Source organism: Gigantopelta aegis, chromosome 12 (assembly GCF_016097555.1).
Source record: "Gigantopelta aegis isolate Gae_Host chromosome 12, Gae_host_genome, whole genome shotgun sequence".
Taxonomy (NCBI): Eukaryota; Metazoa; Mollusca; class Gastropoda; order Neomphalida; family Peltospiridae; genus Gigantopelta; species Gigantopelta aegis.
In genome coordinates this window covers 42,148,639-42,220,727 of record NC_054710.1, presented here as the reverse complement: position 1 = coordinate 42,220,727, position 72,089 = coordinate 42,148,639, and the positions used below count along the sequence as shown (strand labels likewise).

The following is a 72,089-nucleotide window of genomic DNA, read 5'->3' as shown; positions in this document are numbered from 1 at the left end:
ATTGGACATTTGTACTTTTTTTTTTAAACCTAAAATAAAATGTTTTTAAATTAAAAAAAATTAGGGTAAGCCTGTTTTTGTTTTTTAGGTAGGGTCGGTTTCCAGAAACAATTTTTTTTTTTACGCCTTAATGGGCCCAAAGCTCCTTGGACCTGATCTGAAATGGACTCGGCTCAACATGTCAAGGGAAAATCTTGCCATTTTTTAAGCGGATCTCAACAGTTTTCTTCGGCGATTTGTGACTATGGATGAGACATGGGTCCATCACTTCCAACCAGAGACGAAGCAACAATTGAAGCAGTGGAAGCACCCAGGTTCTCCGCCTTCCAAGAAAGCCAAGACTGTGATGTCCGCAGGCAAGGTGATGGCCTCAATTTTCTGGGATGCAGAAGGAGTGCTGTTGGTGGACTACCTAGACAAGGGTCACACTATCACCGGGGCCTACTATGTTGATCTTTTGGAGAAAATCGAGTAGATTCGGCGTGGAAAGCTGACAAGAGGAGTGCTCTCCACCAGGACAATGCTCTGGCACACACATCCACAGTGGCCATGGCTGCTATCCAGAAATGTGGATTCAAAATTGGCGAACACCCACTCTATTCTCCAGATTTGGCTCCCTCCGACCTCTTCCCGAAAATGAAAAAGGAACTCGGTGGTCATCATTTTGCCACAGTTGATGATGTTATGAATGCTGTGGACCACTTTCTGGGGGCCCAAAATGGTGCTTCTACACAGAAGAGATCCGTCTGCTCCATGACCGCTGGACTAAGTGTGTTAATGTAGGAGGGGACTATGTTGAAAAATGACTGTATTTGATTTTCTAAAACTGACTCCTTCTACCTTAGGCCACAAACTTATCAATCACCCCTCATATATTTGTTCTATAGGTAGTACTAAACTAAATAACATCCAGCTGGGTCAAAGTTTGAGGAGCTTTGTGAAAAGAAAATGTTGTTTCATCTGGCCAGTAAATTCCTGTAATTTAATTTGAACTAGTGTCAGTGTACCACCTACATGTACATGTACCACTGTGTTTGACAAGTGTGGGGTTCTACTAAAAATAGTGTGAAAATTTGTGTGTGGAACTAGAGCTGTCATAGACGCTACTCGTTATCTCTGAAATGAGCAGCGTAACCTCTAATTTTTTCTGATTTACTTTAAGGGTGAAGGGTGGTAGTTAGGGCCTCCATGAGTCCTAGTGTTCTAGCTAGCAGTAAATAGGAGGGCGGCGCGCATATTTTGTGCCACCCTGCCCCGACTCTTGCCGCTCTGCCTTTTTTTCTTCTTTTTTTTCGGCCATTCCATTTTTCATTGTTCAAGTCTAGCTATTTTACGAGTTAGCTCCCCTGACGTCAGAAATTGGTTATTTCCGATTTCTATGAAAACAAGTTATAAAAGTTATAAATACCACTACTTTTTACACACAATATTGTTTAACCATGCCAACACGAGAAAGGAAACTGAAAGCGTTACAGAAAGTGGCTGGATCGTGCAAAACAATTTCCTTTGGATCAAAGTAAGTGTCCATTTTTACAAAAAGAAATTACAACAATTTACATCCGATGCTGAAAATATATGACTTCCTGATCAATATACCATAAAATAATCATTTTCTTAAATATTTGATGCAAAGTTGGCTGGTACACTGTTAATATTTTAATAGTTGGTATTTGCCTAAATAAATTGTTATCATTTATTAAGGGAAACCCAGGATGACATTGTTGTTGAGCAGTGCAGAAAGAGGAAAAGCTTGGAAGAAGTACCTAACAAGGAACAGCTGCAACACTCATCAAAGCATAAGACCTGCTATGTCCAGCAGTGCATCCATACAACTGTTGCATTATTTATAAACACTATATTATTAATTAACATTAAATCCATAATTTTCATATTTTGTTAGTTTTTTTCAGGTTTTTTTTTTTTCTTCGGTTATGGTATATAAATTACTGCCTTCATAAAAAATTATTCACCCAGAAAGTGCCCTAATAATAAGTGAGCACCCTGCCCTCCTCAAATCCTAGCTAGAACACAGAGTCCAAAATATTGGACTCGAGTACTTTAGAGTCAAACTTGACCTGTGACTAGATGATAATGAGACTAAGGAATAAAGTAAACTATTTAGTATTATGCATCTTAATTCCAGCACTGAACATGGATGCCAAATCATGCCATTGTATTCCACATATTCGACTTTTGTTTTTCCTCTATGTCTCATAGCCTTCTAATGTAACCAGCTGCAAGCATAATATAGCAAAATGACATTTAAAACACATAATTAAATGAGAGTGCTCTTCCTTTGCACGGGTACTAGAGTCATTTGATTAATATGATGCATGCAGGTGTTTTAGCCACATGTTACTTTTTGTCGTCTATGGGATTTGATTGATGGTATACACCCTTTAATAATTATTCAATATACGTTTTTTTAAAACACACATGAAAAAAACAACTACACCTCAGTAGTAAATTTACTTCAGTTACATCATCTATAGACTGTAGGAATAAATACATTTAACATCTTCTATGATAATTATGGATTTCATAACTGATAATTTCATCAGAAGGGTGCAAGCGATCGACTTTCGATTATATAATCAATCTTTGAAATATAACTAAAATGTACTACTGCAACTAAAATGTACTACTTTATAAAATATAACTTACTGCTTAACTGTAGTCTAAACGTGTTGCTGCGTGTTGTATTTAGATAACACCACCAGTCTGTAGCATCACCGACTGCAGCTCTGTTGATTCTCAGAGTATACTTCTTAGTAGTGGACCAGCTGATGTCTGTTCCACTTCCACAGAACACAGAGTAACCTGATTCCAAGGGATAACTGAACTTATAACATGTAGCGATATCCTGATATAAGGAAGCAAATACAGCAGTTGATGCATTTTTAAAGAATTGTACCTCATAACTTAGACCAGCAGCCTGTGTCACTGTGCAGGTCAAAGTAAATGGCTGATTCAACTCTGCATAGGATGAAGATCCAGAAATAGACAGTGATGTGCCTGTGAAAATGAAAAAAAAAGATTGCCATTGTTTTTACAGTAGGTGTACATGTATTGTATTACTGAAACTCCAATGGAAATTTTTTTTTCAATATATATACTGCCAATCAAAACAAAGTATACCGATCAGTTTTTTATATATAGTAAAAACGACACCAAACACAAGTTTATGCATATTTTGTATTTTAAAAGAATTGTATCATTTCATGAAATATATACACTGTATATGTGATAGTGACATATTTTGTATATAGTTTTAATGTGTGCCTTGTAAAGTCTTGATATTTTATTATTGGTTTGTCAGGTATTTTGACGTGGATGTTTCCACTGCATTGCTTGCATATGCGACTTACTGCATGTGCATTGCTTGCATTATTTAATTGGCTATATATCAGGGCTCAAAACTCATCAGAAAAGTATGGTGACCCAAAATAATATATCTAGGCCACTAATTTTTCATTTTCAATGGCCCAAACTTTCAGGTTTGTTTTAAATAATTGAAAACATTTAATTATAAAAATTGTTAAGCACAAAATCAATAAAGTAAAAATTATTTGAAGAACTAGATAGCCAAGACACCAACATACATGATATTGAAACATGCAGAATGGTTATGAACTGGATTAGGAAGTCTTTTTTTTCTTCTTTTTTTGTTTAACGACACCACTAGAGCACATCGATTTATTAATCATCGGTTATTGGATGTCAAATATATAGAGGTTATTATCCGAGCTTGTGTGTTGTATTGATTTTATAAAAAGGGTGTAAGAATTTTTGTATTGTCCTAGCGAGGCAAGGGTAATAGATAAATCCTGACACGAATTTTGTAAAATCAGTACGACTCACACGCGAGTGTAAGAATTTCTTTATTATCCATATTATTATCATTTTTTATGAATAACAAGGACCGTCTCAAAATGTTTCAGTCACAGCTAGGAGGCGAAGAAATGACGTCATATTTCACATGCTAAGTCTGAGCTAGGACTGGAGAAAACAATGTCATGTTATGACATCGCTTCCCAAAATTATGTCATCACACTTGTTATTACACGTGTGCTTCGTATGATTATTATTGACTCGGTTATGTTGAACCATGTGGATAATAATTGGTAATTTTGACTTAATAGTCTCAGAGAGAAAACCCACTATATTTTTCCATTAGTAGCAAGGAATCTTTTATATGCACCATCCCACAGACAGGATAGCACATACCACAAGCTTTGATATACCAATCATGGTCCACTAGTTGGAACAAGAAATAGTGCCTATATCTGCCGGATAAGTGGGGATATTTGGTATGCATGACGACAGGATAGCCTAAACGTGAGTAACGCTATTCACTACATTTTCATACAAAGGCCTATCCACCCGATAAGTCTGAAAGGAAAATGGCCACGCTGTGTGTTTCGATTTAGAAACAGGCAAACAAATCAACAACACTGGTTATTTTTTAATCAAACAAAGCAATTTGACACTTTTTATAATGTAAAAATACATGACAAATTTAGATTTGAAAAGCAAGATATTCTGAAGGTCACAGATGAAATAGCGGGAAACATCGAAGTGTCCAGTCGGTTGGGCATGTTAATGGCGCTATCACAAAACTACAAGACTGCAACACTTTCAAGATGTCTATGCATGTTAAGTGATCAATGAGGAACTTGTTTTTATACAAGAAATAATAGATATTTATTTATGGGTTTTTTATTTGCCACATGCATTGTGTTCAGTGTTATTAATGTAACCTATCGAAAACCGTCCCCCATTAAAAACCCTCCCATTGACATTGTACTTCCTATTTCTTTTCAACTTTTAAACAATAAGCACAAACTTTGATTATATGTCATACATGTATGTTCACAAAAACATGTCGATACAACTTATATCAAGAATGGGAACATTATTTGGGGGAAATATATACAAAAGTGGAAATATAGAAATTAATCTTTGTATCTTTTTTATTGGGGTGGGAATAGATCGATGCCTGTGGATATATACAGCAGCTTATCAAATAACTACAGTAAGCAAATAAAAGTTATAAAGTTTCATGTTATTAGTTAACACACTAAATTGTCATGGTAAATAATATTAAACAATTAAGATATGTACAAGATATATAATAATTATATATTAAGTCATTTTCATTGATTCGTTGACTCACTTATCAATGTATTTGTTATAGGTAGCTATATGCATCAGTCAACGGTGAGGATTGTGACATTCTTCAGCAAGTGCCAAACCAAAAAATAGACATGAATATAGCAAATGGGGTCATCCTGTCAATGTGCAGGTAATATGTGTGTGTGTGTGTGTGTGTGTGTATGTGTGTGTCTGTGTAGACTGCATATATATATAGAGAGAGAGAGTATCAAGTTGCTTATCCACCGACAGCCACATTAGAGCCAGATATAAAAAAGTAAATCTTTTATTTAACGACACACTCAACACATTTTATTTACGGTTATATGGCGTCAGACATATGCATGGTTAAGAACCACAGATATTGAGCGAGGAAACCCACTGTCGCCACTTCATGGACTACTCTTTTCGATTAGCAGTAAGGGATCTTTTATATGCACCATACCACAGATAGGATAGTACATACCATGACCTTTGTTACACCAGATGTGGAGCACAGGCTGGAATGAGAAATAGCCCAATGGGTCCACCGACGGGGATCGATCCTAGATCGACCGTGCATCAAGCAAACACTTTACCACTGGGCTACATTACCCCTGCCAGATAAAAAGGTCAGACCACATGGTTGTATAATCATACAGTATACATACATTTAAATTAAAATCATGGCGTTGGTAAGATAATTTAACCCCTAAACATAAGATACAATTTATTAAAGCATAGAGTTAATAAATGTAAAACTATGATTAGTTATAACAAATCCTATCAGTTGTAAAAAAAATTTTTTTTAAATCAGTGCTCTATAAACATATTGTCAGGCACGGTGGAGCAGGGGGAATGACCCCTCAATAATTCTGAATAAAATATATTCTTGGTAATAAATCTCAAGTCAGAGATTAATTTTATATGCAGAATGCAGGAAATTGCATTTCAGGACATCTAGTTTCCAAAATTTTATGGGGTAGCATACCCCGAACCCCCTAGAAACTTTGCTTTGCACCCTCGATCTCAATCAGCCCCCCCCCCCCACCTCCAATGTCTACTTGCTTCCACCATTCCTGATTGTGACATGCTGTCAAATTCTTTTCTTTTTTACCTTAGTGAAGCAGATGATTTGTCTTTTTTCTTAATTTTTTTTTTATTTTTTATTCCAGATCATAATAAAATTATAATGTTGGGTTTTTACCATTTCGATCCAGTTACATGGTACAACTTATGAGTTGCTGTTTACTCTGCTACATCTAACATGAGGATATACAGCTGGACAAAGTTCAAGCAAAACAGTTAAAAGGACCATTGGTATGTTGAATGAGTTGAACAGAAGATGACATTTCCTTCAAAGATTCCATCTGGAACCTTCTAAGATCCATAAAGTCATTACCGATATGGTCTGTGTAATGCTGCATAACGGTGCTAGAAAGTTCCATCTGATTCAGACAAATTCAATGACATGCAGTGACCCAGGTTTTCTTTTGTTTGCAAGATAACAACTTTGATGTGGAAGAGATTTGAATCCACTTAGTTCATGTTGATAGCAAAGCTGCTATACACTAATATACATTAACTTTTAAAGACAGCTGTAGATGAATAAGTAAATTTGAACTTTTTTATTTATATGCCCTGTTAAAACAAAATTATATTCATATTTTATATTTCTTCAGACATTTTGAATTTTAAAATTAAATCAATATGCAACAGAGAAATAATGTTACAGTTAGATGATTTAAAAAAAATTTTTTAAATTATTGATATACAGTGTTATACACACATAATTGAGAACTACATGTACAATGCAAAACAATTCATATAAAGACAAATTAACAAAATAATTATGAACAATAATTTTGTTCATCTACAATATTTACCGGTAGTTACTTTTTAATTATGTGTTCCCTCCAACATGTCACCCAGTTTAATTAACAATTTAAGATGGTTTAGCTTTAGTTCAGGGTTTCATTTCTAAAATTTGACTCATTTCCAATGGCATTGACTTTGAGAAATTTTGTGTCGTTTTACAAAACAGAAGAGAGAATTTTCATCTTATTAAACCAAGTTCGATTTTAAAAGAGTAATACGATACATATACATGTACTTGTTTATTCCAATTAATAGATCTATTTTGCGTTTTGAAATGTTATGGGTGAGGGAAGGGATGTTTTGAAATGTTATGGGTGAGGGAAGGGATGTTTTGAAATGTTATGGGTGAGGGAAGGGATGTTTTGAAATGTTATGGGTGAGGGAAGGGATGTTTTGAAATGTTATGGGTGAGGGAAGGGATGTTTTGAAATGTTATGGGTGAGGGAAGGGGTGTTTTGAAATGTTATGGGTGAGGGAAGGGATGTTTTGAAATGTTATGGGTGAGGGAAGGGATGTTTTGAAATGTTATGGGTGAGGGAAGGGATGTTTGTCGAGTGTTACGTATCTGTATATAATAATCAACAAAAGGAATATCTACATTCAGATTGGGAATGTATTAGGCCAAAATTGGGAATACAAAATGACAGCCTTTTGTGAATGGTGGGGAATGATGCCAATGGTCGGAGTCTAGAAATACAGGTGATAAACCCTGACGTTATCTATACTTGGTTTATTTACTTATTACTTTAGACTTGCTTCACTCTTCACAATTTGCAAGGTCAAATAAATTATAAATATTACTTAGAATTTTTGTTATTTCTTGTGTATCCTCAGGGTTTCTGCCAGAAAGTAAAACGTGTATGGCGCCATATACCCAAAATATTTTGCAGATTTTTTAAGTTAACCTTTTGACAAGATTAATTACTCTTATCATTACTATATGAGTTTCTTAACCCTAACCCTAAACGTAACCCATTTTCTTTCTGGGGAAGACCCTCGTACCCCCTGTTGACTGTGCTTTCATTCAATTCCATAGTGCCATACCCTAAAAAGTATTTCTGGCAAAAACACTAGCCCTGTTTGGCAATATATACTGATGGAAAGAAATTAGGGATCACACCAACACTACCAGGAGAGAGTGATTGCAACCAAAACCCTCATCCACAGTGTCAGATAGTTACCTGTGTTTCTGTCATCCAGTCTCACATTACTGACCTTCAGTTCCACATTACATCTTTGTACTTTATACAGACATTAGGATGCTAATAGTTTAAAATCCCAATTAGTGTTCCCTTATTTCTTTCTGTGTAATTTTTGTATAGCATATACAAAACGCTATTTATTTCCATGGTATTTTAACATGGAATAGAGTATACATATAATTCACAGCATGCAAGCGTAACACAACTAAAGAACAGATCTTTGAAGGTTTTATAGTATGTGACACTGGGGTCGGCCAGTTGGAGCTCATGTCCAATTGACCTTTCAATCAACCAATCAAAACCTTACTTGCAAAATCATGCCAGTGATTTGAAAAGATTTTGGAAACATTTGGGATTATGCAGAGGGTATACAAAATGATTCTGGTGAATTACAAAGTATGCCGGAAACTAATTGCAATATTGTTATTTATAGATGAAATGTCACCTGGACATGCATGGGAGTCCACGCAATGCTGTTAGATCTACCAGCTAATTTTAATCAGATTGAAGTTATTACTGGTTTTCATTAGCGTTTCATACTGGATTTTTTTCAGCTGAGCATAGCAATTTGGGCATGAGCGTAGCAAATGTCGACTAAGCGTAGCAAATGTCGACTAAGGGTCATTCCATGTCAGATCACCCAATGGGTTAAACCCTACCCTCTCCAATTTCAATGAAATTTGGTATATAAGGTTATTTTGGCCAAAAAAACAGAATTTCCAAGTTTCAGCTTAATCGGACCAACGGTTTCCGAGTTATGGGCTTTTTTGTCAAAAAAGGGCGTGGCCGCCCTTTTTTAAATTGCCATAACTCAGCAACCAATGGTGCAATTTTGACAAATGAGGTATCATTGGAAAGGGGGAATTACAAGGAATCCAAATCTGGCATTATTCCTGACACTTAGGTTACTTTTGGGCTGATGACCTTTTGATCTATATTTTGGCCTTGAAATTGACCTTGTGGGACATGTGACCTTGAGATGACCTTTGATTAAAATTATAGCCCAACATGTTATTTACAACATATACAAAAATTGGAGGTGGAAAATGATTCATTAGTCAGCAATTTCAGATTGAAATATGTTTACCTGCTGTTGTTCTATGCTCTCTGTATAGACTGCATGCATTTCACTATTAAATGTATATGCATCAACACTGTAAATGTCATGAATGTTAATGATACAATATAGTGTGGCAACCAGGCAACCAATTGATTAAGGAAAATAGAATCTATAAATCACTACTGGTAGTTTCCTTCATCTTTTGTTAATTTTATATATTATTGTATTTCTGTTTATTTGAGGAGTCTGACTACTTGATTGAAGTCACAAGCTTTCTAGTCTTTAACTATTCATGTTGAACAGACTTTGGAAATTCTGACGAGGTCATTTTGGCAGATACCGTAATTCCTGGATGAAGATGATGTCAAGGATGGGGTGTTTATAACACAAAGTATGTCTCTTTCTGGAATCCAACACCTGTCTGCTTTTGACGGCCAGTGGAACTGCCTTGAACGTCCATAAGGGTGCATGAACTTGATGTTATAGTGTCCAAATTCCTCTGAAACTTCATCCACCAAACAAATCCAAGGAAGACTGACAGGGATCATTCCCAGACTTGTGAGCGCACCAAGCGAGTGCTTTACCACAGGGCTACATACCACCCCTGCCCTCTATTTAACTATGTACAATGAAATAGCATTTGTTTGGCATTTTAAAAAAGTTCCATATATATTACTATTTTTCTGCCATTTATTGCTGAATTGTGACAATTCCATTTTTTAAAATTCTTTATCCATTAAAAAAAATTGTTTTACCCTTCATTATTTATACATGTACTACATTGTAGGCCTATCACTAAGTGCTATAAGTAATTTTTTCAGTTGGATTCTCTGCTGCTTACGGTACAGGCCTATGCTTGAAACCTTAGAAAATAAGTGTCAAATTGTGATGCAGTACCTATGGTGAATAAACAAATTATTATTTAGCAATCTTAGCAATTTAGCATAATGACTTGCTCAATGACATGATGTAGATTCAGAATTTTAAAGTACAAACATTCTTCACTTCATCAATAAGGATGTAAATGTACACACATAAGTGTGCCAGTAGGCCTACAGACCACAGATAGTAATTAATCTTAAAAATAATTATCAATACTAATTACATATATAAGTAATAAGGATCAATTAGTTCATTTGTTTGTCAGTTACCTACTGGATATTTTCTGATACTTACATCTTAATGGATCTTGGAAATGGAGGGATTTTCTTCGACTTTAGATATTCATGCAGCATGCTCTGAACTGGGGTTGGGGGGCTGCAGTTTCCTCCACATGGGGTCCAAAGTCCATTCAAGGGGCCATAACTTCCTTTCAATGTAGTCCCCATGGTAATATAGTTTAGCCTGTTCTAAACAATATGAGATGTTGGCACAAGATGTTTTTGATAATTAGGCAATATTTCAAAAAATTAATCTTAAATCTGTTGGATGCTGGACTATATTGTTAGAACATTCATGACATTTACAGTGTTGATGCGTGTACATTTAATAGTGCTTAAATACATGTGCAGTCTATACACAGAGCATAGAACAGCAGCAGGTAAACATATTTCAATTTGAAATTGCTGACTAATGAAACATTTTCCACCTCCAATTTTTTTTATATGTTGTAGATAACATGTTGGGCTATAATTTTAATCAAAGGTCATCTCAAGGTCACGTGTCCCACAAGGTCAATTTCAAGGTCAAAATATAGATCAAAAGGTCATCAGCCCAAAAGTAACCCAAGTGTAATTCCCCCTTTCCAATGATACCTCATTTGTCAAAATTGGACCATTGGTTGCTGAGTTATGGCAATTTAAAAAAGGGTGGCCACACCCTTTTTTGACAAAATTAAAAAACAAAGTGAGGCCATAACTCGGAAACTGTTGGTCCGATTGAGCTGAAACTTGGAATTCAGTTCGTTTGGCCACAATAACTCTACATACCAAATTGGAGAGGGTAGGGTTTAAATTTCGAATTAGGAATGACCCTTAAGCGTAGCAAACTACGCCCAAAAGTTTGCAATTGGCAGCTCTGGAAGAGACACCAAAAGGTTATGACAAGTTTCACAGAAATAATGAGATACAAATAGATATAACCAGAACAAAATGTTTGTTTATATAGTTTTTAACTGTTTTCACTAATCCCTGTCTTCATCCTGGAAACAAAACCCAGCATTATAAAAAATATGGAAGTAGACAAAAACAGTTTGGGTTGGATGGCCAAAATGACAGCTTTCGGTCACTTGACACATTGAGAGGGACTCTGTAAGGTCACGATAAACTAATTAAATAGGCACTAACAAAGTTGGGAGTCTTATCAAATAAACATCAAATAAAGGAGTCCTTGGTTTTTGAAAATTGTAGGCAAGTGGAAAATCGCGCACCTCAATATGCTAAGGCGAGTGAAATATCACTCTCCAAAATAATTAAAATATATATAGCCAGCTTAGCTCCGATTGGATTTTGACTGGTACGTCTACAAAATTGTCTATTAAAGCAGTATTTCCCGATTTGTTCAACAAAGAGAAATACCAGTTTAATGACTGCCATGTTTTAAATGTTTATTGTTTTAATAAAAGGACCTTCCTATCAGCTAAATGAGCTATGAGATCTGTTGATTTTTGTAAACAGTGGAAATAAATATACCCATCTATTTTACGTGCGCAATTTTTCACACTCATCAGATTGAAATTACATGCGCTGTACGAGCGCGATCGCACACCTTAAAAAGCAAGGTCTGAATAAAGAACTGACAGATTACTTAAAGGAGTGCCTAAGCAAGGCTTTTAGACTGGTATGCATATTCAACAATATATAATGTACATTATTGCTTAATATCAACAAGTATATTATTATATTTAATTAATAAAATGGTTAAATGTGACAGCCATTAGATATAACAGGTGCAGCAATTTTGTTCCATTCCAGTGAATACGTCCTCTGGCGAGCTGGTGACCAGTTACGTAATACTTAACATGTAATATCATGAATGAGTCTTAGAACTAGAGAAACAAATCTACCTGGTTTTTGCGGGATGATAAAATAGTCATGCATTGCAATGTTCTGTAAAAATATACATCCCAATAATCCAGCAACATATATATATTATTTTTCAAAACAAAATAAACCACCATTGTCAAAGTGGCTACACAACAAGTCGAAATAATTATACCATGTTTTGTCCATGTATTATCCTACATACTGAAATGATACACAGTGTTTTCTTAGTTAATTGGGTCTACCTGTGACTCCTGATTAGTAACCAGACGAGCCAATTAATTGACGCTGTCTAGACAGAAAAATACATACTGGTATTGTGTAATATTACCTGTCACCTCTAAAATGGTAATGGACATGGTTTATTATTGTAAATAGTTCTGTAAAACTATTGATTAAGTAGACTTTCCCCATCTAAAATCACAGAACTCATCAATTACTTAGTCCCAAAGAAAAGAAAATTATCACTTGGGTATCTTGGCTTGTCCTTTTTGCTCCAACTAATAGGCCTAATAGTGTACATTTTTCCTTTGGATTATTTAAAAAATACTATAACCTCATTTTGTTCCATTAATGCAACTTGAAATATATTAAGTTAAATAGTTTATTATATTATAACGTCATTTAAATATGTTGTTTTACAAGTCAGGCTGATCAAAGAAATGCTTTTGTTTACACTGTGCATAGAGGAGTTGGTCAGGATCAAGCTGATGTCACTTCGCCCCAAGCTAGAGTACCGGACGCCTCGAAAAGAAAAGAAAATGGCTGCCCCCAGTTAGCGGGAATAATCACGTTTTTTTTATTAACACTAAAATTATGCGTTGCTCATTTGTTAAAGTGTCAGTATGTGTTGGTAGTCAGGGTATGCATCTTTCCAACACATATAAGGATCATGTTTACTCTCCCTTTAAGAGTGGGTTATAATGCCCGAAATTCTGCTTTTCGTCACTTTTAACTAAAGAAAGAGTGATCAGGAGAGGTGATTGATTCTTTTGCCCTCACAGTATGTCCAATAGCCAAAATAATTAACAGTAAATTTACTACCGCATTTACACTAACCATTTTTCAGGTCTAAATCCATACAGACTAGTTTAACCCGGACTAATATTTTGTTTTGAGATATTTTATTGATCAAAAAAGAATCAAAAGGATTGCACAACAGGCAGAGCCTATATAAGTGCTCTCCTAAACAAGATGGACATCAGACAATATTCATAATCATATACAGTCGACCTTCGATAACTCAAACTTCGATCTTTCAAAAACGTCGATCTCTCGAAGTGAAACGGCGGTCCCGGCCGAACTGCTATACAAACTAGTAATAACAGACTTCGAACACTCAAACTTCGAACATTCGAAAAACTCTATCTCTCAAAGTAATTTTTTGGTCACACCATAACAAATTAAGGGATATTGCACTTCCAAAACTTGTGGAGTGACTGAGCCTTTTAACTGTACTGGTAATACTTTAAAGAAAAATTAATTGTCAACCAAGCCAAGCGTGAGTGCCCCGACTGGTCTCGGCTATTGATGATACATGCGCTAATTACAGAATAATAGATTGCCGACTATGCGGAACGAAATGATCCTACATGCCTGCATTGGGTTGTCGGTGTTTGTACACGGCAGCGGGCATCATTACACAAAGTACGGATAGTCTTGTAATCTTCAAAGAACTGTTGTAATAACAATTAACGCGGTTTGTTTTTTCTCTTAAACGAGTGAATCATGTCAAATTTGTTATTTGCTATTTAAGTGTGAATTCAAAATGATTCATTACTAGTCATTTAGTTATGTTAGAAACTGAAATGCTGCTCAATCTGTGCAAGATTACAGACACAGTAATGAAAGACGATTTTCTAAGCAAGTGTGCCAAACAATCTTTAATTATAAAAAAATTCTGATAGTTCTGCTCTTTGTACTTTGTGATTTGAGAGCTATAAATTATTTTGTACTGTTGTGAATGTTTTATATGTGAAAAAAGTACATAACCTAGTGCTATTTGGCATACAGTGTTTTGATTTGTTATGTTATGTCCCGCTATGTTAGTGAGGGTTTTTTAAAATGATTTTTGTGATTTACAATAATTTTTCTATTTATATTGTGTATTTTTTATTTGGTAAACAAACGTACTTCGTGCTAATCGACATCCAGTATTTTAATTTATTAATAAATATAATAAAAGTACATAAAGATGTACGTCAAACTGATTGGATGTATCTCGTTTCTGTTAATATTTACTTAGTTTTATCATATACACAGAAGGAATGTGCTAACATCTGTGTGTTGGGGACAGGGATGGAGCAGCAAACGTGTCTTCCGATATCAACGAAATGATAATACTACAATGCAGTTTCACTTTGGGGTCTGCTGTACATATTTCGAAAACTCGAACTCCCTGAAACTCGAACTATTTCGTCGTCCCCTTCAACTTCGAGTACGAAGTTCGACTGTATATCTAAAGCATAATAACAATGTCCAATGGCATAAAATATTTAACATAATTAATATTTTTAATATACATGTATTGTAATAAAAGGTAGAGAGTAAATAGAATAGAAATGGGATAGTCGAGAAAAAATATGATAGTAATGATCCTATTGTTGGAGATAACCTTATATGGGGCAGTAAAATCAGAATAATAAGTTAGTTCAACTCGAATCTCTTACTTTCAGCTATATATTTATATACTGCATTGAAAATTAAATTGTTTTCTTCAGTTGGTAGGTTTATTGACCCGGATAGTAGTAGATCAATATCTAAGATATCAAGGTAATTCTGTAACGATGCAAATAAATCATATCTTTGTCTGATGAACAGAGGGCAGACATAAAAATAATGAAAATTATCTTCACAGTTATCTCCACTTGCACAGCTTGGGCTATCAGAAAGATGGCTTAAAAATAAATGATAGAGAGTAGATGAAGGATTGGGATTTCCCTTTTTTATTAATTTTTTTATAGGTACGCAGACATGGTTCATTTTGAGTTAAACTGTCAAGATCATTCCATAACTCCAAAATATTAGGAATAAAGCTGTATTTATATGAATTAGTATGGCATGTTGGTGGAGTGAATGGACGTTGATTTCTGAGTGTAAAACGATTAGTGGGATTAACATATGGCAAGATTTCATCCAGTAGATATTGAGGTGTTTCGCCTTTAAGTATTTTATGCATTATAATTAATTTACTATTTTTGCGACGTTTATATAAAGGTTCCCAACCAAGTTCATAATATAGTTTGTCTGGAGATGTTCCTTTCCTAATTAAGTCCTGTAATGATATGGGCAGCTTCAAGTTGCACTGACTTAATTGTATTGGATTCTTCAGCTATACAATTATCCCAAATTATATTACCATATTCTAAGATTGGTCTTATAAATGCAACATACAATTTAGTTAGGGAATATCTATTTAATTTATATTTTAACATACGTAGAATGTTAAGTCGTTTACAAGCTTTAGTATATATGTCATTAATATGATCTGTCCATCTACCATACCAGAGTTTAAAGTAAGCCCTAGATGTTTATGGGAGGTTACATTATCAAGAGGAATTCCATTAAGATATAGCTTAGGAATATCAATATGTAGTTTTTTTGTGAATAACATTGATTTGGTTTTAGTTATACTAAATTCAACTCCCCAGCTAGTTGACCACTCATGTATAGATTCTAAGTCTTCATTTAGCGTTTCGGCTGTAGAAATATGGTCATTGACATGCAATAAAGAGAGGTGTCATCAGCAAATAATTTTATTTTATTAGATACATTGTCTACTAGATCATTTATGAATATTAAGAAAAGATATGGCCCAAGTATAGATCCCCGTGGTACTCCAGCATTGATATTCCTCCAATTTGAGAAGTAACCATCAAGTTTTACTCTTTGTTTCCTTTCGGACAAATAACTGTTGAACCAATTAAGAAGATTATCACAGATACCACATTTCACTAATTTAAAAATTAAACCTTTATGCCATATCCTATCAAAGGCTTTAGTAATATCACAGAATGCAAATCTTATGTCCTTGCCATTACCTAGGTTTTTCATTATAGTATCATAAATAATTAGTAGCTGATTAGTTGTAGAATCTTTTGATCTGAAGTCTGATTGATTATTAGTAAGAATATTATGATCATTGATATAATTATGAAGGTTTTTAAATATAATTTTTTCTAAGATTTTGCCAAAGCAATTTGTTACAGAAATTGGTCTATAATTTGAGGGACTCTTAATATCACCTTTACCTTTATATACTCACGGAAAAAAGTTCCTGTGCATCATTAAAATTTCAGTAGGACTTATATTTTTAAAATTTAAAAATATGATTTACATAGATGTACTATTTATCTGTTAAAAGTACGGTGATCCTCTCCTGCCTTCTGAACCTGAAGTACTGTCTACACAATGCTTGGTGCGCCATCGGTGATGATGTAACAGAACAACGTACTGATGTACGGTCATGGTCGTACTTTGTTATCATCTAATCAGTTGCGTTCAGTTCTTCCACTGATTGGCCTTAACTTAGAGATGCATTAGGATGTTAAACGTACCATTTCCAAATGATTCCATATGTGCACCCGCTTAATACTGACGATTTGCTGACGTGGCGTCACGTGTCGACTCCCTAAACATGGAAGATCCCTATAGTACCCCTAAACTGTCGAGAACATCTCTGCAGATATTGCATAGTGTTCTGATGAACATCAATGAATACCAAAATTACTAGCAAACAGGAGCACGTGACCAAGAATGCTAGTAATGCAACGTGTGATCACAAAGTATGAATAGTTCGTGCAATTGACAGATCGACACCGCTGGAATATCGACGGGAGAGATTACACGTTCAGTTACTGAAATTTTTATAACCAGATTTCAAGTAAATTATATTCTATATATATGCAATCATTTGGTGCACAGGAACTTTTTTCCACGAGTATATATGGCTGTAACATTGGCACACTTCCAGTCCCGTGGCACACAACCTAGTGAGAGAGATTTGTTAAAATGTTTAGTTAGTGGTGTTACAAGAGACTGACAAATGGATTTTATTAACTTAGGTGACATATTGTCTGGTCCCGGCAGTTTGTCGACATTAAGGGTTTTAATCTGATCGAGAACATCTTGTTCTGAGATTACAATATTAGATAATTTATATGGGGACAGTAGATTGATATTGGTTAGATTTGGTTCGTTTTCGATTCTTGATATGGAGGCAAAATAATCATTTAGCGTATTTTTTTATCTCTTGGACGAAGGTGAACGTGATTACCATCAATAATTGGGCTTGATACTTTGTTTTTATTTCCGAATTTGCTAATGGATTTTGCCAGTTTCCACCATTGGTTAATGGGGGTTAATTTGTTTTGTCTATCAGTGTATTTTGTAATTTTGTAATATAGTTTTGTTTCGCCTCTCTAATCATATTAACTACCTTGTTACGATGTTCTCTGAATTTTTTCCATTGCTCAGGACTATTTTTACGTTTAGCTTTTTTGTGACATTGGTTGCATTTTCTAATGGCTTGCCTGATATCTTTATTTACCCAGGGTTTATCATTGGGACGTACACGAATAATCTTCTGTGGAATATATTTATTGATTGTGTGATTTAGTATGTTATTGATAATTTCGCTACATACATTAATATCATTTATGTTATCAAGTTTCTGGTCCCAGTCAATTTGTAATAAATGGGTTATAATTAAATCATAATTAGCATTTTCATAATCTAATATTGTTTTTGTGTAGGACTTTTCACAAAGTGAACTGAAGTGTATTTCAATAATTGATGGACAATATCACTACAAAGGTTTGGCAGCACCATACTATTCCTAATAAGATCAATGTTATTAATAAAAATTTGGTCTAATAGTGTTGATGTGGTAGGGGTGATTCTTGTAGGTTCATGTATAATATTTTCCAGATTATATTTTTCAATATAGTTCGTGCAAAAGGGTGATTCCGATGTATTTTTAAGAGATCTTCGTTAAAGTCACCTACAATGATAATATTAGAAAACGTATTTGTACATTTATCGATTAATGAATCAATTTTGTCCCAGGATGATATTTTGGCATTGGGTGGTCTATATATATACACATACGAGGAGAAATTTATTTGTACCTGTATTGATTTCTACACATACTACTTCAAGGCCCTTAAAGAGAGGATCATTAAAGCATTTGGCAATTAAGTTATTTCAGATATATATTAATATTCCTCCCCATTATCAGTTTGTCTGTCTCTACGGAATGGTTCAGGATTTAAGAAGTTATCAATTGCTATATCAGAACTATTTACATTATTACTTAATCGGGTTTCTGTTATGCATATAATATCACAATCACCAAGTTCAGTATTTATTAGGTCTATCTTATTCCTTAGTGAGTTGACATTGATGTTAGCTATTTTAATATTACGTCTACCATATTTAGAGGTATCTGGACCAGGGTTAGGATGAATATCTGAGAAGGTAAGGAGAAGTAATGGCAGTACAACTAACAAAAATAAGATATTAGAGAATTGAGACGAGTTGCTGTTCACCAGGGAATCCTGCACGATAACAGGAAAATTATGGAGGGAACTCATTTTGTAATATTATTTTATATGGTTTTCCAGTGTAGTTGCAGGACCCTGTGAGCACTAACTTAAATTAATATAGTCCGACAAAAAGCATTGATCCAGGACCGGACTAAATTTTACCTCGGTCTAAATGTCGCAGTGTGAAAGCTCCTCGGTTCCTGGTCTGAGCTAAATCGTAATTACACGGGTATTCTGTGTGTGACACAACTTATCATAACCTGCAAGACTCCTTTGATGGCAATTTGACCACCAAAGGAGCAAAACATTTTTACAATTTCATTATGAAGCATTCTTCAATGTACTTCAAAATGTCATATTTTCACCTTAATCTATCTTAATTTCATTACGTCATATTTTCCAGTTAGGTCATTACAAACGAAGAGGGAAGCAAGTGCCAAGATGATACGTCTAGTAATCACTGTCATGATAGAATAAATAAATAATAAACAAAATTACTGATCATGAAGAAGCTAAAGTGGAAATTAAACAGGAAATGCACCCGAGCAACACCTAACGGTTACACGTTTTGTTTGCATTCACACATTTTGGTACGCTAAGGTAAAAAACGTGTGTGAACACGCCACTCTGATATAGTCGGGACTAAATTTATCTTGTACCAAGTCTGGATTAATATAAAAAATGCATGCTTGTGGCTAGGTAGTCACAAGGTTGTTACAAGGTAGTACAAGCAATGCAAGCTATTTGCAAGCTAACATTTAGCTCGCGTAAGGTAAGCTTGCCGCATACATGTTTTCATTTGTACAAGCATGTGCAAGCTTGCTGCATGCATATCTTCAGCTGTGCAAGCTTCCCTCAAGCATGTTTTAATTTTTGCAAGCTTGCTGCATGCATATCTTTAAGTGTGCAAGCTTCCCACAAGAATGTTTTCATTTTTGCAAGCTTGCTGCAAGCATGTCTACATTTGTGGAAGCTTGCGCAAGGTTCAACACAAGAAAGGCATAATTGTGTAGTTGAATTTGAACAGAAAAAGCCAAGTCCAAATCATTTTCATGGTTATTTTTGGTAAATTCATAACTTGTCACATGATTTATCAAAATCAATGGGAACAGTGGCTAAACAACCAAACATACATGTAATAGATTTATAAGAAGTTTATATGGAGCCATGCATGCTCCCCCAGAAAATACATTTCAAATTTTTTTAAGCTTGGGCAAGTAATGGTTTCGACCTCCAATACCCTCCCCCTGCACATGCTGTTGTGAAATTAATTGTTTCAAAGAGCATGATCCTTTAAAATTAAATTTCAATGTTTCACCATGGTCAGCTACATGTATGTTGAAACTTGATGTTTACCTTTTTATTTCTTCCATGATTTGAAGTAATTAGCGTGTAGATGGACAGGCCAATTATGTCCATGATTAAATTATGTGTCATTATAGTTCAGTAAATACTTAACTGAATATTAATATTTGGGCAATTCCACGGTAACGGAATTACGAGTTGGAGAGATATTTCAGGCATTAAACTCAGCTAGTCCACATAAGAAAAATTATCATAATGATATAACTATGTAATACACTAGTGCTGCACTAGTGCTTGTTAAGGGCAGAAGTGAGACTCCCTACTGCAAGGTGTAGTGCATGGGTACTTAATTAAAGTCTGGTAACGGAATTACGCAAAACGGCCACCATTTTTAGGGGCACTGCAAAACATCGACAAACTCTGTGAAGTATGATGAAAGAATTATTTATCTTCATGATGAAATGATGACCTAATGACTTGTGATTAACAAAATAGAAATTATATTACAAATTATCTTTTCATAATTTTGTTGTACAACACTGAATGCTGGTAAAGGAATTACACAATTCGGTAACGGAATTACCGCTCTGAATTTAATATTAGAACAAAATAATTCATTTACTTTAAATTTGGTTTGCAAATATTTTGCATAATTTTATAAGTTAAATTATAACTCTGTATACTTATTTTAAGCATTCATACTAATATTTCAGTTGATAACTAATTTCAATATCAGTAACATGTACACGTAAATGTATATGAGTGGAGATGTAAACCAGCGCTAAACTGTGTACATATTACATAGTAAATGTTTAAAATGTTTGACAGCAATTGTACATATTATAGAAGTCTATAAAAGAAAGATATATGTCAAGACATATTTCTGTAATATTTATTATTATTTTGATAATGTCAAATCCTTGATGGATTACTCGATATAAGCACAAATGTATACATAATATATAGGCCTACTGTTGATTATTTAACTTGACACAAGTTACATAAGAAGGTATCACCGATTTAAAAAAAAAAAAAAAAAGATAAGCAAGCACAAGTACATGCACATAATATATATCATAGTGAATTATTTAACTAGTTATTATTATTTTTATTTTTTTTGCTCATACTGAAAGTGAAAAAATAATAATATGCAAAGATTTATTTTAAAAAAAGAAGAAAAAAGTGCAAAGGAGTTTGTGTACATTGTAGTTCAGGATTAGCGGACAATTTTATCCCAATAAAAACTTACAGAAAGCGATGCTGAATCATTTTAATATGACTGAAATATTGGTCACCATTTTATAATTCTTGAAGTTAACACATTTACTTTTTTTTTTTTTTGACGACTGGGATGAAACATACATGTACTTAAAATGTTTATTCTCTCGGCGGATTAATCACTGAAGTCAGTCCCTCCCTATTGGGAGGTTACAAATTGTGAAATGGTGCACCGAACCATGGGCCTAAAACCGCGGTTTTCGGTAATATCGAATAATCGTCCCATCCCTATTTATAATGCTCTAAAATATATCTCAAAGCTACTAGGTCCTAATTTTCCACACACTGTCCCAAACCCTGCATACACCATGTGCTGTCCATGTTTCTTTTGGCCTGCAATTTAAAAAAAACAAATAATGGTGGACCATATTTTACTTCATATATTTCGAGCCCGATATAATATTAGTAAGTTTTGATTATTTTGTCATGAATTTGCAGATTTTTAGTCAGCATAAGCTTTTAAATAATACTGCTTGGTTAAAGTTGATAAGATTTTCTTAATTTCTATATTGTTAATGGATGACTTATATTTGCTATGGGTGTTCCTCAGATGCATTTAGTGCCACTACTAGTACTACATGTATTATCGTGTGGATTGAAAAAAAAAATATGTATATCTTCCTATTGGTACATCACTTGATGTACAAATTACTATATGGATAAGAGTGCAGCATTTCAGTACTATGTAGGTTTATACTAAAGTGCTTCTTGACAAAATATACCAAAGACGGTAACGGAATTACTAACCTATGGTAACGGAATTACATTATGTTGACAGCTATAATTTCACTAATAATGCATGAATTTGAAAGTAAATGTGTATGATTATGTTCATTAACATTTACTAAGAGAATATGAGTTGATTCTTTGATTACATATATATGAACAATATAATCTAACTTTTTGTTTGTTTTCGTTAACGGAATTACAAATTGATTCTGTTTTCTAATTTCACCTATATCTAAAAAAAAAATATATTTTTATTAAAGTGAATCATTCAATGTTGTACTTTGTTAGTGGTAAAACAAAAACACTAATAAAAAGAATATTACCTTCAATTACATGGCTGCTGTACACAAATTCATAGTGTGTATTATGGGAGTGTCATATTTTTAGTGTGACGGTATCCTCATAAAATTACTAAAGTCAACCACATCCATTTATTTTATAATATTTTACTTACCAGATTTGGATTCTCCAGATAATTTTACATTAGAAACAATCTTAATATGTACATGTAAGTAATAACATGATTTTAATTTTTCACTCCATGTCCACTTTAGCGCAGAATTGTCCATTTAAGTTATTTCATAAAAAAACTTAAGTATTTCTTGCTAAATGTCGTCTGCTTTGCGAGCGGAAATGCACGAGATGAACTATAACCGGTTTGCTGTAAAGCACTGTTGGTTAATAAACCGGAACCGTAGTGTTATCGCTTAACCTGTGAAAATGATGTTGCTGTTTTGATTAACGTTATGGATTATAAATAACATTGATATTAGAAATATATGCTTAGATATTCGCTGATTTGTGTATCCGTTGTGTATTGTAAGACCATATTGTGTTTTTCTTGAGAGTATATTTGACGTCATACTAGAGATTCAAAAAAGACCAGTGACATCAATGTTGGGGTATAAATAAAACTGTTACGTCAGTTGTAAACAGTTGGATCCAAATTTTGACAGCAATCAGCTGATCGAGCTTAAGTTATAGTCATCACGTTTTATTGAATATTTTTCTTACATTTTGGACAGCATTGAGAGGTAAATGGACGATTTCCTTTAGCTTCCTTTGCGATCTTTCTAAATTAATAGGTTATCCAATTTAAATTACTTTAAAGTAAAGTTTTGGGATCCAACTCAATAATTACACTTTCTTGTTTATTAAATCTGGGATAGATAATTAAGGTCGACGACAGTCACTTTTCGCACCCTTGTTTTGGTTTTGTACATAGTAAATAAAACATATCCAACAGTCATTTTTTAATATGATATACAGTCGAATCCACTTTATTGCATATCGGTTTATAGCATAAATCGGTTATTTGTATATAATTCGGCTGCATAGAACCAAATAGCATTAAATCAATACAAATTATGTCGCATATTTGAATAGCTTTATAAAAAAAAAAACATTGGTTAATTGCATACGAAAACCAAAAAATTCTAGAAAATTCCATCATAAAACATTCCACAAACCTTTAATATTTTACCAGAAACAATAAAAACTAATATTAAAAGAAATAAAAGTAAAAGCAGTTACTAAAACTGGCGATGTACAATGTTAACATCTCGCGCAACCAGACTCATCGTAGTGCTTATAGCAATGTGTTCAAGTCTTTATTGCAGTAATCTGGAGTGGGGAAGGCACCGTCTAGTTGGGGGGAGGGGGGGAGGGATAAGCCAGATTTTAATTTGTATATGGAATAGGAAAAAACCCACATACATTTGTGGGGGGGGGGGGGGAGGAAGGGGGCTTACATCGTGTTAATAATTTTATTCATTATTAAATATTTTTAATTTTCTAATTAATTAATGAAATAATTAAGCAAAATAAAGACTACGCTTCTTATATTTTGTTCAATGCACATTAGCATCTCTAACAAAATATACTGTAACATTAGTACACTGTAGCTGAAATCGGTTGACAATTAACAGTGGTCAACTAAAGCTATGTATATTTCGCCTGCATGTGGAAATTGCGCTTTGCCAAGTAACACAGTTCAACTACTCGACACCCCTCAGAACAATAGGTGTGAACTCTGGAAAAGCTGTGTGCAACAAACTGCTACGTGAATATTAGTAGCTAGACACAGCATCAATAAACAACCACATACATGTATTTGTAACAATGCAAAATTAAAAATATTTGATCTTACAACATTTATAGGCCTACTGTTATTTTATTTATTATTATTTTAAAATACATGTATAAACAAATGAAACACATACATGTATCGGCATTCAGACAATTTTCTGCAGTTAAGAGTAACTGTCCACAAGGCATTTGTAAAGTTTACCGTTGGTTATAATCTGGAAGTGGGGCTCTATCGGATAATCGGTTATACCGGTTATTGGCATAAATTTAACACGCACCAGGGCTATGCTGCCCTGCCATGGCAAAAGGAAGCAAGTCACATTTTGGTCAAAATTAAGTTAATGATACCATTCAAGTCAGGGAAGTATGTTACATGTTTTGTGAAACTTTCAGCCATAATGCTGCTATGAGTAAGCAGTAATTGCACTTGCAAAAGGAAGTAAGTTACAGTATAAAGTCGGAAAACAGTGTGTTAAAATATGTAACATACTTCCTTATGCCTTTGTAATAGTCTTCATATGGCATTGGTTTTACCATATCAACTGATAAAACAACTGCAGATGGAAGTAAGTGTTCAACCATTCACAACGTATGTTTCTTTTCAAGTCAGCCAATCAGATTGCATCTAACATCCATTGAATCTATAGGCACACCCCATTTGCATCACAATGCTCAGGTTTAGTGACCTTTTCGACCAGTTAAAACAAGAGTAAGTAACAAACCAAAATGAAGTTTATGTGTTTATCTAGAGGCTGTGCATGTAACCTCAATATAAATATTTAAGTTGTGTAGAGAAATCTCTTGCTGCACTTATCTGAATTATTATAATAATTGCCTTGTGTGTCAGGCCTAGATGTGCCTATAGATAATGCATTGCAGCGCTGCTGGATCAGGCAGTGTGGTTGCCAGATAGGTGTCACTGTCACATACTTCTTTTTGCCTTTCTAATCATCTTGACATGATACAGTATTTAAATAATTGCATAGTAAAATTACATGAATCATACTTCCCTTGTCATAAAAAAAGTAAAGTTTGTTTTATTTAACGACGCCTCTAGAGCACATGATTTTTATCTTATCAGCGGCTATTGGACGTCAAACACATGGTCATTCTGACATGTCTTTAGAGGAAACCCGCTGCCGCCACATAAGACACTCTTTTCGAGAAGCAGCAAAGGGTCTTTTATATGCACTTTCCCACAGACAGGACAGCACATACCATTGCCTTTGATGAACCAGTTGTGGACCACTGGTTGGAACGGAAACTAGCCCAATGGAAGACATCTGTGGAGGTTCGATCCTGAGACCGCGGCACCTCGAGCGAGCGCTCAGCCGACTGAGCTAGAGCCTGCTCCTGCCTGTCATGAGCGATTAAAAACTCATACCCCATATAATAGCCTGATTTAAAGGGACCCTACAGTAACTGTGGCAACGAGTTCACCACTAGGTGGCACCAGCATCTCAAAAACTATGGATAATGACATAGACATTGCAATTATGACAAAGTTCGATGCTGGTGCCCTCATACATGTATCTATAGCTTTATAACGTGATTGCTTAGTTTTTCGCGGGAATTCAAATTTGTCAATATCATCCCTTTAATTATGGAAAGAAAACAACAAAAAAGTGACTTTGCATTGAAATTTAATATACCTTGATAGAGCAATGACAAATCATTTTTTTCAGTGGGATACTGCCATCTAGCCAAAAGTCGAATAATGAAGAGAATTGTGACATCTGTGACTGTAAGGTCTTTGTATTTTGGGCGGACAATTGCACTGCTTAAAACAAAAATTGGACACTCTTTACGGCACTTACTTGTGAGGTAAAGAAACAAGGTGGACCAGGTGTGATCAGAATTAAGTACCTAGAAAAAAGCCACACGTTTATGTCAGTGGACTCGTTTCATGCTAGAACTGAAATGGGTCTACGAGCTAAAAGAAATGTGTATGATTTTGATGACTTCTGTGAAGTTGTTTCGAAATTTGGGAAGGCAGTGTCCATGGAACACACCGATTTCTACAAGTATAAGAATGAATCTAGTTCCGCTGCATTCACCAAGAAGCCCCACTTGAACAATGTTCAAGAGGTGATGTTCAAGCGTGGGTCCAGCAACATATTCTGGAAGGGTTCCTTGGCCGACGATACTTACCAGGATGGTGCATTTCTGAAGAAGGTAGCACGAGCAATATTGGGTGGACTGGAAATCCGCCTACTTGAAGTTCCACGAGGCATTACTGGCGCAAAAAAAAACCGACATTGTCAACAAACTTTGTCCATTCGATCATGCCGCAAAATCGCCGCAAATTCTGGAAGGACTTGACAGTCAATGATCTGGTAGTTGACTTGGTGGACCAGGGGAGTGTTGAGTGCAATATCACGGAAGGTTAAAGCCCTATACACGTAGAGTATATTCTGCATGGACATACCACACATTTTACTACACATGTTTTCTGTATTGATACAGATTTTGCAATTAAAACAGTTAATTGAACAATTTTCATACTTCTGTCATTTTATTCTAAAATGTGTCATGATATATTACAACGCCAAAAGGAAGTAACCACCAAAAAGAGCTTAAGAAATTACCCATGCCACTTTATATATGCACCTTGCAAAAGCTACAGAAAAGTGTATTATTAATAGTAAAACCAAAATTATATACTCCTTTCCAGATGTAAGGGCCAACAAAGAACATGTTTTTGCTCATTTTTTCAAAAAGTCCAAAATGTGTCTTACTTCCTTTTGCCATGGCAGGGCAGTATGCAATTAAGCGGATTTGACTATATTTAACAAAAGGTACTTTTTATTTCTTTCATCTTTTGAAACTTAAAATTAATATTTTGTCCAGAATTATGAAAAATAACAAAATACCAACCTGTAAACAACGTTGTCCGCTTGTTATCGAAATTTGACAGGGGTCATGGTTAGTAGACCAGTTTTTATTTTAATGTGGCGAAGCAGTATAATACTATAGCTAATTTTGAATTTGAATGACGTTAGTATTCCAATGACGTCACTTTGAATCACCTTACAATAACCATACATTGGGTTGGCTACGTGACGTTTCCGTTTTAAGAATGCTGGAAAAATTCCAATGCAAACTTGCTATTGAAATTTTTTTGTTTGAACATTACTAATGCATCTGAATGTGTTTCAAGAAAATCTTGTGATTAAAAAATTGTACCTTTTACGAAATATGGATTTCAAGTGAAATTACGGTAAGATATGCTATATTTATTGTGTACGAGCCCAAAACAAGGGTGCGAAAAGTGACTGTCGTCGACCTTAATTATCTTAACTAACTGTTCATTGAGAGCATCTTGAGATAATGGGCGACTGTCTAGTCTCCTGGTGTTGTTAGTCAGTCACTGAGAAGATTCAATGGATAATGGGCGATTGCCTAGTCTTTTGGTTGTTTAAATAAATATTTGTAACTGTACCTATAACTATATGTAATATTATAGTTCTTTGGTGGAGAACTGTTCATTGAGAGCATAATGGGTGATTGCCTAGTCTTTTGGTTGTTTAAATAAATATCCGTAACTGTATATAGTTAAATATTATAGTTCTTTTACGTATAACTCTTAACTAACTGTTCATTGAGAGCATCTTGAGATAATGGGCGATTGTCTAGTCTCCTGGCCCCGTACTTATAAACCTTAAAGTCTAGACTTTAATAAAGTCCAGACTTTAACGTCATGGTAACGCCATTCAAATAGCATTACGTTAAAGTCTGGACTTTATTAAAGTCTAGACTTTAAGTTTTATAAGCACGGGCCCTGGTGTTGTTAGTCAGTCACTGAGAACATTCAATGGATAATGGGCGATTGCCTAGTCTTTTGCTTGTTTAAATAAATATCTGTAACTGTACTTATAACTATATGCAATATTATAGTTCTTTGGAAAGAAAGATGTTTTATTTAACGACACACTCAACACATTTTATTTACGTAGTTCTTTGGTGTATAACTCTTAACTAACTGTTCATTGAGAGCATCTTGAGATAATGGGCGATTGTCTAGTCTCCTGGTGTTGTTAGTCGGTCACTGAGAGCATTCAATGGATAATGGGCGACTGCCTAGTCTTTTGGCTGTTTAAATAAATATAGATTTTTAACTGTGATACTTGTAATTGTCATCACTGGTTAACTATATGTTTTCATATTTGTGACGGAACATGCTCTTAAATTTGTTTTCACCTGTGGCGATATTAATTGTTTTAGAGGGCCGTGTGTAGTTCCAATATGCACTTAAGCCCAGGTGGGCACTTTGTTACGTAATACCTCTGCGCAACGGTGGTCGTGCTGTTTTCAAAACACACCCAGACTAGGTGCGGAGGCCATGTGGCCAGTAGTTACGTAATACCTCCGCGAGTGCGGTTTTTACGACCGTGATTTTGGCGACTAGGCGACAGTGAGTCTGGCCTTCTAAGAGAAAAATACGTCTCTGGGAGTTGTGGCAATATCTCATGATACGTGAGGTGCCGCGTTGTGCCCCCAGGCGATATTCGGTTTTATAATAAATAGCTAGGGATATAGAGATATGAGGGGGAAACATATTGGAAGACTTCCAGGGAACGCGTCCGTTTGGACTTGGTAAATATGTTTATTTCTGCTCTGTTGTATAACCTTGATGTGATTGATGTGACTTTAAATATTTTAATACTATATTATACCAATATTATTTAGACGGTGCTGCTGGTAATCTGACACAGTAAACTGTAGGCTCACTGTTCTAATATATATAAAGCTTAACCAGTCATCCTAGAGGACCTAGGTAAACTATAGGTTATTGTCTTTATTGTGATAGGTACCAGTATTAATTCTGTATTACACGGTTACTGAATGAGTAGTTAAGGGTTAATTAAAAATTAACCAGTTAGGAATAGAGTTGTAATTCCTTTATTAATTAAGTTCCCCTGGAAGCGTTTCTCAATTATCACACGTGTGTGTGTTGTGTCACGGTGAAGTGATTAGAATATTGTGTAAACTAGACACCTAGTGATTAACTAATTAAGTGATTAGTTCTGGGTTGTTATTATATTGTTGTTGTTAATTAACTACTGCGGCAGTATATTTGTCAGCGTAGTATTAATACAGATTCCAAAGTGTATTGTGTTTTTGTTGTGTTTTCTAGTGAACTAAACGTGCTAGATTATATATACTTTATATAAGATCGTATCTCTGATTATACCTAGAGCCGAGCCACTCGGGTATCACTGCCCGATACAGAGAGATCTAATAGATATACAGTTAGGAGAGATATTTGGATAACCGTATTTCATTCAGTTACGGGTATTATAGGATCCCCGTGACAATATGTTTTCATAGTTTTGTGTTAATAGTATTCTTTGGTTGATATCTGCATAATATTTCATGTATAAAATTCTGTGGTTTTCAATGCAATAACAACCCGTCTTTAAAGTGACATCTTGTTGTCTTGTTCATTTTAACTATTATTTATGTGGTAAACGCCTTCATGGTCACGCATGCGTTCGAGTGTGCAGTACGCACTCCTCGTCGCTTACCCAGTACGTAGGTCCATAGTTGCACGACACATGGGCACACAACTCGCACGCACAAATTTCTACCACACCATCGCCAATTATCGAAAACTGTACACATGCACCTGATTCCTCTCTAAGATTATATGTCAAAATTACTAAATGTTAGACATCCAACAGCAGATGGAAGAAGGATAGGATATGTTTTATTTAACGAAGCACTCAACACATTTTGTTGCACACGGTTGTATGGCGTCGGATGATTATTAAATCAATATGCTCTAACTTTGATGTCATTAAACAACCCACCCCCCTAACTTTACTCTTTCCAAACGAAAGAATATTTATTTGAATTTGTCGATTTTAACACATAAAATTAAGAAGTGAAAACGTTCATTGTCTACTTTAGTATATTTTATTAAAAAATATATACATGATTAATGTGTTACTAGTATACAAACTAAACTTTGAAAGTTCTACTAACACTTTATAAAATATTAATTTGTCGATAATACGTTGTCAAGATCAAACCGGTTTTAACGAAAGACTCTAGTACCGTATCCTCAACCGAATGTTCTTCGTACAGCACAAGATTTCTCTTTTAATTTTTTGGGCCGAACCCTACAATTTGAAATCGGCAAACGCATGTGTTAACTGAAACTGACAACAGGCTGTTGTTTGTGCTTTGCTGAGCTATGGTGGCACAGGCGACGAATCAAGCGTATACTTTTGACGATCTCCGTTCATAGCGAACAGACACAAGTTTTTTAAAAGTGCATTTGAGCTTGTATTTCATATTTGTACATGATGTTATAATATGGTAACCAGAGACTGTAACTTTAAGCAAAATACAAAGTGCGCCGAATCACCGGACATGCCGATATACACCGGACACGGTTATAGTCCTGACTGAAAATGCTAGTGTGAACGTGGCGGAAAGAGTTCGACCCGTACCCTCTATATCAAGGCTCTAAAGACTAACCCTAAATCTTAACACTAAAACTAACCTTAAAGGTAGGGTCAACTCAAACAAGAGCCTTATGAGTTGGAAAGATGCATACCCGGACCACCAACACATACCGACACTTTAACAAATGAAAAACGCGTACTTTTAGAGTTAATAAAAAACATGATTATTCCTGCTAACTGGGGGCAGCCATTTTGTTTTGTTTTTGTGACGTCCGGTGGTATGGCTTGGGGCGAAGTGACGTCAGCTCTGTGCACAGTGTAAACAAATGCTCTAATTTACGACAAGGCGCTTCGCTTTCATCAACCTGACTTGTAAAACAACATAAATGACTTGATAGTATAATAAACTATTTAACTAAATATATATGTCAGGTTACATCAATAGAACGAAATGCATACTATTAGGCCTATTGGTAGGGCATGTTCGAGCAAAAAACGACCACTCACATACCCAAGTGATACTTTCTTTTCTTTGGGACGACGTAATTGGTCAGTTTTGTTATTTTAGATGGGAAAGTTTACTTAATCAAGGGTTTTACAGAATTACTTACAGTAATAAAGCAGGGCAGTTGGTAATGTCCATTGCGATTTGAGGTGTATCCGTGCTGTTATCACACAATACCCTGTGATCTTCATAAAAGAGGCACATCTTTTTATAGTGTCTAGACACAGTGTCTGGGGACCGTCTAAATATACACCTGCCAATCAGGAACCACAGGTACAGGCCACGGAAAGAAAAGACCAATTAACCAAGAAAACACTCCGATTATTGTTTCAGTACGTGGGTTAATTTATGTATGAAACATAATACAGTTATTTCAACACTTTGACAATGGTATTTTGTATTAAAAAATAAAATATAATTGGTGCTGGCTTACTATATAGGATGGATATTATTACAGAACATTGCAATGCATCTGCAAAAATCAGGTATGTTTTGTTTCTTCAGTTCGAAGACTAATTCCTGACGTGACACGTTAGGTATTACGTAACCACCACTGTGACCAGCTCGCCAAAGGGCGTATTCACTGGGATGGTACAAAATGGCTGCGCCCGTTCTATATAATAGCCGTCACATTTAACCGTTTTATTAATTAACTATACGATTATACTTGTTGATATTAAGCAATAATGTGCATTCAGTGTTTCTGCCAGAAAGAAATTTTGGGGTATGGCGCTATGGAATTGAATATTTACAATGTGTGTGCTCAATGCAACCACAGTTGACAGAAAGAAAATGGGTTAATTTTAGTTAGGGTTAAGAAAAGCACACAGTAAAGATAAGAGTTATTAATTTTGTCAAAAGGTTAACTTAAAAAAAAAATAATCTGCATACAAATATGGGTATGGCGCCATACCCATTTTACCCTCTGGCAGAAACCCTGGCATTATATATCGTTGAATATGCATACCACTACCAGACCAAATGCCTTAATTGTCCCCTCCTTTAACCATTGAAAAGGAGGTACGGGTTGAACTCATGTCATAAACCCGAGCCTCGGCGAGGGTTTTACAACATTAATTCACGAAGGACAAACCCGAAACCGTCCGTCATTCCTCGTTGCTCGTTAGTTAGCCTAAAGAATACAAACAAAACAATATCTGCACAAACCTAAACACACGCCTATATAATGAATGTTCACCACAAGCGCCAAAAGAGGCAAGTTCCACTTGAATGTTCGAGTGCCATGCCTTGATGCCATTTTCTGGAACTGTTGTTTTGTTTCCTGCTGACAGTATTTAACAAAAATGGATATTTTGCGAATTCATAGGTATTTTACGAATTCATAAGTATTTTACTTCCGTTATGACAACTCGGAAATTATCGGCATATTCAACAAAAGTTGGCGTATAACTCGGGAGTTATGATTATTTCTGCTGGTTTAGCTCAATGAATTCTGGGAGAGGTTACGGGTCAATGTTTCATACATTTGAAGAGGGGAAAACGAATGAAAGGAAGGAAATGTTTTATTTAAGGAAGGAAATGTTTTATTTAACGCACTCAACACATTTTATTTACGGTTATATGGCGTCGGACATATGGGGCCGTATGCATGAGGGGCGGACAAGTCCACTATCCGGGAATAGTGCCTATCCGCCGGATAAGTGGGGAAATTTGGTATGCATGACGGCAGGATAGAGCGCCCCGAAGAGCCTAAACGCGAATAACGCTATTCGCTACATTTTCTGCGTATAAACTTTATAATAAAGGTAGGTATCACAAAGTTTGACGTCACTTTGCGCTGCATATCTGCCACCAGCTTAAATGACTCACTTTTACAAAAGTACATTGTAAGCGCAAGGTTATGTTCCAGAATGCCATGTGCGGCGAGGAGATCCCTCAATCTAAAAATAACGCCGCAGGATAGCTATTCGCGACATCATTTACGTTTATGCATACCAAAAAGCGAATAAATTTAAACGCGATTAGCAATCGGCGTTTAGCCGCTATCCGCGTTTAATTTTATCCGCTCCTCATGCATACGGCCCATGGTTAAGGACCGCACAGATATTGAGAGAAAACCCGCTGTCGCTACTTCATCGGCTGGTAACCAGTCAATTCGTACCATAGTCATTTCGTGCCATAGTCATTTTGTACCCAATTTTACCATTTCGTACCCTGGTCATTTCGTACCATAGTTATTTAGTCATTTCGTACCATGTCTGTTTGGTCATTTCGTACCTCAATCATTTATTGCGCAGCTTATGCAGAGAATCTGTCGACAGTGGGCTAAGGACGTAGGCCTATATAAGATGGGGGGGGGGGGGGGGGTTCATGTCATATGAAATGATCATCAGTGCCATGGGTTACTTGTTTGTTTACATTGATATAGCGTGAAAAAAGAGGTGGTCAACGGTAACCAGTCAATTCGTACCATAGTCATTTCGTACCCAATTTTACCATTTCGTACCCAAGTCATTTGGGACCCTGGTCATTTCGTACCATAATTATTTGGTCATTTCGTACCATAGTCATTTCGTACCATGGTTATTTAGTATCATGTCTGTTTGGTCATTTCGTACCGTGGTCATTTCGTACCTCAATCATTTATTGTGTAGTTTAGTTGACTGATAGATAGTAAAATGTCGAATTACTGATTTAAAAAGTAAACATTAGGCTAATGCAGCTACATTGAAGCCCCACCCTTAAGAAAGAAATGATTATCAGTGGCAATATACATATGTTCATTTAAACCTTTGTTCACTTTACAAGGTATGTTTACACGTCAACGTTTATTCGTCAACAATAAAAATAAGAAGTGGCATACCATGACAAAAATAAGATACCGAGTACGAACCCACTATGGTACGAAATAACCAAACATTATGGTACGAGATGGTAAAAAGTAGGTACGAAATGGCTATGGTACGAAATGACTGTGGTACGAAATGACCAAAGCACTATGGTACGAAATGACTGGTACGAAATGACCATAACTTATGGTACGAAATGACTAGTAACCTGGACAACAGAGGTCGTCCTTTTGAGTGTTCATTGGCCCCAGGCAGGTAAGGTTTCTTGCGAAATGCCAATGGCCTGGTGAAATTAATAAAAGTGCTACAGCCACTGGGGCTATATGAGAAAACATAGTGTAATTAATTGTGGTCTGAGACCAGGTTTGATAACAACATAGAGAGTTATTCCCCTCATACTATCGACTGAGCTCGGTAATTTCCGCCACTAAACGTTTGATTGAAAACCAGTAGGGTAGACCATAGAGGCCAACCACCGAGGCCTACTGAATATTCATGACCCCGCTTTTGGTGACGTGTATTTCGGAAACGGAAACGTGTGCATTGACACATTGAACTTGTAAATTCTCATTGACGATATTGATATTATTGTGTATAGTAGTATTTTTTATAAAGAAATAAAAGATACGATAACGTAGCGCTGACATCAACACGGTGTTCTGTTCAGTTCAGCGCTGAGACGTAGGCGAAAGTTTCCGTTACAATACCGTAACAAGGGACCCTACTTAATAACTGTATATTTTAAAACTGCTTTGTAATTTTATTATATTTATTAGAACAAATTTTTAAATTGTTACTTGAACCAACAATGCAGAAAAATCTACATCAAAAGTACACACATGCTTACAATCGGTCTACACCCGTTTATTAAACGAAAAAACACAACTCGTATTTTCAAGTATAGTAGCGCAAAACGTAATAAGAACAAAGCATGGGCGTACGACCCGGGGGGGTGGGGGGAGCAGGGGGGACAATTGCCCCCCACCCCCCAAATTCGTCGACAAATTTGGGCAGTTTTTATCTGGGTAAAATTTCGGGCAAATCAACCCCTCCAGCCCCCCTAAATCAAAGAGTCCCCATACGCCCATGGAACAAAGTATATGGTAACAGGTCGTTTCACCCTTATTACTAGTTCACTCGAGTCGTTTTGAGCAAGGTCGATTCGTACCTCTAACCATGTTTCGATTTGGCCTAATATTTATGTTGTGTATAAAGTACATTTATTCATAGATTTGACCTCTATCCAATGATTTGTAGATGTCACACATTGCAATCTATATTGCATCTTTATATTTACAGATAAAAATAATATAATTTTGTTTAAATCCAATAACATAATTTACAGACAATGCATTCACATTAGGCTAATAATTAATTTAAGAACAGTCACACTGCATACTACTGATGTGCTGTGGTATGTTGATTTCGTGTAGCTTCATCTGACGAAAAGTAAACAGCTGATAAGACATTAATATCCAAAGACCGATTATTACCTAATATTTGGTAATCAATAATGAATAAATAGAAAAAAAAGTCTTCAAAACTATAATAAATACATTTATTTATATTGGGGGGGGGGGGGGGGGGGGGGGGGGGGTGGGGCGGGGGGGGGGGAAACGAAACGACTCTGTACGAATGAGATTTAGGGCAAACCAACCCTGGGTGAATAGGACTAAGGGGGAAACAACGCAGAGTTCGAAATGGTTTTAGGGCGAAACAACCCGGATCCTAGTATATAGCTGCTGTTTGCTTGGATGAATTTATGTCTTGAAGAAATGAATAAAAAAGGAACTGTTTTTATGAAGAAAAAGAGATTGATTTATCAGTCAGCAGATTGCTGCGTGGTGTTTAAAATATTGCTTGCAAGATAAGGTGGGACAAACATCTTTTTTGTTTTTTTAATATTTCAAATACAAAGTATTAAATCAAAGAAAAGAAAAAGAAATATTTTGAGATCTATTTTTTTCATTTTATTGTATTAAGTCATGTATTTATTGTACATGTAGTCTTGACACATTAATTAATTAAAATTTTTAATTAATATACTGTTATTTGCAGGTAAACCTTCTGCCCTGTATGATAAAACTAAAATGAACGGATCATTGTCTATTCCACTAGAAAATTAAAGTTTTAGTGTTATTCTTAGCAAGTATGATTCTAATTTAATTATAGGTATTGTTTGTTATTTCTTTTACGTTCCATCTGGGTATGAACAAAAACAAATCACACAGTTTGCAGATGATTGTTTTTATTCATACCCCGATGAACGTAAAAAAAAGAAGAAGACGGTCCTTAAATGATGAGAAAGTCAACTTCATGACTGGATTGCCAACATATATACTACTACAAATTCTGGAATTAATTTCAATGATGTTAAATGTTACACCCAGATCAGCACTGACAGCATTTCAAAAATTGTTACTCACACTAATGAAACAGAGGATAAATGTCATCAGTGTACTCTTGGGATTTATATTTCATGTTGATAAAATAACCATTTCAAAAACATTCCTAAATACCAGGGATATTTTGTATGTTTCACTGCAACCAATTATCAGGACGTGAAAAATTAAGGAAGACAATGCCAATGGAAATCTGTCATCATCTCAAATCTGAGGGTGTTTTCATTATAGATTGTTGTGAGGTTTTTATTGACACATCCTCCAATCTGAAAGCAAGAGCCCTTACCTGGTCGATATACAAGCACCATAATACAGTTAATTTCCTCATCGGAATTACTCCACAAATGGCTGAAATGCATATGAAAGACAAATATTTTAAGTTTTACATAGTGCATTATTTGAAAAATATTACAACAAACATATTTGTAATGTATGAAATACACATGTATACTACTGTACATAAGTATTTGAGTTATATGCCCAGTTGTTTTGACTTGTCCCATCATTGATATTTAGTTTGTTTTAACAGAGCTAATGCACCAATGGGTCTTAAGAGAAAAAACTTTTCTTTTTTTTTTACTTTTCTCTCTACTTTTCTTTTAAAGACAGACTATTCTGACTGCATTGCAAATGACATTAAATATAACCTGTTTTGATTTAATATATGCAAACACTTTTTTTTACCAAATAAGAACAGCTTTCTTTGATAGTAACTTTATATTTGCATCTTTCGAATATGTCGCAAGATGGCTTGCATACAAATTATGACTGTTAACTGCCAGGGATTTGGAGTTCCTGAAAAAAGAAGGGATGTTTTGAACTATTTAAAACAAAAGAAATGTAGTATATATTGTTTACAAGACACACATTTCACAGCAGAGTTAGAACCGTATATACAAACTCAATGGGGATTTAAATGTATATTTAGTTCTTTTTCAGGAAATTCGAGGGGTGTAGCTATTCTGTTTAATAACAATTTTGAATACAAATTACATAAAATGAAAAAAGATATTTCCGGAAATTATATAGTACTTGATATAACTATAGAAGGGGAGAGAATCACACTTGTCAATATATATGGTCCAAATGAGGATAGCCCAAAAACTATATCTTATTCTTTATTTAAAAAGAAAACTGAAGACATTAAAGAAGTAGGCCTAAGTATTTGTGAGGAAATATTTTTTTTAGAACAAGATGAAAATATGACCCCCCCTATATTTTTATAATGTGTGCTGAAATACTAGCAATATTAATAAGGAATTCTAAAGAAATTAAAGGTATTAACATAGAAGGTGAAGAATACATAATATCTCAGTATGCAGATGATACAACCTTCATGTTAGACGGATCTCCCAAATCTTTGGACACAACTCTAAGAATATTAGACCAGTATGCTAATGTTTCTGGTCTGAAAATTAATTATTCAAAAACTAAAATTATTTGGATTGGTAGTAGAAAGTTTTCCAAAGAGGTATTACATCATTCAAAATGGAAACTAACTTGGGGTGAGGAAAATTTCTGTTAATATTGAACAAATTAGTATAAATAATTTCGAACAAAAAGTACTTCAAATGAAAAAATTAATAAAACAATGGTCATCAAGGAAGTTGACTGTTTTGGGTCGAATTGTTGTTGTTAAAACTTTAATAGTACCACAAATAATTCATTTACTTATTTCCGTACCAAATCCACCTGAAGTAGGTAATAGCAAAACAAATAAATACAATGTTGTATACTTTTTATTTGGCAGAACAAACCAGAAAGAATTAAACGAGAAGTATTAGTACAACTTACTACAAGACTATAAAAATGGAGGCATTAAAATGTTACATTTTTCAAATTTTATGATTGCATTAAAAGCCTCTTGGATAAGAAGACTTTTTACCACAAATTCAAAATGGAAAACTCTATTCCAGGCAATAACAGGACTAAAGACAGAAATTTTGTTAAATTACGGTGATTATTTCCTTCAGAAAAAACAAAAACTAATTAAAAATCTGTTTTGGAAAAATGTATTACAAAGTTGGTTAAAGATACAACAAAAACAGACTTGGGAAAAATAATGATGAAATAATGAGTACAAATATTTGGTATAATAGTCATATCATTAAAGATGATAAACCTATATTGTATAAACACTATATTGAAAAAGGCATAATTTTTATACAAGATTTATTGAATGAGCAAGGACAGTTTATGGATTATGAAGTTTGTAAAGCAAGATACAATATAAAATCAATTTTTTTAGAATATGCCACTTTAATAAGAGCAATCGGAACATTTATTGGCAATATTAAAACTGATAACTAAATATTTGTACCTTTGAACAATCTAATTTTCCCTTTCAATCTAAGAATTTTTCTAAAAGATACAAAGGGATGTAAAACAATATACCAATTATTGAACAGGAATAAAGTAATACCTACATCACAAATAAGATATTGTAAACTGGGTTGTACTTTTTCTCCACAAATATGGGCATATTATTACAGTTTACCGTTTTCAGTTTTAAAAAACCCATCTTTAATGTGGTTCCAGTATAAAATCATACACAGAACAATAGCAACAAATACCTTTTTGCATAAAATAAAATATATAGATTCTGATATTTGTCATTTTTGTTATCTCCAACCAGAAACATTGGAACATTTGTTTTATAATTGTACAAAAGTTGCTGAAGTCTGGAAAGCTGTTGAATATTGGTTACAAGCCAAAGATGAACACATCTCATTGGACAAAAATACAGATTTATTAATTGGCTAATTATTAATGTAAAATATTACATTTATAGAATGAAAATTCAGAAGTCTGGACTAAATGTTGAGGCACTTCAAAATATAATAAAAGATAAACTGCAAATTGAAAAATATATATTGTATAAAAAATGTCAGTTCAGTGAATTTGAAGAAGTTTGGAGACCTTGGCAAATTTTCTTTGAAACTAATGGTTAATGGTTATAGTTTGGAAATCTGTCTTCTTGACTCTTTTATTATTATTATTATTATATATATATATATATATATATTTTTTTTTTTTTCTCTCTCTCTCTTTCTTGACATTCGCTCTTTTTAAAAAAAAATTCTATCTGCCCATATGAAACCTGTAATGTAACGGTATTGTATATTGGTTATTTTTAATAGAGGTTATTCACGTCACATCATTTTGCTTCAACAATGAAGGCACATTGAGAATTTTCAATGCCTGTTTCTTCTGGGAGGGGGACCTTTTTGTGTACCAGAGAATGTCTGGATAGATCCCTGACATATAGGCCTATAAGTAGTTGTATTATAGACTCATACTGTAAGTAATGACTTCAGGGCCCCCAACCCTGACATTACCAAATGGTTTCTGGGGTAATAAAAATTTGGAAAAAACCCACAACAAAATCTAGGTGGTAGTCCCATGAAGAAATCACATTCACTCATAACATATATAGTATCTAGGTGGTAGTCACACATGAAGAAATCACAGAGATATATTCACTCTAATAGTAGTAAACATATATAGTATCTAGGTGGTTGTCACACAATCACAGATATATTCACTCTAATAGTAGTAACGTATATAGTATCTAGGTGGTATCACACACTGAGAAATCACAGAGATGTATTCACTCTAATAGTAGTAACATATATAGTATCTAGGTGGTTGTCACACATGAAGAAATCACAGAGATATATTCACTCTAATAGTAGTCACACATGAAGACATATATACTCTAATAGTAATCTAGGTGGTAGTCACACATGAAGAAATCACAGAGATATATTCACTCTAATAGTAATCATATATAGTATTTAGGTGGTTGTCACACATGAAGAAATCACAGATATATTCACTCTAATAGTAGTAACGTATATAGTGTCTAGGTGGTTGTCACCCACTCTCTAATAGTAGTAATGTATAATGTCTTATCTCTCTTGAGATGACAAATACTCATGCTTCAGTGAACGGTTTTGCCTTTCCACTCCATTGTTCGTGTTCAGCATTACATTGAACCTTGTCTTGCGGAAACACCAAACCCAACGCTGGAATAATTATTCATATTTATTTGTTCGTTAACAAAAACAAAGTTTTAATAACATATTCATCAAGTGATCTATTTTCTTTAATTAGTATATATAACTTGTATGGTTTAATTTTTATGTACAATTAATGGCTTCATTAAAGTTAATAAATGGCAGTAGATACATAAAGTTTGTATAATATATCAGGCAAATATTGTTATAAATAATGTTTTTCATAAAATATATCGGAAAGAAAGACAAAAAAAAGAAAGAAAGACAAATGTTTTAATGACGCACTCCACAAATTTTATTTACGGTTATATGTCGTCATACATATGGTTAAGAACCACACAGATATATAGAGATGAAACCCGCTGTCGCCACCTCTGTTACAGTCGTGGTGCACTGGCTGGAACGAGAAATAGGCCACCTATGGGGATCAATTCTAAACTGACTGCACAGATATATAGAGAGAGGAAATCCACTATCGCCACATGAGTTACTCTTTTCGATTAGCAGCAAGGGATCTTTTACATGCACCATCCCAGACAGGATAATACATACCACGGCCTTTGACATACCAGTCGTGGTGCACTGGCTGGAATGAGAAATAGCCCGATGGGCCCTCCGACAGGGATCGATCCCAGACTGCCAGTGCATTAAAAGATACCAAGACATAATATTAATACTATTGGGTTTCTTAGAGTATAGTCGTTCATGTGACAACTTTGCTCCTGTAATCATTATTTAACATCACATCCATTTTATTCAAACCAGTCATATTAGTATATAGCAATGTGCATAAAAAAAAACCCAAATTTTTTGTTTGTCATTCTGACGATCCTGTGGCCATTTCTTTTTCATTAATTGAGACTTGATCTAGTCATCTGACAAATGGTGGGTGGAATCCCAGCTGGGGTCAAAATTTATATAAATGTGTAGGCCAAAAGGCTATCAACCAAAAAAGAAAAAAAAAAAAAAAGTCTGCAAAGAAATGTTTTTTATTAAAACTTTTTAAATGTTTCTAATGATTTACATCTATTGTGGTATATTTTTGACAAATATCTTCTGAACAGAATTTTAAAGTATTGATTAGCTTTATTTGACATAATTACTATCCAAAAGCTTATAGAAAATGATGTGACTGCAATGAAATATGAGTGGATTGAATATGACATCACATAGGTTATAAAAGAGGTTTGTTTGTAAAATTTTAACATTCCTTTTATTATAATGTTTGCAGAATGCTTCAAACTATGATTTTTACTTTTAGTAAAAAACCATTTTGGAACATGATCTTTTTAGTGGTTATGTATATTTCTGTTCAATATAAATATTAAAAGTTAAGTCTTTTAGGGCATGTTATAAAAATTTGTGAAATGGCCCTATCTAATACCGATACATTTGAAGGATTCTTTTAATATCAAGATGATGTAGATATGTTTTACTTAAAACATCGCGTGAGTAATAAAAACACAAAATATGTACTGGTCCGTCAGGATGACAGACAAACATATCTCAAGATATTATTTGCTGGCCAAAACCAGTCGGGTTGAGAGTATTTGTATCCCTGCCTTGTAATACAGAAATACAAAAATTTTCATTATCACAAGAATTAATAAACAAGAAAATGAAGGTACTGAAAAAGATGCACACAATACAATATACATTACCTACAGATACTAACTTTTAAACTTTTACAATGCACTGAATTTTTTTAATGGATGTTTCAAAACTGATACTGTTTTTAAAGGAGGTATCTAACTTCATCAATATGTGATGGAGCCTGTTTTACAAATTATATATGGCAAATATTGTTCTAATAATATCAACATATTGTCTATAGATGGCTTGGAGGATTAAAGATATATGTACAAACATTTTTAATTTGGACCTGAAAAATAGTCAAATATACATGTTTTGTTGGAATCGAATATATACAGATAATAATTGATATGTCAAGGATACAACAAATGAAATCACAATAATTCAATATTTTTTCAACATAAATTTGTAAATTACAGTTCATGGTGAAGGCACAGGACAATCTCCTTCTTTATGCACCAGCTTTTGTACAAACAACATGGGTAAAACTTCCTGAATTTACTGTAATTGTATTGTGTGAATAATGTTGTAATGATAACAATAACACATAAATAACATTTGAACAAGAATAAGCATGCTTATATTCCATGACACGACAGATGGCACATATTTCTACCAATACTTTCTTTTGGAGGTACTAAGACAAAAAGTTAAATACGTTTTGGAAATGAAGTTGTACATAATGGTTAAAAAGCAGGGTTTTTTTGTTGCGTTTGGTACTTATTATGCTATTCACCACCTGGAATTTTGATTGCCATTCCTCGTGCCATGGAGAATATAGTGTAAACTTTCATGTACATATTGAAAAGGAAACTTACATATGAGAGAAATGTAATTGATCTTTTGTTCAAATTTAAATTAATGTGTCAAAAATAATTTATGCCATGTTATCTGTAACAAGAATAGTCCTGGGTGGGAATCGAACCCACATACCATGAATTGTAATTTCTGTTACATAAAATGAACCTTGATATGTCTAAAGGTATCATATATAAATAATTTGTATACTTTTCTGGATTTTCAAGAAACTCTGCTCTTCAGTTGATGGAATTTCTGTGTCAATGAAATAATACACTTGCTAAATATAAACAGAATTTATCAAACAATTCAAAACAATTTTAACATCTTAAAAAGATAAGCATTAAAAATGAAAAGCAAATGCAAACAGCAAACTTGTGAATACAAAAGCAAAGCAAATGAATTGAATCATAACAGACAGTAGTGCTAAACATTTAACCAATATGTGCCTCTTAAGGGTAGTTAAAGTTTTTTGGTTGATCTATTATGATTGTTATTCCATTAAAGTTAAAGTTTCAGAAATTCTAAAATATTGTGACAGTAACTGCAGTTCCATCAGTAGCCATGTTTAGAAAGATCTAGCAACCACTGGTGAAAGTGATATGTGAAGTCATCATATAGCATTCCATATGAAACAATCATTGAAGATAGTAATTTGCTGCTCTTCTCCAGTGGATCTATCAATATCATAGAAGTTACTCTCTCACCTTGCTTTGGTTCAGCCAATTTCTTTCAAACCAGTTTTGAAGTTGCTTGTTACTTTTCCAAACTTTACTCAATTTCAAGTCACAAACAGCCGTCTCGTATTCTGAAACTAATGATGCTCTGGCTATCCGTCTCAGTTTAGACCGTATGTCTTCGCGGTTTCCACTGACCCCATGACTGACAGTTCTTGCCCAACGTTCCCAAGCTTGCTCTCTATGGAAATCACACAGGTAAACGTGACAGCCTATATTAAAAAGAAAAGGTATTCGTACATACAGTAGAAATCAGAATTGATATATAGAGGTTATTACCAGAATGTTTTTTGGTATCGTCAATATCGTATATTAGGAATAAAAATTGTATTATGCGAGCCTCTGGCGAGCATAATACATTATTTTAATTCCTAATATATTATTGACGATACCAAAATACACGAGGGTAATAATCACTTATCATATAAGCTCAAGCTTAATACAACGTGTTTTTGTAAACTGTACACGTAACTTTAATTCTAGTCCGCCATTACTAGATATTCAAATTACGTAACAATATGTGGTGCTGTCTATTTATGAATGGAAATGACGTCATTTATCAAAATAAAGTTATGCCTAACATTTTTTGTTTTCTGAACGCTGGACAGCTTTCAGTGTCAAATTGCCATTGAAATGTTTTTATTTGATGACTATGAATGCATATGTCAATCATGGAGTGTCACCCAAGTATGTTTGCTTAAATGTCAATAAAGCTAGTGCAGAGACCTCGACTAATTTACATCTAATTTGCAAAGTTATCAAATTCTTAAAGTATGTGATCTGAAAAATTTCACATACTTTGATTGCACTGAAAATGTAAGATATTATATGATAAATATATATATATGTATGTCTGTGTCTATATATGTGTGTGTATGTGTATATATATATATATATAGGTGTGTGTGTGTGTGTGTATATATATATATATATATATATATATATGTGTGTGTGTGTGTGTGTGTGTGTATATGTATATATACTGATGGAAAGAAATAAGGGATCGGATGTTTATGTTATATAATTTGAATTCACTATACATTTGAAATGACACAAGAAAACCTGAACTTTGTTGTTTTATTGAATATTAATAACGGTTGTGTCCCCCATACACCCGCGCAACTTCAGCACAACGTCGGGGTATACTTTGAATGAGAGTACGGATGGTAGCTCTTGGAATGTTGTGCCACTCGTCTCGGAGAGCCAAGAACAGTTGATCCACGTTTTGGGGCGCAATGGGGCGTTCACGAACACGACGACCCAAAACATACCACAAATGTTCTATTGGATTCAGGTCTGGACTTTTTGCTGGTGGGGGCATTTTGATATTGGCATTTCTTAAGCAGTCCACCGAAACACGGGCTATGTGAGGGCGTGCATTATCATGCTGGAACTCAAATTGCGTCCAACCCTGCGTGAAAACGATATCACTACCGGCTGCAAAATGTCGTCCCTGTATCGAATACCAGTGACTCTTCCAGTGAAGCCATATCCGATCTGTCCTGTTGTCGTAGATTATCCCGCCCCCACCATTACAGAACCACCCCCGTGTCTGTCATGTTCTTTTGGTTCATGCAGTGTATGTCATTAAGACGGTTCAAACACGCAATCTTTTTCATAGTCGTTCAGATTGAAGCGAGACTCATCACTGTGGTTGTACAACGCCAATGACGTCCTGTGTACCCCATATTGACGCACCCACTGTAACCTCAATCGTATGTGTCTAGTCTTATTCCATAATGGTCGTCACTTTTTAACCTGGTATCTTTCAGTCGATTGCTACTGTTCGGTCGCTGATTCTTAGCCGACATATAGCCCTGAATTCAACAGATGATGGCTTAAATCTGTCGTAAAGCAATCAGGCGAATCTGATGGTCCTGTCGAAGGGTGGTGACAAGACGTTTTCCTTTGTCGCGGGATCATGTTGCCAGTTTGTGGGTACATTTTAACCTTGATATCACGCTTTTGACTTCCCAAGAGCAGGCTGTCTAAGTGATTTTCATGACCTAACCATACCCACAGCAGTCCATTTTTCTAAAGTCATGTATTGTCGTGTTTCAAAACCCTTTCTAACCTGTAATCTCCATATAACTTATGTGTACATTGTGGAAAAATCGTGGAAACATATTTGCATATTATACAGGAAGTGAGTTTAGTCTCAATCAATAGCGTTGAAATTGTATGGGGGTTTGAACCATGTGATGTGTGTGTGTGTATGTATTTTTACTGGGTCTTTTCCATTTTCTTTATGTATATATATATATATATATATCTATATATTGTAAGAACAAATGGGCAAAAGTAGGTTAATGGAATTCTACCATAAATACATGAACAAAACACAAACATAATTTGTACAAACTATGAAACACTGATTCTATAGCATTATTTCTGCCTCATGTAAACCGTCATGAAATATACTCTTCAAAAGAAGAAACGCAAAACCAATTGTCGTAACATTTGGAGAATTGATTATTGAATGGTGAGTCCGATATATATATCTATCCATTGTGACGTTGATAGGACAAACCAAGGTCAAGGTCATCTGGAGTGTACCGGGTGTTTCCGCGTAATGCCTGGCACCGCAGTTGCCCATTGAAGCAACCAGAGATACGGACTATTTTCCGGGGGATGGTCTCGGCCTGAAGGCTGCTGCCTTTCGGCCAGGGTCTTTGGCTGTGGTTTCGCTGTCGGAGGCGTCGGTCCAACTTCCCATAGATGCTCAATTGGGTTCAAATGCTGATGGTCGATGGCCAAGGAAGGACATTAATGTTCTGTTCTGTAGGAAAACGTGCTGTGTGAGGCCGTGGCGTTGTCATGTTGGAACACCGCGTTGGCGTTGGCCATAACTGGGTATGTTGGCCGGAGGTCTGGTCAATGTAGCCCTGTGCATGTTGCCCTGCATGTGGACCAGGTCAGTAGTGAGATGGCTGCCCACACCATGACACTACCCCCGCCGTCTGTCTACTAGTTCGCACACTTCCGCATAACGTTCACGACGCCTATACACCGACATCTTCCATGTGTGACGTCGGATCGAATGGGATTGGGAGTGTAATTTTTCACCCATGTCTGTTCATGTCAAAAAGTAGTGATTTTATCTGGCACCACTGCAGTCGGAGTGCGTATTGACACCTATATCTGGGATGACTGTATATTTCTTCCTCACATTTCAATGCCTTGTCGTACGTTCAGGTGGATATGCAAGGGTAGAAACAATGTGAATACGTGGAAGGATAGTTCTTTTCCCGAATCATACCCGGATGTGAGAACCATGCCCAAGTACAGCGGAAGGTAGTCAACCGTGGAACTCATATCAAAATGCCGGATCTAGGGAGGTCACGCAACAAGCCGATCCATGTTGCACGGTGACGTGCCATGACGTCTGGAGATGGTGCCGCCGGACACACACAGCGTGATGCCAGACTAACAGAGGCCAGGCAAGCAACACCCTGATAACAAATATATTACTGTATATGTTATATATATTGCACGTGCAGTACAATGGTGTGTGTGTATGTATGCGTGTATGTGTATATACATATATATATATATATATATATATTGTAAGAACAAATGGGCAAAAGTAGGAAATGAATACAATTCTACCATAAATAACATAGAACAAAACAAAAACATAAAAGACGACATATTTTTACAAACCCTGAAACACTGATTCTATAGCATTGATTTCTGCCTCACTGTAATCCGTCATGAAATATGATGGTGACCACTTGCTGTTCCACGACTTTAAGATGTGCAAAGCCTCCTTGATTGAAAAACTGTCTTCACATTGGCATATGAATGTGCCAACAACCTTGTAATCAACATTGGTTTTCACACAGACAAAAAAAAGAGGCAGTGCATAACGCATGGTTTTGTATGTGGCATCCAATAAACAAATTTCATTGCCGTATTTATTCAACAGATGCTGCTGCCAGTGGGTTTGGTGAACAAACAATAAATTGTTGCTATGATCATTATTTTTAGCAGCAATGTTATCAAAGATGTTATCAACTTCAACATTGGTTTGCTCAAATTGTGAAGTATAACTGCCCACACAGGGTCTAAAAAAGTAATGATCATCTGGATTATGATCTTTCCAAATCTGTATCTTTGCCTCCAAATCATTTTGATCAATTTTGGAATGTCTTAATTCCATTGTAGCTAAATACATATGGTTCCTTATGTCATTAATATGTGGGTAAAATCTGCGGTTGTTTTTTTTTGGTTTAATTTTGTTGAGAAACAGGTCTTTTGCAACAAATATATCTAAATGTCGTTTGGTTTCTTGGACTGATGTTACACCCTCTAATACCAGTTCTCTTATCTTTAGGCGTATGACCTCATCCACCGGCTGTAGAACACCACCAATCTGAATAAAACAAAATATAAAACCTCCATTGTATTTGAGACATTACAAAGTTAGAAATTCTTTTTTTTATTAGCCGTGATTAAAAATTTACTAGCCTTACTTCACTTTTAGGTTAATATAATATTGCTAAATAATAGTAATAATCAGATACGTCACCTAAAGAGGGAGATAGAGCTTAAAAACACTAACATTGGAGGTTGGGGTGGGGTGAGGATATTTATATTTACAAAATACTTAACTGCAACAGTTGACACCAAAATATTCACTAGCTGTCAGGCATGGCAATAGTAGTTATTTACTAGCCCAACATTGAATATCACTAGTCATGGGAGTGGACCTACCATAATCTACAAGCCCTGTCTAAACAATGAAGTATACTTTTATAGCAATTCCTGGTCACTATAAAGAAAAACTGTAGATTACTAAAAACATGAAATGAACTTTCCTCTCCTACAATGTGATTCTTGTGTTGTTCACTGTCTGGAAGTGAAATCCATAGCCTTTTTTCCCACTCCAGTGTCTTATCATGAAGATCCTGTTTGATGCTATGTGAAGCTTTCTCTTTCGCCCTTTTATCATTGACAGAAATCTGGATTTCATTAGAAACAAGAAATTAAACGATGTTAATAACAACAGGTTCGGGTGGTAATACGATTAATAAAGGTATAAAGTGTAAGTTATCCAAATCATACACATAAGTGCCAAAGATAATATTTTATAACTTAATTTATAACATGTAACTTTTGTAAATTGTTTCATGGATTAATTAATATTTGGTGTTAATGTTCTCAAATTAATATTCTCTTAAATGGGCATTTTAAGCAAGATAATCCCATCTTGTAAAAAGGTGTGTACATATCTTTTGTACTTTTTAATGTATTTCTTACAATTTAGATGAACAAGTTACTGAACACAAATGTTTTATTTTTAAAATATGTTCTTATTAGTTTTTATGATTCGCAAATGTTGCTTCAGTTACTTTTAGTGTTACATATATGTCAGTTAATCATTTGAAGTAAAGTTAATAAAAAATTGCTTTGCAGAAAACTTAGTTCTCTTGTTCTTGTGATCAGATATTACTTGTGCACTACACATTTCTGTATGTACGTGAAAACTTGATGCTTCAAATTCAGAGAATTTTGGCAAGTTCAAAGACAAGTCAAATACAATTGACCTTTTTGGTTGTGTCACACTTCATTTGTGATTGTAATTGTGCTGAAATTATATGTAATGAAATATTCTTTTGACATGACTTTGTCACAACCTATTTATTATAATTAAAAACACTTTTAAGAATTTTATTGAATACTTTTAAAAATTCAAATTCTAATTTCTAATCTGGAAATAGAAAGTCAGCAATAATTTGGTCATGGCTTTTCATAAAACTGAATGTAAGTCTTTCAAATGCACATCCACTTATGTACAATTATCACCTTTGAAGAAGTCATTTATTAGATTTAAAAAACCTGTTTGTAGGAGGATGGGACAACTGTCTTTAGGCAAAACTGATCTCGAGTGGGACAAATTTGAAGCCGTATTTTTCAGATGTTGCACTTTAACTGGGAATATATAATAAATATGGCCATTATCAAATTGATCTGGCGAGACCAATGGCAATTTATTCCATCTTAAACTGGTGAAGTTTCAACAAATTCAGGGGTACTCAAAAACTAAGAATTAACGTCCCCCCCCCCCCCAAAAAATAATCACAAAAAATACAACCGCGAGATTTGTTAAAAATGTGCCACAAAATATACCTGATATTTGGGGAAACAAGCAATTTCCCGCAGGTGAATTGTGGCAGGGCAGTTGACCTTTTTGGTGTCCTGAACAAGAAACCTTCTTTTTTTCAAGTACGCATGATCTTCTTTTTTTCAAGTACGCATGATCTTCTGATTCTTTTGACTATAAATAATAACATGTAGCCTAAACAATTTAAACAAATTTACCAGTTGCTATACATGCATGTAGTAATAGAAATTACTAATTACATTTTTATAATTATTTTTATATCACAATCAATAATATTCTATAACAAAAACCAGACGAATTTGTGAACAAAGAAGTCTTGATCAATTAGTAATTTGTAAACAAAGAAGTCTTGATCAATTAGTAATTTGTGAACAAAGAAGTCTTGATCAATTAGTAATTTGTAAACAAAGAAGTCTTGATCAATTAGTAATTTGTGAACAAAGAAGTCTTGATCAATTAGTAATTTGTGAACAAAGAAGTCTTGATCAATTAGTAATTTGTGAACAAAGAAGTCTTGATCAATTAGTAATTTGTAAACAATTTTGTAACAAACTGATAGAAACTGTTTCTCATTCCTAAGCCACAATTTTAATGGAATATAAAATAAGTAACCATGTCAGCATGAAGAAATTCAAACACATAAAACAGGGTTATTTAAAATACGAAAAGGACTATACTGTTTAGTGTTGTTAAGTTTGCAAACATAAATTTGTGTTTGGGATAATTTTTATCAGGAAACTGTTGTTTATCTTAAGCTACCGATATCTCGAGCATGTTGGTCCAGTCCCTTCAACATCGAGATAACGATGTTTGACTGTATATATAGTTCTAACAAAGTAAAACATATTGTTAAATGCAACAATTCCGAGAATATTTCTATGAAGCTCAAAGTGAGTTATATACTGAGAACGAGGAAACGTTTTTAACACCTTCTCTGCCTCTTGTTTCTCTTTGCGTTTTTTGTGCCTGTTGGGGCCATTTTGGCATTCAAGTCTTCTTTTCCCTAACACCATGTAGGGGCACCCATCAAACACCAGTCTTGTCCCAGCAACATCCTGGGTGTCTGACCAAACAACACGATGATTCTTTGCCGTCAGATCTATATAATTTATAATATAAGAAAATTGTAAAAAACGTAAATAATAGGACAACCACCGAGGCGTTATACATCTCAAAATTCAAGATGGGGAGTAGATTTCAACATCTAGGACAACCACCGAGGAGTGAATATATTTAACTAATTTTTCCACCATTTACATGGTTTACACACTTCATTGATTTCAACATCTAGGACAACCAGCGAGGCGTTATACATCTCATTATTGTTAGAGAGCATACAACTCACTGATTTGTACATCTAGGACAACCACCGAGGCGTTATATATCTCATTATTGTTAGAGAGCATACAACTCACTGATTTGTACATCTAGGACAACCACCGAGGCGTTATACATCTCATTATTGTTAGGGAGCATACAACTCACTGATTTGTACATCTAGGACAACCACCGAGGCGTTATACATCTCATTATTGTTAGGGAGCATACAACTCACTGATTTGTACATCTAGGACAACCACCGAGGCGTTATACATCTCATTATTGTTAGGGAGCATACAACTCACTGATTTGTACATCTAGGACAACCACCGAGGCGTTATACATCTCATTATTGTTAGGGAGCATACAACTCACTGATTTGTACATCTAGGACAACCACCGAGGCGTTATACAACTCACTGATTTGTACATCTAGGACAACCACCGAGGCGTTATACATCTCATTATTGTTAGAGAGCATACGACTCACTGATTTGTACATCTAGGACAACCACCGAGGCGTTATACATCTCATTATTGTTAGGGAGCATACAACTCACTGATTTGTACATCTAGGACAACCACCGAGGCGTTATACATCTCATTATTGTTAGGGAGCATACAACTCACTGATTTGTACATCTAGGACAACCACCGAGGCGTTATACATCTCATTATTGTTAGGGAGCATACAACTCACTGATTTGTACATCTAGGACAACCACCGAGGCGTTATACATCTCATTATTGTTAGGGAGCATACAACTCACTGATTTGTACATCTAGGACAACCACCGAGGCGTTATACATCTCATTATTGTTAGGGAGCATACAACTCACTGATTTGTACATCTAGGACAACCACCGAGGCGTTATACATCTCATTATTGTTAGGGAGCATACAACTCACTGATTTGTACATCTAGGACAACCACCGAGGCGTTATACATCTCATTATTGTTAGAGAGCATACAACTCACTGATTTGTACATCTAGGACAACCACCGAGGCGTTATACAACTCACTGATTTGTACATCTAGGGAGCATACAACTCACTGATTTGTACATCTAGGACAACCACCGAGGCGTTATACAACTCACTGATTTGTACATCTAGGACAACCACCGAGGCGTTATACATCTCATTATTGTTAGGGAGCATACAACTCACTGATTTGTACATCTAGGACAACCACCGAGGCGTTATACATCTCATTATTGTTAGGGAGCATACAACTCACTGATTTGTACATCTAGGACAACCACCGAGGCGTTATACATCTCATTATTGTTAGGGAGCATACAACTCACTGATTTGTACATCTAGGACAACCACCGAGGCGTTATACATCTCATTATTGTTAGGGAGCATACAACTCACTGATTTGTACATCTAGGACAACCACCGAGGCGTTATACAACTCACTGATTTGTACATCTAGGACAACCACCGAGGCGTTATACAACTCACTGATTTGTACATCTAGGACAACCACCGAGGCGTTATACATCTCATTATTATTAGGGAGCATACAAGTCACTGATTTGTACATCTAGGACAACCACCGAGGCGTTATACATCTCATTATTATTAGGGAGCATACAACTCACTGATTTGTACATCTAGGACAACCACCGAGGCGTTATACATCTCATTATTGTTAGGGAGCATACAACTCACTGATTTGTACATCTAGGACAACCACCGAGGCGTTATACATCTCATTATTGTTAGGGAGCATACGACTCACTGATTTGTACATCTAGGACAACCACCGAGGCGTTATACATCTCATTATTGTTAGGGAGCATACGACTCACTGATTTGTACATCTAGGACAACCACCGAGGCGTTATACATCTCATTATTGTTAGAGAGCATACGACTCACTGATTTGTACATCTAGGACAACCACCGAGGCGTTATACATCTCATTATTGTTAGGGAGCATACAACTCACTGATTTGTACATCTAGGACAACCACCGAGGCGTTATACATCTCATTATTGTTAGGGAGCATACAACTCACTGATTTGTACATCTAGGACAACCACCGAGGCGTTATACATCTCATTATTGTTAGGGAGCATACAACTCACTGATTTGTACATCTAGGACAACCACCGAGGCGTTATACATCTCATTATTGTTAGAGAGCATACAACTCACTGATTTGTACATCTAGGACAACCACCGAGGCGTTATACATCTCATTATTGTTAGGGAGCATACAACTCACTGATTTGTACATCTAGGACAACCACCGAGGCGTTATACATCTCATTATTGTTAGGGAGCATACAACTCACTGATTTGTACATCTAGGACAACCACCGAGGCGTTATACATCTCATTATTATTAGGGAGCATACAAGTCACTGATTTGTACATCTAGGACAACCACCGAGGCGTTATAGATCACATTATTGTTAGAGAGCATACGACTCACTGATTTCAACATCTAGGACAACCACCGAGGCGTTATACATCTCATTATTGTTAGAGAGCATACGGCTCACTGATTTCTACATCTAGGACAACCACCGAGGCGTTATACATCTCATTATTGTTAGAGAGCATACGACTCAGTGATTTCTACATCTAGGACAACCACCGAGGCGTTATACATCTCATTATTGTTAGAGAGCATACGACTCACTGATTTCAACATCTAGGACAACCACCGAGGCTTTATACATCTCATTACTGTTAAAGACAGTTCGATCTGTCAAATTCAATTGCTAATTGCCATAGGTGTAGGCCGGGAGCACCACCGATGGCACTTAACCCTATGGCCTATCCCTGAAACTACCCTAGCCATTCAAAGGGGGGTACGGGTCGAACTCATGCCTAACCACCCAGGCAATATACATTACTGTTTGTGAGCACTGGGCGTTTTCGTTTGTTGTTTTTGTTCATTATATATCGTCACATTATGATTATTGAAATGCCAATCATTGAATCACATCAAATTGAGGTCAATCATTCAATGAATTGTTCAAACCTTCAGTGCATCCAAACTTCTCCGATTGCTTGCACAATGCAAATTTCGATGTTGTGGTGATTTCAAAGTGTTTTATAACGTCTAGAGCCTCTTCTAATGTCGAAACATATCCATTAAACTTATCTAATTTATGTAGAAATAAATTTTCCCACATAGAACAATCCGCCATGTTGGTTTCAGCAGTGCAGAAGTTTCCGTTTCCGAAATACACGTCACCAAAAGCGGGGTCATGAATATTCAGTAGGCCTCGGTGGTTGGCCTCTATCCTGGTTGTATCCCGTCTCCAGATATCGTAAGACTTAGCAAAATTATTGGTTTTAAGGGTTTGTAACGTTTTGTATTGAGACACTTACTTGTCTGAACTTTATTGTTACTGAAATGTTCACGAACTGTGAAGAAAAATCTCACAAATGAACAACAACAAATCGGATGTTGATTGCGCGAACCGTGCACGAGAAAACAAACCGAACCAAAATGATAACGGTCACGTGGTATACCAACGTCTGTGACATTGAAATGGAAATATCCCGTCTAAAAATAGATTAGACCTTGTCTGCTCAACGTTTTTTTCTCAAACATGCGTTCGTTTTTAGGAAATAAGAAAAATGCATTTTGTGGTATTACAAAAACCAGGATTACCAGGATTACCAAAAAACACTTCAGGTGAATGGAAATGTATATTCTAAATAATAAACGGTAAGTAAAGTGCAATTTTATTTGTGAAAAAATGGGTTTAATAGCGAAAAACAACGCCGTAATGGTTAACAACTAGCCGTAACTAGGGTGTGTCCCTTTAATGATAGTGAAAATATTTTGTAGAAAAATAAAGTTCGGGGAGGGGGTGACGGGTCTTTTGGGTGGTGGTGGGGGTTGGGGTGGGGTGGGGGGTGGTTGGTGGGGTAGTTCTTGATTTAAGCTGAGTAACAATAAATAGATTTGGAAAAAAATATATAAAAGGCTGAATGGTTTTTTTTTACAAATGATAATACAAATGTGATTAATGATAGTGAAAATATTTCGAAGAAAAATTAATGTTGTTCTTGGGGGGGGGGGGGAGGATGACGTGTCTTCTTTTGGGGGGTGGGTGGGTGGTTTGGTTGGGGAGGTCTTGATTTAAGCTGAGTAACAATAAAAAATATATTGGCAAAACAAAAAGCTGGAAAATACATTAAAAAAGAACAATATAGCATGTGGGGGAGGGTACTGTGTGCTGATTGGAATATTACCTAAAATATCTAAAAAAAAATATTTAACTATTAAAATTGTGTTACTGTCACACACAATTCTTTATAAGAACTGTAGGTGTGTTTCTATGAAGTTATGCTAATTAATGTGAGGCGAGATGGCAACTTTAATAAAAAGGAAGAAAATTTCCATGCAAGAAACAACCAAAACAATGTAATTGTGGGTGAGAACTCGCTAGCCATAATGTATTTGGGCTAGATTCACCTCCGATATTTGACACATGGTCAGTTATAATAAAACACAATTTCAGCAACTTAGGCCCTAATACTAGTATTTATTTTTAAAAACTAAAAACACATGTAACATACTAGGCAGTGCCACCTTGAAGCGATGTATTATGGGATTGATAAAATGGCTGCCGCCATGACTGTTGAGACAACCCCAGTTAGGACGCCTTGCGCTCAAATGCGCTAGGGTGAAATGACTTGAAACTTCAAAGAAAACATAGAAATAGGTTCAATAGGTTATTTTGCCCAACAGATCTTCCACAACCATGGAATGATGAACAAGCCAATCTACAGATCAACATGTCTGTCCCACAGTTGGCTTCAGCAGACTCCCAAAACGACCTGGTCAAACGGTCACTGGCAATGGCTATGATCAGTGACCGGTACCCAGAAGAATCTTGGATCCATGCATACACTGATGGTTCGTCAACAAATGCTGTGGCCAATGGAGGGGCAGGCATATTTATCAAGCTCCCTTCAAGAAATACCCTAACTGCAAAAGTACCAACCGGCACCCACAGTTCCAACTACAATGCAGAAACCCATGCACTTATTCAGGCTGCTACAATGATCAAGGATGCAAAAGAAGACTGTCAACAAGTTGTCTTCCTCACAGATGCTCTCTCAGTCCTACAAGCCTTGCAAGGGGAAAAACTTCCTCACCTGAATGAAGCCATGCAAGAGGTAGCAAAGGAAAGACGAGTAGCTCTACAGTGGATCCCAGCACATTGTGGGATTCCAGGAAATGAGGAAGCAGACAGGCTAGCCAAGCTAGGAGCTAATCATGTACAGCCCAGCAACAACATTAGCTTCTCAGAGAAGAAAACCTTGATAAAGGCAGCCAACAGATCCAGGACAGAACAAGATGATTACCACCTTCTCAGTCGCTTGGAACAAGTAACTCTGTTGAGACTCCGGACAGGCCACAACCGACTGAATACTCACATGTTCAGAAAGTTTAAACTTGCAGCAACACCAACCTGCAGTTGTGGCCTGGAAGACCAAACAGCAGAACACATCTTACAGGCGTGTCCAATTCATCAAGACCTGAGACAAGCTGAGTGGCCAATCGAAACTGCCATACACACCAAACTCTATGGAAAGAGAGGCGAACTGGAAAAAACAGCTCATTTTATCTTACAGACTGGACTATTGGTCTAAATTGTGAAAGAGAAAAAAAAAAAAAAAAAATAGAAATAGGTTCAATTTAACAACTGAATATGTGAACTCGATGTGCCGAAGTATAGAAATATATTCAAAATCCATTTGAAGTTCAGTGTTTTTCAAAGTACATTTAAAATATCACATTTCGTTATCAGTGACAAAATCGACCTTTCTCTATAATGAGCCACGTCTTAAATGCCTGAAAACACTTCTGAAAGAAGCCATTGACGTCAGACGCCGCGTTAAGACAAATTATCATGTGACCCTATCAGCTGTAAAAATGGCCGCGACGTCATACTTTTTACGCGATGTCATTTAGTTTTAACCGAATTACAAATTAAATAATTATATTTTTTGGAAAGACGATAAAACGCTGTGTATGTACATCTATTTAATATCACTGTATTTCATTGGGAAGCTGTAATATGTGTGTTGAAAAGTTAATCATTTAAGCAGTTGGCAGATATGCAGCGCAAAGTGACGTCAAAGTTTGTGATACTTATCGATATAAAACCTGCTTTTTCACTCCATTTGATAAAAACGTGATCTAAGTGTGTTACAGGTTTGTAGATTAACCAAATTATAATTTATTTTCGCTGGATGGAACTAGGATGTGCGGCTTTAATGTTTACGATTTTTAAGACCCCTGTTTTCAATTATTACATTCGATCTGCAAAAGGTATGCTACATTTTTGTGCCTCTGTTGTAGTGAATAATATTCATAATCCATTCATAATAATTGTAAATAATTTTGAGTGTATAAATTGTGTTAATTATGAATCAATTCATTAATTTTTTTTATAATTTATAAACTATTCACTGGTATAAACGTAATGCCTATCAGTATTGACATCAAGTTTTAGCGATGTGTTGATAAAACGCGGACCAGACCAGAACGCTTGCCAAATTGAATTTATCCGTTTAAACAAATATTTAACTAAGTGTTCGTCAACTGTGCATAGTTAAGAAACATATATTTTTTCATGTAGTGGCCTTAAAAATGGAAAATTACGAACCGCACATGCGTGTTACGATACTTTTTGCAAACGCATGCGCCTGAACGCAGTTAGAACCGTCACTCTTTCCTGTTTACCGGAGGGTGTTTCACTTTTGTTTACTAGAATGATTTGTGTTACATCCACAATGTTGTTTTGTTTTTTACGTTAATTGATTGCAATCTATTTTGTTTCACGTATCGTAGCTGAAAAATGTCAAATAATATCTCCGTAAATATCGTATTCGTGTGTTTGTCGTTAGGTGAACGCAGTTTGGGACGTATGCACGTACGCACTCACATTACATTCTATTCTGATATATGCAGGTACAAATCAAAATAATATAGTACTTACCCAGCAAGCATGCATCGTCGGTCCGATGTCGGCATTTGATCGGACATAAGCGGCTATCATCGGCAAATATTCCTACAGCGGCCCGCTGTCGGGCCGCCTTCGATTTCATTCGAAGGTGTGATATTACCCAGCAGCGGATCTAGGATGGGTCTGAAGGGTCTGTAGACCCCCCCCCCCCCCAAGCTTTATAGGGGGGTCTTAGACACACCCCCACCCCTGAATTTCTGTGGAAAATATTTTTTATGAGCATCAAAATAGAGCACGTACGTAGGCAATATATGCCTACAACACATTAAACAATAAAATGTTAATTGTACGTTTCTTCAAACTCGTCTGTTTTATTTCGTACGGTGTTTACCATGTTTTACACGGAATAAACAATGAACGCACCGTCGAGGCTAGCGTTAATAGTCTCGCTAACCCAAATTATTTTTGCGGTAACATAATTGCGTCTTGAAAAGAAGATGACGTCTACAAACTCGAAGCAAAGAAAACTAGCAGATTTCTTTTGTCAAAAATCTGAAAGGTAAGAATAACAGACATATGTTTTACAACTATACTTAACTTTATTGAAATGTAGGCTACGTTATTTTACTATTTTTTATTTTATTACTCATTTACTTTAATACTACCAGTAGGCCCAAAAATTTGTTCTTTATATCTAAGGGAAATAACTCTTCCTGGCAAAATTCGAAATTGAAATAAACACCAGCAAACAAAAGCCACGGTGAAAAGAAAAACTAATGTGTGTATTTACCAGACGTCAGTAATTCTAGAGGTAGGCATAATTTGTAGGGTTATGAAATATAATATTAAAAATGTCTCTTAAAAAACACTTAACTTCTGATGTATTTAATACGATTGAGACTGGTTGTTAAATATTTGTTTACTGTCAAAAGTGTTCATGCGTTTCCATAATATTATAATGACAGAATAGCCCAGTTACCAAATATTATATATCGCATAAAGGATAGATTATTAACAGCCTCAATGACACGAGATCGTAAAAAAATCCGATCCAAATACAGGGCTAGAAATGAAAAAAAAAATCTACATGCACCAGGTGCATGCTGAAAAAAAAGTTACATGCACCATTAAAATTCTGCATGCACCAAAAATAAGGTAAATCCTGTTAACAATGAGGAAAATACTATTTTAATTACCTTGATTACAGTGTTGATTTTTTTTTATACGAAGCTATTCGGAATTATTCGGCAATACCTATATTTATTTATTAACAGTACCGGAACGTTATACAACTGCGTTTATTACTGATTCTTGATCAAATTTGAAAATTTCACCCAACGTAAACGCCTTACAGAAATCTATAATAGGCTTATTACAAAAACGTACGAATATTTGTGTTTTGTATTAAGCAAGTTATCAACTTTTCTAGCTGGATAAGATCTGTTGGTATAATATAAATTAGCCTACGGAATTCGACGAGAAGTTGCGATTGAAATAATCACTGGCTGACTTCGAGTCAACTACGCGAGTAACGCACCTGCACGTTCGCAATCATCTGATCAAGTGCCCATATCTGAGGTCGAAAATGTTCAAGGCAGTTACGGTACTTTGTATTGATCACAAATCTGGCGGAGTTCAATTTGTCAGTGACGACAATAACTGTGTTACCCCAAAGTCGGTCTCGACCACCTTCCCTAATACCGTTCACGGATATAACCGAGATATTGCCGCCAATTTTCGAAATATATTTCACGGAAATGACCGAAAAGGCGCCATTGTTGTAAGTAGGATTATGGGATACAAAATGGATGCGCCCATAAGATAAAAGTTATTGTTTTCATGTGGCGAACAGATTACGAAATGCATACGCAAAATTCAACAACTTGAGTCTGAATTTGGTAGACAACAGGATACTAGTATACGCAATACACAGTACTTGAAAAATATTAGCATGCACCGCGTGCACCCAGTTTTAAAAGTTACATGCACACGCAAAAATCAGCATGCACCGGTGCATGTACGAACACTGCATTTCGAGCCCTGAAATAGAAGAGATATACATAGTAAACACATACTTCTACCTGTGAGTATGCGCGCGCATCTTGTTTTGATTACGATGCTTACGTCACGGCCTAGCTATCTATAGTGGTGTGGTCCTATTACTGGGTTACATTTAAATTATATGTAAATATTCTGGACTTTAAAAAAAAAGGTCTTTATAGTGCCAGTTGGGCGGTCTGAGAACCGGGGTGGTCTTTACGTGGGGTTTGGTTGAACTAGTCACATACATATCCTGCAAGTTCAACCACTGTTTGTATTAACATAATATGATGGTCACATAATAGAACATAACTGCATTGCAAAATACTTTAACGGTTTATCTTATGTTTTATTAATGTTTTCATTTCAGTGTGGGAACTGTTGACCCACCCACAGCATTGTTACATAAGGCAGTTGATTCTGATGTCAATAAAGGTGAGTTGTGTTTGCTTTCAATCCAGATGGTGTTTATAAGGTATCCAACTCTCCAAGTTGTTAACTTTCGTTTTGCAATATTAACCAAATGAAACAGATTGTTTAAAAATAATTAATCCAATTCAAAAAAAATCTGGCTGCTTCCATGGAGTTTACTAATACTATTAGATGGATGTTTTTTTCAGCCCTAACTCCACCTCTCCCCCCCCCCCCCCCCCTCCCCCCACTTTTTTCAGGCAAAACTATACTTTTTCTTCTGAAATATACACAAATAACCTTAGCATCTTTCGCCCTCCTACTGTAAAAATCGTTCATACGGGGCTCGAATGTATAGTATGTGTCGTGAATAGGGACAATGTCCCATGGACTCCTATAAAAACAATGGTGCATGGAATTTCACACATACATGCCATAATTTCAATGATTGTTTTGTGTCGTACACATGCATATTTTTTCTCTGTAACAAAATAAATAAATGGTAGACAAATTAATCAATAATTGTTTGGTATAAAAATGCACACGTTTGATTTTGGCACTATTTTATTGTGTCAGTGATGTTATAAAGTACTCTTGCAGGTTTCAGCTATTGGGAATTTCCCTTTTATATACTAGCTCAGTTGGTAGATCATTGGAATCTGATATCAGTTCTCATTCGATTCTCAGTTGCAAGATCATTTGGCTCCCACATGGAGAGTCCTGGCTCGATTCTTCTTAGTGGAGGTTGACATGTTTATTATACTATATAGACACACACACACACACACACACACACACACTAAAACATATGATTTTCTTGGTGTCGATAATTTAGACACGCTCACAAACAATTTACATGCATATTCATATTTCATTCATACATGTTTTATATTTCAGGTGAACAAGCTACCGGTAAATAGAGAAAGAGAAATATCAGCTGCTGACCAAACACGTAATACCTGATAAAAACACAGTCTTTCCAATAGAAAAGAAACATGGACAAAATCGTACATTCCAACTATCGTGGCTCAAGAGGTATCCTGGTCTAGTATATTCTGATGTTGCTCAAGGTGGTATGTGCATTTATTGTTCACTGTTTGGTCAAACCAAGTATCAAAGTCTGCTTGTCACACGACCATACACAAGTAACTACAATAAAGCCTCTACAGTTCTAGGCAGTCACTTTGACGGAAAGAGTGGCCGCGGTGACCAATACCACAAGCAGTCCTTTGAGGCAGCAATGGAGTTCAAGAAAGTCATGTCTGGCATTCAGGTATAAGTGCACGAGCAAGTCAACAAGGCTCTCCAACAACGAGTACTGGAAAACAGAAAAAAACTTCAGTCCATCGTGAAAACAGTGTTGTTTTGTGGAAAGCAAAATATCCCACTTAGAGGACACCAGGCATTTGAATGAGGTTGGCCACAATTCAGGCAATTTTCAAGCACTCCTCGAGTTTCGTGTTGATGCAGGCGACACCATTCTTGGGAAGCACTTTTCCACTTCTTCATCACATTGCGATTACAGATCAAAAACGATACAAATGAATTAATCACTCTGTGTGGTAACTACATACGTGAACGTATATTATCCGACGTGAGAGATGCTGGATTTTATTCAATATCTGCAGACGAAGCAACAGATCTGGCCAATCATGAGCAGCTAACGTTGGTCTTGCGTTTCTGTGACAAAAACGATGACATTCGTGAAGAATTTATGGAATTTGTACAGTGCCATTCAACTACTGGTGAGGCATTAGCTGAAATAATTGTAGGCAAAATTAACAACGATTGGAAACTATCATTGTCACAATGCCGAGGGCAAACATACGATGGTGCTGGGAATATGGCTGGATCTCAGAAAGGGACAGCAGCGAGAATCATGGAACAAAACCCAAAAGTCATTTACACACACTGTGCAAATCATCGCCTGAATCTTGCTGTTGTTAAAGCAATGTCAGTTCAAGAAGCACGAAACATGATGGATACTGCAGACAGACTCGTGCGCTATTACAAGTTTTCTCCAAATGTCATCACAATTTGGAGAAGTGGATCGACAACATCGGTGCAAACGAGATAGCAAGGAAGAAGTTAAAAGAATTATGCAGGACCCGATGGGTGGCTCGCCACGATGCATTTAATGTCTTCACAGAGCTGCATAAGCCGTTAGTCCTCTCACTGGAAGACATATCGACACATCCAAGAGAATGGAATCAACCCACTGTAAACGATGGTCATTCTCTGTTGTTGGCTTTAACACAGTTTCCTTTCATTGTGGCACTTAACATCGTCCGTGACATAATCGCATATGTTCAACCCATCAGTGTCAGTCTGCATTCCAAGACAATGGATGTCATCAAAGCTGCCAATCAAGTAAAACATGCTATCACTGCACTTGAACAGGTCAGGGATGATGTTGATACTTTTCATCACAATTTGTATGAGAAAATAATTACAATGGCTCAGGCTGTTGGAACGGAACCAGCACGGCCTCGTAATTGCGGATGGCATCAGCATAGATCCAATACACCAGCTGATAACATCGAGTCGTACTACAGACTGAATCTGACAATTCCAGTAATCGATCAGCTGTTAATGGGCCTGCACGACCGGTTTGGTGCTCCCCAGCTATTAATCACAAATGCATTACATCTTGTCCCCGCTGTGATCAAGGTTTCACCAAAGGCCGAAGTAACTGATAATGTTAACGCATTTGCTGCCGAATAAACACACGACCTCCCCAGCCCACATAATTTGGAAGCAGAACTTCACTGCTGGCTGGCTCGTTGGGAATCGGAACCAGACAGTGTTGTTCCCAAAGATGCAGCGGTGTCCCTTAAATCTGCAGATAGAGCATTTCCCCCCAAACATCCACACTTGTTTAAAATTGGTCTGTACTTTCGGTGTCACCAGTGCAGAATGTGAGAGAACAATCAGTGCCCTTCGTCGCCTTGAGACATACATGCGAAGCACAATGACAGAGGATCGCATAAATGGGCTTGCTATGATGCACATCCATTATGGTTATGAGGTGGACATTGATGAAATCATCAATCAGTTTGCTTGGCTACATCCCCGCCGCATGCAGCTCATAGACATCCTCCAGTGAAATTTGGCAGTCATTCTCCCATTCGTGAGTGATTAACCTGCTTCCCATTTTCGAAGCAGCAAGGGATGTTTTAGATGCACATTCCCAAAGACAGAAACGCACATACCACAGCCTTTATTAAACAAGTAGTGGGACCCTGGTCAGTGTAAATGATTACACCTACCAATTGAGCCTTGTGGAGCACTCGCTTATGTAGAGCATCATTCCCTGGATTAAAAATAGGTTGCACCTACCCATTGAGCCTGGCGGAGGACTCACTCTGGGTTGGAGTCAGAAAGTGTAATCCACGAGCGGGATTCGAACACTGTTTTTACCAGACTGTAGTCTGCGTCGTATACACCACGGAGGCCGGTAGTTGCATCAAGCAGTACAGTGATTTATATACGGTGAGCGTAGTGGCGTATGCTACCCAACTCGACACACTAGAGTTAATAATACATTAAGTAATGTGCCTTTGTCGGATTTTCCTCTGAGCAATTACAAAATGATTGAAACATATAATATAATAGTTTATTAAATGAACGTAGCCTTCTGCGAATGGTTTATATGTCCATTGAAGACGCATGTGGGCGCCCAAAAAATAACGACTTATTCATGAACAAACACCTAACAATTGTCCAAAATCGTCCTTCAAATCTTTTTATTTTTTTTACTCAGATGCGAGGAAATAGCGTTTTTTACCCTTATTTTTGAAAATTTTCCGGGGGGGGGGGGGGGGGGGGGGGCATGCCCCCGGACCACCCTAGAGGCTCAGGCGCTTCGTGCCCTCGGTCAAGGCACGAAGTGCCTTGCAATTTCAGACCCCCCTTCATTACAGCTCTAGATCCGCCACTGTTTCCTGTGACTTGATAACACTAATTTACCTGTAGATATAAATACAAATTATGTAGATATGTTTATATGTCATTTGAATACTAATAAGAAGAAATAACTAATAAAAAACACACCTGAAGCGGCCCATCGTCAGTGAAGAAGCAATGTTTCCTGTGACAAGATCAGACTAATTTACCAGCGGATTTAAATAATAATAATGTTGATATGTTTATATATTCATTGGGTTAAAATAATAATAATAATAATAAAAAAAAAAAAAAAAAATCTAATTAAATAAACTGCATGCCTACATTGGACCAATGTCGGTCCGTCATCGGCCTGCCTCTTGACTGCGCTCCGTGGGGCGATATCTATCAAAGCAGTGATGTTTCCTGTGACAAGATTATACTAATTTATCAGCATGTTTAAATAATAATAATGTAGGTACGTTATTGTTTTCTTTCGATTAAACAAAAACAATTCTAATAAAGAAATTGTCTACATCGGCCCACTGCCGACCTGCTGTCTGTTGAAGTGGCGATGTTTCGATTCATGATATCAGACTAATTTACGAGCGGATTTAAATAATAATAATGTGGATATGTTTATATATGCTTAGGGTTAAAATAATAATAATAATAATAATAAAAAAAAAAAAAACGCAGAGTACTTTTGAGCTTATCCCCACAATACTGTTCTTACGCATTTAGTCGCACTAAAACAAATCAAACCAACAATGGAAGCCACTAATTCTGGATCCAAAGTCAGACAAGGTAGCGGGCATAGCCCAACCATACCAGAGAGCATTAATGAAACAAGAGTAGAAATTGAAACTGAGATAGCGACCGATAGTGTAGTAACGGACTCCCCTAGATCGCCCCCACCAACCGCCATGACTACCACTGCGGCCGCAGCAAGGACCACTGAACCACGCAGCACCGACGTGGAGGTGTCTTGCGTTGGGGCAGGTAACAACCATATCGACCCGGACGTTGATTTCATCTCTTCCCACCCCCAAATTAGGGCCAACGATATTGCCATCAAACTAGCGCTAAAATCAGCTAGCACAAATAACACCTCCACCCCACGGAGCGCAGTCAAGAGGAAGGCCCCCCTTAACCTTAGTCAAGAGATGGACTCAGACACAGAGGATAGCGATAGGGAGCTAGACGTTAACCCAGACATCCCGGTAGATAACAGATACCAAGCGCTAGCCACAAAAAACACCCTAAGCCGTTCTTCTAAACGTAACAAAAACTCCAAAAGCGATAGTATTAAAGGACTCGGTCAAGTCCTCTTTAATGGAAAAACCCCAACTTTTTACCAATACATCTACTGGCAGCAAGTTGTCACCGAGAGATTTACCACCCCCGAATCAACAATGGCGACACTTTTGTTAGGGGAGACGAGGAAACACTTATTGCTCTTGATTCAATGTATGAACTGTATGACTTAGATTTAGAAAGTACGTCAATGGTCCACCTCGTACCAGTTAGCGTGGCCCTGGGGACAACCGCCACGGCTGCTGGCCCGAGACTGGACACAACTACGCAGGCCCTAAACCAACCATTTAAACAAACTAGGGAAAGGAGCCAAACTATCCACTCAGCCATTAAGGCAAACTTGGTTACTAAAAACCCCATACAGGCCTCCCAACCAGACAAAGGGGAAACTAACAACAGCCCGTCAACCAAGGCTACACGAGAGGACCACATCAAAGCCACGACGTCCGCCGTAAAGCACCTCAACAAGACCGCTCAAGCGAAACGGACCGGCGTCTCCAAAGCCAACGCTCCCACCAGTAAACCAGGTAACGCAAAACATCAGTCTAGCTTGAGTACTGCGAAAAAGGCCTTCGCCTTCCTCGTCACCCCCGTTAAGACTGTCGTCACCAAAAATCGTAAATACAGGAGCCCAGTCAAACAAATTAAATATCCAACTTCCGCAAACTTTATTAAAACCAAAACTTAAAAAAACCACTCAACCAATCAAAAGAACAAAAACAGATAAATCGGCTGAAGCGCCCAAAAAGTTAATGGTCACCGCACCCCCCAAACCCACTAACATTTCCAAGTGCCATCACTGTCAGCAATGGGGCCACGGTACAGCCAAGTGTCGCAACCATAGAGACCTCCCCACATGCCACCGTTGCGGCCAGAAACATCCTAAAAGCTCCAAAAACTCCCCCTGCACCAACCCGATTCAATGCCCCAACTGCCTTAGCCGTCACATGGCACATGACACAAAGTGCCACCATTACCAAAAAGCGCTTAGGCAACTTAACAATCGCAAAAACCAGGTTAATAAAACAACAGAAACTAGACCAGTCTTTGTTAAACCAGCAACAGTTAACAAAAATATAACGTATGCTGATAAACTTAAATCTAGTGATCAAAACCAAATTAAAGAACTTAAGTCGATAATTGAAACTCTAGTGCAAGAAATTTCTAATATTAAATCTAGCTTAAAAATCACAAAAAACTAAAAATTAATTTAGTCATTAAACAGAACTTAACTACGGGACCGCGTCATGGGAGATACGTCTCCATACGCCCCCACTATTAAATCAAACATAGGAAATAAGGGCCTTAGCGTTCTCCAATGGAATGCTAAAGGCCTCCATTCAATGGGACATGGTGCTGAACTCATTCAACTCATTAGCACTAGCAACATCAAGCCAGATATAATTTGCCTACAAGAAACATGGCTAGGAATCGGCACTAAAAATAATAAAATAAAAAAAACGACTAAAGTATATAAAATTCCATATATACAAATTATTATAAAAATAGAGAAAATAGTACCAGAGGTGGAATAGCCACTCTAATTGAAAATACCATACCGCATACCGAAATTAAATATGATTCTATTAATAAAAACTTAGAAGTCCTAGGACTTACTATACAAAACGATAAAATGCCTATTGATATCATCAATGTTTATAGCCCACCGGGAACAGCCCATAATCAACTAACGTTAAGAGATTACAATAAACTCATAAACTCAAACAATAACTTAATTCTTGTAGGAGATTTTAATTGTCATAGCACACTGTGGTGAGGTCTGCACTCCGACGCACAGGGAGACATACTAGAGGAATTCATCAATACACACAATCTAGTATGTCTCAACGATGGCAGTACTACTTTTATACATGACTATCTGGGCACATCCACCATCGACCTAACTATCTCCTCTAACAATATAGGTGCAAACGCCCAATGGGAGGTGTTAGAAGCTCTCAATAGCGACCACCTCCAAATTCTAACCAGCTATAAATGTAATACTACTTATACAGAAGAAGAAAAATTTATACCTAAATTTAAATTTAATAAAGCTAACTGGGCTGGCTTTACAAGCGACTGTATCAAAATTAAGTTAGAAAATAGCCTAAACATTGACGACGCCACTAATAAACTTACTAATAAAATAATAGAAATAGCTGAAAAGAATATTCCTAAAACTAAACCCTTCAATAAAAATAGACCAGTTAACTGGTGGACGGACGAAATTAAAACAAAATGCGGCTTTAGGAACAGGATGCGTAAACTTTATAAAAAAACACAGGGAAACAAGACTATCACACTAAATATAAAATAGCCAAAAACGAAGTAGGTAAGCTTATTATCAATGCTAAACAAGCCAGTTGGCATAGATTTTGCAGTGAAATTAACAATAGAACATCTATTAGAGAAATGTGGAAAAATATTAAGGCTATTCAAGGACAACACGCTAATTCCACAGTCCTTCAGAAACATAAAACAGCAACTACTAATAAACAAAAGGCTGACCTTCTCAGTAAAACTTTCAGTAAAAACAGTAACAACGAAAATTTTCCTAAACAATTTTTGGAGAAACTTAAGAAAGATAACTCTCTACCAACTAATGATACTAAAACAGCAAATCACCCAACTACTGATAATTTAGAATTTAATAAACCAATAACAATGTTAGAATTAAAAACAGCTCTTAAAGCCACCGGGCCTGATCAAATAAGTTACACATTACTCAAGCACATGCCGGACGTAGCCCTATTTAGGTAATGTTATCGCTCTTTAACCGAATCTGGAGGGAGGGTCAAATGCCCACTGCGTGGAAACATACAGAATGCTTAGTCTCCCTAAAGCGGGAAAAGACCATTCCTTCCCAGGGAGTTATAGACCGATAACACGTCCCACATGTGCAAAACCTTAGAAACTATTATCAATAAACGACTCAACAATTACCTACTCGAAAATAACCTAATAACTAATGTACAGAGCGGATTTAGAACTAAACATTCAACAATAGATCAAATAGTTAGATTACAAAATAGTATTAATGATGCATTTCGAAAATCTCATAAGGTTTTAACAATATTCATAGATATTGAAAAAGCTTTTGATATGGTATGGCGTCAAGGTCTACTAAATAAACTACAGAATAACGGTATTAAAGGTAATATGTTTAATTTTATCAACAATTTCATCCATAATAGATCAATCTCAGTTAGAGTGAACGGTCACTATTCAGACAGAACCGAAATAATTAATGGCATACCACAAGGTTCGGTCCTCTCACCAACCTTATTCAACATTTTTATTAATGACATAACTAAAGCACTTAATGCTAAAGGAAAAACAAAAACGACCACGCCATTAAACACAGCACTATTTGCTGATGATTGCGCCATCTGGCACACAGGCAACACAACCACTAATTTATTTCACCTAATGCAAGCCGATATGAATAGACTTAACAAATGGGCCCTGGAATGGGGCATTAAACTATCAGAAACTAAAACTGTCTATATGCTTTTTAATAAAGTCAATAAATCAGATAATCACCAACTTAAATCAGGTGATAAAATAATTCCAAGAGTCAAAATTTTTTAATTTCTAGATGTAACTTTTGACTCAAAACTAACCTTTAGTGACCATATCAATGACATAGTCTGGAACTAAAAAAATACTCTAAACTTGTTAAGAGCCATCTCAGATACCAGTTGGGGAGCGCAAACAGAGGCAATGCTTATGGTTTACAAAGCATGCATACTCTCCAGAATAGATTATGGAGCCCAAGCCTACAGTTGGGCCGCCCCCAAACTGTTACATAAACTAGATGTTATTCAAAACCAAGCTCTTAGAATCATAGCTAAAGTTCCATCAAATACCAGCAGACAGAGCTTAGAAGTTGAGTTTAACCTTATGCCACTGAAATATCATCGCAATCTTCAACATCTTAATTATCATCTAAAATTCCACTCTCTTAAACTAGATCACCCAGTTCAGGAACTCACTCCTATCGCAGCTAAACCAGGACTAGTATTCAAAACCAATCAAAATCTTAATGATTTTTTCGCAACTAAAGCTAGTAAAATAGAAATAGAAGTAGGTATAGATAACACGCCAGTGGCACTATACCATATCAATCAGCCAGTCGAGTGCCACACACCATATCTAATTAAACAAGCTACGGATTCAACTCCATTTCCACAATTTAAGAAAATCCTGTTCGAAGCCGCAGCCAACGCAAATTACCCTGAGCACATCCATATCTACACGGATGGCTAAAAAAATCCAGATAACTGTAGGGTTGGCTTCACAGTAGTTGAAGAAAAAATATCTAAACACTCTAAATTAGTTAAATACGCCAGGCTGTCAGATAACCTATCAGTCTATACAGCAGAACTGACAGCCATCTATGAAGCCCTAATCTGGATTAAAACAAAACAATACTCTAAAAGCGTAATTTTTTCAGATAGTCTTAACTCTATCCAATCACTTCAAACTAATAAATCTACCAGGCCAGATATCCTCGCAGCCATCCACAATAAACTTCATGAACTAAACCAGCTTAATTTAACAGTAGTATTCGAATGGGTCCCAGCTCACGTAGGTATAATTGGCAATGAAATAGCTGACTATGGAGCCAAAACTGCACTTTCAATCACTAGTAAAATTACAGCACTACCTTTAGGAATATCAGAACTAATGTCAAAAGCAAGAAAACACTACGTTAATCAATGGCAGGCCAACTGGGACCTAACAACCAATACATGGCACTATAACATCAAACCACTAGTTAACTCTATCAGACTTAAACACTTATGTGGATAAAATAATTACTAAATTGCGCATAGGTAAATCTTCGCAGATCAACAGCTGCTCTTTCACCAATAAAACCCCTGACTGTGAGTGTGGCTCCCGGGAAGACATGAAACACTATCTCCTGGATTGCACGCTACACAACAGCCAGAGAAAACTAATGATAGAATCAATAACCGAAGCCAACCACAATAAACCAATTACACCTAACTTTTTACTTAACCCTGATAAATATCTAAAACATAAAACCTTCAAAGCAGTATATCAATTCGTCCAGTCCACCAAACCACTGATCGCAAGCAGGATGGGAAACCGTAGCACACCCATCGGGCTCCTGACGGTCATAATGTTAAAAACTAAAATTAGAAAATGATAGCAACCACCCGCCTGTATGTCTCCCGAAGGGAAAAGCAACCTTCTGCACTCGACCGACATGCACTCCAATCCGGGGGACCAACGGGGGGAAGGTGGCGATCTATAATTAAGATAAGTAATTAATACGCTGCTTAACTCGTGACACCCGTGACTCCCTGGATGGAACATCCACCCTACCCACTCGAACAGACCATGAATTCCAACCCGGGGAGAGAACGGTGAAACGACAAAAGTAAAAGCATATACTTAGCCAAATTAGCTGGCACAAATTCAGCAATAAATTAACAATTACTCAAAACCACCTGCCTGTACATCTCTCGGATGAAAGAGTGACCGTAAGCACTCGACCAAACAAGCACTCCAACCCGGGGATCAACGGCGGGATGGTAGCGAATGATTTAATAACTGCTAGATATGACAATGCTTGAATCGTGACATCTGTGACCCCCTTGGTGGAACATCCACCCTACGCACTCGAACAGACCACGTATTCCAACCCGGGGGGAGAACGGTGAAACGACAAAAGTAAAAGCACATACTCAACCAAATTAGCTGGCATAAATTTAGCAATATAAATTAACAATTACTCAAAACCACCAGCCTGTACATCCCTTGGATGGAAGAGCGACCTTAAGCACTCGACCAGGCACTCCAACCTGGGGTACCGGCCTCGGTGGCGTCGTGGTAGGCCATCGGTCTACAGGCTGGTAGGTACTGGGTTCGGATCCCAGTCGAGGCATGGGATTTTTAATCCAGATACCGACTCCAAACCCTGAGTGAGTGCTCCGCAAGGCTCAATGGGTAGGTGTAAACCACTTGCACCGACCAGTGATCCATAACTGGTTCAACAAAGGCCATGGTTTGTGCTATCCTGCCTGTGGGAAGTGCAAATAAAAGATCCCTTGCTGCTAATCGGAAGAGTAGCCCATGTAGTGGCGACAGCGGGTTTCCTCTCAAAATCTGTGTGGTCCTTAACCATATGTCTGACGCCATATAACCGTAAATAAAATGTGTTGAATGCGTCGTTAAATAAAACATTTCTTTCTTTTTTTCCAACTTGGGGATTAACGGCGGGATGGTAGCGAGTGATTAATAACCACTAGATATGCCAATGCCATCCAGACCCAACCACGATAACCATATTATTCTACTGTAAATATGTTCATGTTCTGAAGCTCGTGATTGACAACTGGCATACACTACCCGCTAACGACACATTAGTTGTTTGTTTGTTTTTTTGTTTTTGTTTTTGTTTTGTTTGTTTTTTCTCCACTAAGACAGGATCGAAATCACAGCAACCCAATTAGCCAATCAACATCGTTAGGCAATCAACCAAGATAGGACACCACTAATTATCGCCTAATTTCTGCAGCACT

General features: G+C 36.2%; 3 protein-coding genes across 3 annotated transcripts; 1 reads left to right on the top strand and 2 right to left on the bottom strand.

Moving 5' to 3' along the window:
- Window positions 1-40,234: 40,234 nt before the first annotated feature.
- LOC121386837 lies at window positions 40,235-47,893 on the bottom strand (the record flags this gene model as incomplete). Its single annotated transcript, XM_041517851.1, has 3 exons — window positions 40,235-40,357; window positions 43,447-43,688; window positions 47,140-47,893. Coding segments are annotated over 3 exons (1,113 nt in total), but the record flags the coding sequence as incomplete, so codon positions are not given.
- A 2,426-nt stretch (window positions 47,894-50,319) lies between these two features.
- LOC121386838 lies at window positions 50,320-54,090 on the bottom strand. The gene is made up of 2 exons (XM_041517852.1): window positions 53,931-54,090; window positions 50,320-50,702 (listed from the first exon to the last, which is right to left on the bottom strand). The coding sequence occupies exons 1-2, from the start codon at window positions 54,082-54,084 to the stop codon at window positions 50,359-50,361; spliced, it is 498 nt and encodes a 165-aa protein (XP_041373786.1). The 5' UTR covers window positions 54,085-54,090; the 3' UTR covers window positions 50,320-50,358.
- Window positions 54,091-55,702: 1,612 nt separating this feature from the next.
- On the top strand, window positions 55,703-56,563 carry LOC121386058. Its single transcript, XM_041516856.1, has one exon. It carries the CDS (start codon window positions 55,703-55,705, stop codon window positions 56,561-56,563), a length of 861 nt encoding a protein of 286 aa, XP_041372790.1.
- Window positions 56,564-72,089: the final 15,526 nt, after the last annotated feature.

What these genes read in the sequence shown, in the direction of transcription:
- LOC121386058 (XM_041516856.1), top strand. Translation starts at nt 55,703, where the DNA reads ATGTCTGTCCCACAGTTGGCTTCAGCAGACTCCCAAAACGACCTGGTC.
- LOC121386838 (XM_041517852.1), bottom strand. Translation starts at nt 54,084, where the DNA reads ATGTGGGAAAATTTATTTCTACATAAATTAGATAAGTTTAATGGATAT. An exon ending in GAAGTTTGGATGCACTGAAG is followed by an intron (nt 50,703 to 53,930) that starts GTTTGAACAATT and finishes TAAATTATATAG; the next exon opens with ATCTGACGGCAAAGAATCAT.